Genomic DNA, 71,716 nt, shown 5'->3' with positions numbered 1-71,716 from the left:
TCTGATAATGTCAAGGTCCAGCGATTACTATCTGGTCACAACTTTTCTATAACCTCTAACGTGGCTAGTTTTTTTCAATCTGTATCAGGGAAGCTATCAACTAATTTTAATGTACCTTTTTCACTCTGACATGCCAATAAAGGTTGTGTGTGTTAAAGTTAAAAAAGGATAGTCCAGCGTCTTTTTTAGTTTGAAGCTAAGGCCTCCCAAGGAAGCCGTCTCAGCTGAGACGAGGTGAATGGATGGCTTCTAGATCACACCTCAGGATTTTACCTCTATGCTGCATCAGTTCCCTGTTGCAATCAATGAGATTTACTTTCAGTTCTTTTTTAAAAATGTTGAGAAATGAGAAGGTAGTTTCTCACTGTTCGAAGTGATCCTAAACCAAGGTGATTGGTGAAGACATCTAGTGGCGGGCTGGGACAAAAAATATTGGTTGCCAGGAGACAAAGGGGACCCACCCACAACTATAAGGCTATCATTTAATGTTTATAAGAAATAAATAAAATTTTCAAAAAATACATAAGTGGAAAAAAGGTACATTTAATTTTTTGTGTGAAATAAATGTATATTTGTTAGTGATTACAGTTTACATATATTGTACATATTACTGGCTGTATACAGTAGATACTAAATATAAATACAGATTGTTATAATTGAATTTTTTAATTATTTTTTTAATTTTAAATAAATGGTGGATATTTTTAAATAGTTTGCTTGTGCTGAACATTTTACACATTAACAGGTAGTTCAAAAGCTTATTTCATGCAGCCCACTATATTAAGAGCAATTGTTTGAATTTGCTAGATGACTGTGCAAATCTGTCAATCATTGCTTCTACATCCAATTCATCTAACAATTCCTTTTCAATGGATAGCAACATGTATGATTCCAAGTTCGCCTCAGACAGTGAATTTCTTAGCCTTGTCTTTATGATCTTTAGCTTTGAAAATGTCCTCTCACATTGGACTTGAGTAACTGATCGTGTGCAGATGACTTTATAAAGTTCATAAAGGTTATCATATGCCTTCTCATGAAGTCTGTTGGATGCCAGAATTTTTAGTACACACGATGGGCAAGTGCTCCAAATTTTACACTTGTTGCAACTGGAATCCATATTCTCACCATCATTAAGCAATAGCTTTAATACATCAAAGCAAAAGAAAAGAATTCCAATATTACTTGATCTTTGCTGACTTGTGGAGACAGCTTAATAATACCTTCCAATGCTTCATCTTCAAGGCCCTTCTCTGCAATAGTTTTGAACTTTGCTGGGTCCAAGCAGGATAAATCTTTACACAACTTTTTGTGTTGTACAAAGTGAGAATCTAGTGACTGGACAATGCGGTCCATTATTAGGTTAATCGCATTTACTTGAAAATCAGCTAGAGAATCTGAGGAATTTCCTTCATCATCTATAAGCTCACCTGCCATTCTTTTCTTCTTTCTCTGCCTCTCAACTGGCAATGCTGTTTCCAAAGAGTCAATTTCTAATGTTTGATTTTCATCCATATTCAACTGTGAAATCTTGTCATTAAATTTATTTACAAATTCTAATGCCTTGCTGTGAAATGTTCTTGTCTGGTCCTTCAACTTTGTTGTAGCTGAATCTACTAAACTCCCTGCAGTAAACATATCTAAACTACTTGTCGGTAAATAACTTGATAATGGGGCTGTAGTTTCAAATATATACAAGTAAGTAAATGCTGTCAATATTGTTTCAAACTTTAGAAGACTTTGAAGTAAAACATTTGATTCTTGTTTTGTTTTTACATCCAACTTGTCTGAATCTTGTATCATTGATAAGCATGTCAATAGATTTACAAAAGTACTGACAGCGGCATCATCAAAACGTCCAAATATAGTTGTTGCTGCATTGGATTTTCCTGACCATCTTGCCTCACCAATTAGCTTTAATCATTTCATTTTTTTCTCATAGATGTTTTCCAACAACTTCTATCCATATAGCCATTCTCTTGTACAATGTTTTCACAAAAGTTGCTAAATTCTGGAGCAAATTGAAAAAAGAAACTGCAGGCACACAACATTTTGTCATTTCGGTTATCACCAAATTCAAGACATGGGCATAGCACCATATATGAACATGTTGATCAGCCACATCAGTAATTTTACTTTGTAAACCATTATACTGGCCATGGTAGCTTGCAGCTCCATCTGTACTATCAGATAAATATTTTGGGGGATCAATTTTAAGATTCTGTAATGTTTCAGTCAATAGATCAAAAAGTCCCTGTCCTGTTACTTGGCACAACTGAGTAGCTCACAGATAACACCTTTAAGCACATACAGAAGAATAATGCTAAACTGATTGATGAATTATCTTGTGTCGAATCAACTCGAAAGGAATAATATTTTGCTTGAGAAACTTCATGACTATTCCTTTCTTGTATCATATTCTTCATAATTCTTTTGCTTGCATTCTCCACTCCCTGCTAGCTCTGCAGCCCATCCCCACCCCAGGCTTCTCTTTCATGCACAGACACACACAGACACAGACACACAAACATTCTTTTGCTTGCTTACTCCACTCACCTGCTGGCCTCACAGACTCCCCCCCTCCCCACACACACACACACAGGACAGCACTGGCTAGGGTTGCCAGCTCTAAGTTGGGAAATTCCTGGAAATCGAGGGGGGGGGGTGAAACCTGGAGAAAGTGGGGTTTGGGGAGGGAAAGGACCTTGGCATGGTATAATTCCATAGAGTCCACCCTCCCAAAGTAGCCATTTTCTCCAGGTGAACTGATCTCTGGCCTGGAGACCAGCTGTAATTCTGGGATATCTCCAACTACTACCTGGAGGCTGGTACACAAAGCAGAGGAACCCCCACATCAATACTGAATTCTCAAAAGTAGAAACCTCTACAAGTGAAGGAAAACTCAATCAAAAATTATTGTAAAGCTAAATGAATACTTTTTTTCTACACAGAATCAACAAGAATTGCTTTACTCAATGAACAAGAATAATTAACCAAGTGTATTCAATTAATTAAACAGCAAACCATGCAAGCCCAGACTGCTTTCATGAAATAATATCTGTCCATATAAGTCCATTCAAATGATCAAACCCATCCTTTAGTAAAGTCCAAGGTAAGTATTCCAAAAGGTAAGTCCAAGGTAAATACTCCAGTAAGTTCTTAAGTAACTTCTTTGTTTCTTTCTCCTTCTTTCAGGTGGTGTATGCCAAGTTCAAACAGCCAAAGAGGCGTATGCCATTTGCCCAACACCAGGGCCAGCAACATGCTGCCTGCTGTTTCGTCTGTAGACCTCCTCCGGGGCGGTTGCAAACCCACCACAATTTACTGTTAATAAACATAATAAAGAATAAAACCATTCTCTGAGTATTACCAAGCACTTCAATGTTACAATAACCATAGCAATAAATGCAACATACCTGTAGATTCTCTTAGAGTACACTAATTGTCATCCATAATGTGTATTCTCCTGTAGTCAATAGTTGCAGCTGAGAAGCAATCACCTGAGAAGCAATCACAGAGGCAATCACAGAACCTCTGTTCTGTTATCCTGTGGTGGAGCAGAGCACCAGGAGGACAGCCAGGCAGAAGGCAGCTGCAGCTCCTGGGAGGCAAACCTCTTGCTCGGTGGAGGCAAGGACTGCCTACTCCAGCGCCCCCGGTACAGGGCACACAACCCCAGGCTGAAGGGGGTGGTGGAGCCAACCCACGAGGATCCCTGCAAAGAGCTAATGAGCTCTAAACTGCGGGAGGGGGGGGAAACAGTAGGCAGCCACCAGCACTCCAGCAGCCAGGGCGCTCTAGCCTTCCACTTTATGTTACCATAGAGATCAGGAGGAAGGAAATTCGAGAGCATCACCTGGCGGCTGCCATTTTTCTCCCGCTGTGAGGTTCTTCTAAATCGGGGATTTTTAACATATTGTCTAATGTTTAAGGGGGCCCACTTCATCAGGAGCCCACAGGGCCCACTTGCCATTGGGCAAGCTGACACCCTGACCAGTCCACCACTGAAGACATCTATACAAGTCAATATAATGCAATGCTCACATGTGATCATGACATACTTAGCTGAATTAGACCAATTGGATTGCTTTTGAGAGGCTGTGTGCTGCGTGATAGCATGCTCTTCCCTGTGTTTTGTATTTTGTCCTCTTTCGTAGGCCTTTTGAATCCACCCACCATTTATTCCTTTTTCTATAATAAATCTTCTTTCTATAAAGACATTTTTTGGCTTCCTTAGTACAATACATTTCTCTGGGATATTTCTTGGAATCTTTTCCCAATATGCCAGATAGTTTGCCATGAGGTATTTTCCAGGCTTTCTGCCCTGTGACTTTGTTACTGTGCTAAGACTGAGCTGGAAGGGTGCCTTCTCAGTGGGTCAGTCTAGATGTTCTCAGGAGGTGCTGAATGTTGGCAGCCTAACACCAGGGTGCTGTCCAAGGAAACCTTGGTCTAAGAGAGATCCCAACAAGGAAATTCACCCCACAACCCAACTGTAATGGTGTGATCATGACATGATGGTCTGCACACGGGTTTCACCTTTTTTTCCTGCACAATATAATTTCCAAATTGCGGGGAGGGGGGAATAGTTCAGTTTATACAAACAACAGGGTTGCATGGAATGTCCGTTGCTCCATGGTAGAGCATCTGCTTTGCATTCGGGAAGTTCTAAATTCAATTCGCAGTGGTGGTGGAGAGTGCCCTCAAGTCATTGCTGACTTATGGCGACCCCTAGCAGGGTTTTCATGGCAAGAGACAAACAGAGGTGGCTATTGCCTGCCTCTGCAACCCTGGTCTTCGTTGGAGGTCTCCCATCCAATTACTAACCAAGGCTGACCCTGCTTAGCTTCTGAGATCTGATGAGATTAGGCTTGCTTGGGCTATCCAGGTCAGTAAAAAGGGACAGATAGCAGCTGATGTGAAAGACCTCACCCTGAGGCCCTGGACACCCACTGCCAGTAGACAAGACTGACTTTGAGGGATTAAGGGCCTGACAAGCCAAAATTGTGCATCCATGGCTATTGACTCATTTTGGACTGAAGTGGGGGTTTCAAAATAGAATGCTTTCCTATCTCCGTGTGTGCGTGCGTACGTGTAATCATATAATTCCACACAGAACACTAGAAATCAGAGGATTTTAGCCTAACCTTCTCCCTGAGATAATTTGCTCTGCATGGAATGCTTTCCATGGGGTTTACATTCAGTTTCCCACCTGCAATGTGAAGTGGTGCAGTCCAAGGGCCATTGGAACAAAGCATGTGCTGCTCATCTAGACAAGACCCAACACAGGAAAATAGCCCAGCTGTGCAACGTGTGACCTGAGCCATACAATCATTGGCACCACCAACTTTGACCTTATTTGATTTACTTCAGCAGCTTTTCTGTTTTGATTTAATTTGCCCTGTTGACTTGGACTGAAATGTGGTGGAAACTTCTGCTCTATCTGGCACAGAGTCAGCCCACTGCTTTTATCCAAAGTTGACCAAAGTGCCAAACAACAAACCAAGACCATCCCAAATTCATATATGTGTTTATTCATGTACTTCTTTAAGGTATTTGTATCCTGCCTTTTGGTGATATACATGAGGTGCTTTCCAATATCAAAACATAATTAGATAACATATTGCAGTCATTAAAACAGTATATAATAAAACAAGCAGCGTGAACATTATAAAAGCAGCCCGTTATAAATCGCAGAAGCGTGAGTAGCCACCATTTTGGTTCCCATCCTGTTTGCTGGTTAAAAACAGGGAGCCAAGGGGTTGCTGACTTTTGAACGTGTCCAAATGAATCCAGATGTGTCCTTTTGCAGAATTACACGGCTTGCTCACACAAGTACAGTGCTTTTTGGCAGCGCTCCCCCCACCACTACCATCTCTTGTCTGCTGCTTCTTCTGAGTTTAAAAGTCATATAATTAAAAACAAAAAACAAATTAAGTTCAAGAATTTTGGATTGAGACTTAGTAAAGAGTCCAGTAGCACCTTTAAGACTAACCAACTTTATTGTAGCATAAAGCTTTCAAGAACCACAGCTCTCTTCATCAAATGCAACTTTATTGTAGCATAAGCTTTTGAGAACCATAGCTTGCTTCATCAGATGCATCTGACAAAGAGAGCTGTGGTTCTCGAAAGCTTATGCCTACAAGAAAGTTAGTCTTAAAGGTGTTACTGGACTCTTTACTATTTTGCAAGTACAAACACAGCTAACTCCTTTGGAAATGAGACTTGTTACTTACTACTGTGTCTCTACGTGCCTTCTGTAATTGCTAATGCCTTCATTTTAGAAAAGAAAAAGCATCTAGTAGCTCCTATAAGACTAACAAAATTTGTGGTAGGGTACAAATTTTAGTGAGTCATCTGAAGAAGTGAGATGTTGCTTATGAAAGCTCATACCCTATCACAAATTTTGTTAGATTTATAGGTGCTACTGGACACTTGCTCTTTTCTACTGCTACAGACAGACAAACACAACTACCCATTTTGATCTGTTGTCATGAGTCAGCCTTGCCCTGTGCTCTGTGAAGAGTCATCAGAGGAGGAGCAACCTGCAGTTAACGCCCACGCATACAAAAGGACACATCGGCAGCTGACCTTGAGTGTGATGAACAGCAATTGCCAACTAATCAATCAGCAGAGCCTTCAGCAGTGCTGCTGGCTATGTTAGAGACGGGTAGAGCTGCAAGAACGCAGAAGGAGTGCACGACTCATGAGTAAGAAGCAACTGTCAAACGACCAAGATGAATGAGTGAGGTCAGGATGTCTACCTAGTAAGGGGCTGACAGTTTAGCTCATTAAGACTTTACTATAAAAACAGCTGGAAGGAACAGCAGTTTGTGGAAGTAACTAGTATACTTTGCTATTGTGCAGATGGAAATATGTATTATTTTTCTTTAATTTTTGTTCTTTTCTTTTTCTCTCCTATTTCTTTTTCTTTTCTTTCTCTTCCCTTTTTATTGGGATTTTAAATAATAAAATAAAAAGTATTCACAAAGAGGTATGGGTGGTAGAAGGTGAAAATAAACTGAAAGGATGGAAAACAACAGCAGACTGTGCATGAACCTATTCAGAAATTAATTTTTACCAGTTCTCCTGATTAAACTACTCATCCCTTATAGTTTCCCAAACCTTATTAGAAATGTTCCTGTTTTGTAGCCTTTTGTTGTTGTTGAGATTGTAGCTCTGACTTTTAAATTCTCATAGATTTTTCACAGTGCTGAGCTTTGTCGACTATAGTTAAAACCTTGGATTCAGTGCTACAGGTCCCTGCTTACAACCATAGCAAAAGGTAGGAACTATCCCTGAATAAATTTACCCATTACTGGTTATTCAACTCCCCTTTAATTGCAAACAAACCCAGTGAAACTCTCTTAGCCAACATGGGGCTCATCTACCAGCTCTCTTAGCTCTGTTGGCATCTAATCAAATCAAGTACCAGATTTCAGCTGTGGTTCTTGCTGCTCGTTTCCTTTCAGAGGAAAATCTCTAGCTGTGGAAAGAATGGTAACCATTTGACCATTTCCTTACTTGATATCTTTTAGTAGCTTTCAGATTCTTCAAGCAAAGCCTTAATTAACAGGGATAGATCTACATATGTGCAGGATAGAGGCCAAAGGCCTTCATACAACCTAGGAGTGTAAAAATAGAAATAGTTTGATTTAGCCAAAGGGGTTAATTTCAGGTTTCCACGGGTTGAGGGGGGGGGGGAGACAGGAAGGCACTCTTTGCAATTTAAACTGATATTAGATAAGTTGCAAAACAAAAATTAAGTGCATTTTAAAAGTAATTACAATTTTATAAATCAGAATTACTAAGGCAATAGGATCAATGCAGGTTACTCCACTGTCTTTGTGAGAAAGGATTTGTGCCTCTGTCATGCACAGATGCATCCATGGTTCCAAATTTATTTTGCCATTTACTCATCATCCCCATTTCTGTGGCACAGTTCAACTCCTGTAACTTCGGTATGCCAATTCCATAGCTGCACAAACCATAGTTTGCAAATTGCCTTCAAACCATTGTCTATGAATCTAGTTTGCCAGATGATCTGAAATCATGCAACATCCGAGTTAAATTTACACTGTGTGTGTGTGGGGGGGGGGGGGAGGCGGGATGACAGCAGTTGTGTGAGTTTGTGACATTGATGCTGTGGAAGGAAACCAGTGGCTATTTTGGAAGATGACATCCTCAGACTTATATCAACTTGCTCACAATGTCTGACTGCAGCTTTCTTGTTTGTTCCAAATCATTTCTGTAATCTCATATAGTGGAAATCACAGTATCAGACGTCATATAGATCCAGAGGAGTTCGCCGTGTTAGTCTGTAGTAGCAAAAATAGAAAAGAGTCCAGTAGCACCTTTAAGACTAACCAACTTTACTGTAGCATAAGCTTTCGAGAATCACAGTTCTCTTCAGACGTGTAATTCCTGTGTTCTCTTTATCATGCACCCTAGGCTGTATGAAGGCCTTTGGCCTGTATCCTGCACATATGTAGATTCTCTTTATCAGACGTGTAATTCCCATGGAAGTGTGTTAAGGGACAGTACTAAATGTGGAGTGGTTTATGTTACGAGTGACAACTCCAGCTTGGGAAATTCCTTGAGATCTGGGAATGGTGCTAGGGTTCCCAGTTCTGTGGTGAGAGCAGGGGATCCCCCACTCCCAGCCTCTGCCCCCCACAGCCTCTTACCTGTCGAGTGGAGGGGGAGGTGCAGGGAATGGGACTGGGAGCTCTAGATTCACGCTCCCACATGCTCCAGAGCCTTCACTGTCACACTGGAAATGATATCAGTTCGATTTGATCAGGCTTTATTGGCATATAACAAAGAAAACAGGATGGTACAGAGAAAAAAAGAACAAAATATAAAACCGTTGAGTGATGTCACAGTTCTTTCTGAAATTTATCCTGGCGCAGCTTTATAGCAAGTTGTAAAAACTGCTACCTTCTCAGTTATATCGGAGGAGAAATCATTTAAAAGACTGTAAACCTTGTGGGAATCAGAAGTATCAGTGATATTAGCTAAAATATTTAAAACAAGTATCAGCATAAAAAGGACAATAGAAACAAACATGTGGAATTATCTCAGTACAGCTGTTATTACAAAGACAGTGCCTGGCCACATATGCTATCTTTTGAAGGAAATGATTCAGCACGACAATGAAGGCTCTGGAGCACATGGACTTTGCACACATGCATGGCAAGTACCCCCTGAGCATGCCCCGCAGGGTTGCCTGATCCCCTTACCCTCCTGGTGGGAAGGGGGGACCCAGCACTCACCTTTCCTTTTGCCTGTGCACAAAGAGTGTGCGCAATTTCAGCGTGGTGCAGTGACATCACTAAGTGACATCATCAGGCAGGGCCCAGGAGTGTTCCCGCACTCCACAGCAGGATGGTTTGGGCCCAAACAGACCTGATTTAGCCGAATTCGGCCCGTTTGGGGCCCAAATCATCTGGCTGCAAAATACAGCAGTGTTTCTGAGCAGTGTGCGATGACATCATTCCCGGGAGTGATGCTGTTGTTGTTAGAAATAGCAATGTCTGGTGTACTACAGCAGCAAGAAGGAAGAAGAGCCTACCATGCAGGGGGCAGCAAGGGTCACTTAGTTAGGACAGTGAGAGCAGCACCTCTCTTGTTTCCTGGGGGTCATTTCCTTGTCTTGTCCCCTATTGGGCTAAACAGGGCGATATCCTACTTCTTCTCTCTCCTGCCACACTTCTTCTCTCTCTCTGCAAGATGTAGTCAGATAGCAAGGAATCTCTCTCTCCCTCTTTCCCTCAAGTATGTAACTTCCTCAAATAAAGCTTTTGCCTCTCTAATCAGTTCAGCGTTTATTCCGCAGCGCTATTTACACTCGCTCCAATAGTTGTGCCGCCCTGGAAGCATGACCAGGAGGCCTATTCTCTCACCTTTCCTCCCTGCTGGCCAGGTGAGCGGTGGCAGGGGGTGGAGGGTTGGAGTGGGGGATCCCTAGTTGCTTCCCCAAAATACCCGTCCCCTAGTTTGGACCACGGGGGACCTGGCAACAGGAGGTGCCTAGGGAGGTGGAGTTTGGAGAGGGAGGAAACTGGGATCTGATGGCATACTGTCCACTCTCCAAAGCTGCCATTTCTTCCAGTGGAACCAATGTCTGAAGATTAGTTGAACTTCTGGATAACTCCAGGCCCCACCTGGAGTCTGGCAACTCTAATTAGTGCGCTAGACTAGGATTAGGAGGTCCCCTGAGTTCAACTATATTCAGTCATGAAGCACCCTGGTTGTCCTTTAAGTCTCAATCCACTGATTTCAATGGGTTTAGAGCAGTGACACGTAGTGGCTCAAGAACCACCTGTGGCTCTTCGACACGCCCCCTCTAGTTCTTCTTAGCACCATTTCCCATGACACCCACCACATATTCTGAGAAAGTAGGCAATTTCTTTGGAAATTGGTATGATTTCATTATTACTGTGGGCCTAAGATAAAACAATTCTACTTTAAAAACATAGCACAACCTGGCCATGGTAATTTAATTATCTCAAGGTGTGGAGCTACAGGGGTTCTGTGCATGAGGCATCCGGGCAAGGCGCTGGGATGAAGTATGCCGCAGCCGAACGCAAGCCCATAAAACAGAACTCCTGGAAAGCAGAAAACTTAGCAGGCAGAGAAGTTCTAGTCACTCCTCTGCAAGACTATAGTAAAACCTGAAGGGAGCCTCTAGCACAGAGAAGTATTTGTATTTTAACATGGAGAATTTGAAAGCTTGCATAGTATTTTGCATCATAACTCTGACTTGCAAGCCCCTCTCCTCATTCCAGATATACAAGGAATGGCTGATGTTCAATAGTAGGGGAGCAAGACAACTCTACATGTTCAGAGGGACTCAGGTAAGTAAGAGGGTTAAAAGGGGATGACCCACAAGCACTTACAGGGACATCTCATTTCTCCCTCCCACACTGTTTCCTCCTCCCTTCCCTGAAAGCCCCCATAAACCTCTCCCCTTTCCTCCTCATGTCTCTCTTTCCCACCCACCACTTTTATCCCCCCCCCCCTCAGTTTTCCATCCTTCCCTCTGTCAGCCTCTACCTAAGACCCTGTGGAGAAGTTGTGTAAAATCATAGAGTCGGATGGTACCTCCAGGGTCATCTAGTCCAACCCCCTGAACAATGCAGGAAATTCACAACTACCTCCCCCCCCCCCCGCCCTCACACACACACCCCAGTGACCCCTGCTCCATGCCCAGAAGATGGCAAAACACCGTCAGGATCCCTAGCTGAACTGGCCTGAAGAAAACTGCTACCTGACCCCAAGGTGGTGATCGGCATTACCCTGGGCATGTAAGAAGGGGCCATGAGAACGAAGCACTGATGTAGCCCTTCCTGCCCTCCCTCACATGATCTGCCTAAGCTCAGGGAATCAGCATTGCTGTCAGATTGCTTAAAAACCTCCAAAGGAGAGCCCACCACCTCCCAAGGAAGCCTGTTCCACTGAGAGACTGCTCTGTCAGGAAGTTCTTCCTAATGTTTAGCCGAAAACTCTTAGTGACAGCTGCAATGCCCAATTGCACAATAGAAAACCTGTAAGTGCTTGCATGGGTGGGGGGGGGGCACCTCACTTTCCTCTAGGATCGCCAAGTCTCCTTACCTCCTGGAGAGAGGGGGCGGGGACCAGATCCTCACCATGCTGAAGACTTTTGCACATGTGCAGTCCCAGCACTGATACATTGACGTCATTTCCAGAAGTGACATCATTGCGCTGGCCATGGGAATGCTCCCACAATTTGTGTGGGGCAGATTCTTTAAGAATTGGCCTGTTTGGGGCCCAAATACACTCCATGAAGCACGGGAGCATTCGTGTGGCCAGAGTAACTCTGCATAGGGCTGCACCCTGCATGCATATTTACTCTGGTGCAAACCTCTTCCCAATTCCCTTTTACTGATGTGTTTTAAATATGCAGCCTTGTACCTTCCCGTCTTTGGGGGATCCATGGGGTGTTTAACAACACTCTTAAGGCCGTGGACAGCCACGACCTAAATACACTACCTATTTTAACAATATCATAGATCCAGAGGAGTTAGCCACGTTAGTATGTAGCGGCAAAATAGTAGAGTGCAGTAGCACCTTTAAGATTAACTAACTTTATGCTTCAATAAAATTGGTTAGTCTTAAAAGTGCTACTGGACTCTGACAATACATCTGACGAAGAGACCTGTGGTTCTCAAAAGCTTATGCTACAATAAGGTTGGTTAGACTTAAAGGCGGTACTGGACTCTTTACCATTTTACCAAGGCAACCAAGTCAAGTAGAGGCAACGGAGCGCGCAAACGCACAGAGAGAACGGGATCCATCTTCGCAGAACGCGCAGGGTTCGGTGCGCATGCGCAATACGTGGCGAGCGACCCGGCCTTGCCGAGAGGACAACTGCGCCCTCATGCAAGATGTCGGCCGCAGCTTCCCGACCGGTCTCGCGATGTTTCCGCGGAAAGGGACGGGAGGATGCGCTGAGGCGCGGATGGCGGAGGCCGGCCTTGGTGCGAGAGAGCGGCGCTCGGCGTAGGGCGGCTCCGGGGGAGAGCCATGGAGCACATCACGACGCCCAAGGTGAGGCTGGGCTCAACGCCAGTCAGCGGAGGCCTCTGAGCATGCGCAGAGTACCGCTGGGAGACGCCGGCGCCCGAAGCCTCTCGTGGTGGGTCTCTTGGCCGGGCGCTTCCCTTGGCCTCCCCGCCCTGTGCTTGGGTCCCTCAGGCCCAGAGCCTGGCCTCGGTGCTGGTTGGGGAGGGGTCGGCTCAGTCAGGCGTATGGGGGACTGATCTGAGAGGCCTCATGAGCATGTGCAGAGTTCAGGCCGCTCTGTGTCGGGGAGGGGGTGGGGCTGCGGAGGTGAAGCTCCTGAGCACATGGCCAGAGTGTTGCGTGCGCGTGTAGCTTGTATCCTGCACGTCTTGTTGGTCTCTGAGGTGTAGGTCTCTCTACACAAGACATCTCAAGTGAAAGATAGTAAAGAGTCCAGTAGAACCTTTAAGACTAACCGACTATAATGTCGCATAAGCTTCTGAGAACCACAGCTCTCTCCGTCAGATACAACTTTATTGTAGCATAAGCTTTCGAGAACCACAACTCTCTTTGTCAGATGCATTGTCTGGTTCTCGAAAGCGTATGCATCTGACGAAGAGAGCTGTGGTTCTCGAAAGCTTATACAACGATAAAGTCAGTTAGTCTTAAAGGTGCTATCGGACTCTTTACTATTTTGCTACTACAGACGGCTAACTCCTCTGGATCTATGACCAAGTGAAAGATCTTACCCTTGTTCTCCCATTATGGATACACATGCAGTGCTAGATCAAGATGAGTAGCTATATTAGTTTTGTCTGTTGCAGTGGAAAAGAGCCAGAGTCCAGTAACACCTATAAGACCAACAAAATTAGTGGTAGGGTATGAGCTTTCGTGAGCCACAGCTCACTTCTTCAGATACTTACATGCTCTGCTAGAGAGACAGAGTGCACTTGAATATAAGATGGTGTAGAAAATGTCACTTGAGTGTCCCTGTGTAAGATGTCTTGTGTAGAGAGTCTCTGTGTCACATGGCCTTTTCCTGTCTGCTGTTATTCTGTGCCTGCCTGTGTATCTGCTAGCTGAGGGTAACTCTCCATGCCAGCGTCTGAAGAAGGGAGCTCTGACTACAGCTTCTATCCTGCACATCTTGTTGGTCTCTAAGGTGTCGCCAGACTCAAATCCTGCACTTCATGCATCTGGCAAAGTGGACTCAGCAGTCCCATAATATAATGAAGGCCTTAGAGGCAACGCCTGTTGATTAGTTGGTGCTCAGTGAGCACCAAATCCATGAAAGCTCTGCCCCTGTATCTCCAAAAGGACATTGCAGAGCTGGAAAAAATACAGAGGAGGGCAACTGAGAAGATTAGGGGATTGCAGCCCATTTCCTATGGGGAAAGGCTGAAGAGTCTGGGACTTGCTACTTTAGGACAGAGATGACTGTCCTACATGATAGTGGTTTATAAAATTACGCACAGAATAGACAGAGTGGACATAAGAGAACTTGCCCCTCCCCTGATACTAGAACTGAAGGGCATCCAGTGAAGTGGATGGGACGTATATTTGGGATGGACAAAAGGGAATACTTCTTTACACTAAAAATGATTTTAAAATGAACATTTCACTGCCAGAGGATGTTGTGATGCCCCAAGCTTAGACAGCTTTAAAAGAGGGTTAAACGATTTATGCCTCTATTTGGCTTCTAGACTGGTAACTAAACGAACCTCCACTTTCATAGGCACCTCAAAGTATCAGTGCCAGGAGGCAACATCAGGGGGAGGCCCTGTTGTTAGCCCTTCAGAGTAACTGGTTGGCTGTTGTGTGAGATCTGATGACAGGATAGGTGGGCCGCTGGTCTGATCCGGCAGGATTGCTCTTATGTTATCTTTAGGTTGCCACAGTACTCTTGAGGGTGGTTTCTTTTAAATATGCAAGTAGTATATCGTCGCAGTAACCTTATATTTTGAATAATCTTTGCTACCTGTTTGAACAGGTGGCAAAAGGGAAAAATGTGTTAAGTCATTTTTTTTCCAAAAAATATATAACAAAAGTTATATATTTAATTTACATTTGTAGTTACTCCTTTAACAGAGAATTGCCATGGCTTCTACCCACCACAAGTACTCAGAGCAGGACTTCTGGGCAAGAGAGAGAGCTCCTCTAGGTCTGTTCGGTTGTAACCCCATGAATTAATCCTGCATGCATGGAGATTCAGTTTCTTGTTGCTGCAAAGGTCATGCTTCCCCCCCCCCCCCCCGAACCAGGATTGCAGTCCATGGTTTGAAACTGGCTCGCTATCCTAGTTAGACTGAAAATATAAATTCTAGTTTGCCCTTTGTAACAATGGCTTCTATTAAAAAGGAAGCAACAAATTGAATCTGAGCTTGCCATGGGCCTGGAAGGACAGTGGGAATCATGGACCATAGAAGTGCAAGAATGGATTGTTGTGTATAAACCGTGATTTGGCATTGGATCCTTTATTAATGTGATTTTGCAGTTTTTCCTACACATTAGCTGTATTCATAAAGTTTCCATTAACTGAAAACAGTGTTCAATTGCAATTCTGTAATAATAATAACAATAACAATAACAACAACAGATTTATTAATGGTGGTTTGAATTTTCCCAGATGTTCCTTCTTCTCTTCAACAGTGAGGCTTTTTATGACGTGGAATAATTTGCATTGGACACAGATATCAAAACTAAGACGAAGCAGTTTTTTTCAGATAACTGAACAGCTATTGTAGTTCAGCAAAACTTGTGTTTAGGGTAACCCTTTCTTGTTGTCAATGTTAGTACCGCTTGCAGCCTTACAGACAATAGGGTCTGTGTTCATGGTGCATACACAGCTCTTGGTATTGATAAATATTTCAAGTTTAGATGAACTGTTAGGTGTGTAATTAACTTTGGTACTTGTAGTACGCTTCAGATATATTATCTTTACAGCAGTGTTTCAGTAGAATTAACTCAATAGAATTAATCCAGATGCTAAGGCTTATGTATGGTCAGGTTTTGAACTAGGATTTTTCTTATTCTTAGCCCAACCACTGCTCTATATCAGTGATCTCTTTTACCGCTGCTTGAAGGCTTGGAATAAATTCTATGATAGGAATTTGTTCAGAGCTTTTGTGTGTGTCTTCAGCCATCTTTCCACGTGGGAAATACTTCTGTCTGTCACAGCCCAGGGCCACCAGTCAATAGTATCCATGCAAGCAAATGAAAGCATTTCCCCCCATATATGGTGACTGAGTAAAGATAAGTTCCCTTGGTATGCTGCCTTATTTTAGAACTTCAGAGGTGTAAAAGTGTCTTTTAACCAAAGCTAGACTCTTATCTAACAGTGAAGAAACCTGAAGGTTTTCTTTCTTCCTCATTGCTTTTTATCTGTGTGATTTAGATAAGAAAACACAGCACTATGTGAATGATTAATAACCAGGCATTCAGCTGTCAGGAAACTCTGGGGTTTCGCTATCTTACTACAAACATAATGTACTGTGGTTTCCTGTTTTGCTGTCTGTTGGTCAGCAGAAGTCTCAAAAATTTAACAAAACTTTTCCTTAATAACACACTGTGATAATATGAGAAACAAAGCTTTAGTACTCTGTCATTTCGCCTTGAGAGTGTTGTTAACCTCTAGCTTATAGCATGCAATTGTAGTGCTTGGTTTGGCTTTCTTCATTTTCAGCCTGCCCTATTCTCCAAACGTGGTGAAAATATTAAAATCCTCCATCTCTTCAGCAAAGCAGAATAAAATTTTACCAAAGCATCACTGACTTTTCTTTACTCTTTGACTTAAAAATGACCCCTAAAAGTTTGCCTGAGCTAATATGTATCTGGAGAGAGGGGTCAAGACATTATCCCATTGGAAAAATGGTATATGCATTCAACAGCCCTCGCATATTCTTTTAAATATAGTGTATGCTGCAGAGAAAATATTTTCACTGATCCGCCTGTCAACACATAGCAAAGTTAGTCATTAGCGACACGTTGCTGGTTCTTTTATCTTCTGAAGGTGACTCTTACTTGCCACAGGTGACAAGATTGAGGAGCTATGATCTAACAGGCCTCCAACCCCAACAAGGGCATTAAAGGATGAGAAAAATATTGTTTCCCCAGGTCTGGTAAACAGATCTTCTATTTGCAGGCTGGTGCAAAGCAGTAAGTTAAAAGTGTCTCCTCCACTCTGCCTTAGCATTCTTCTATCTGCTGCAACACTGCTGGTGTGTGGCACAACTAGTCAGTGTGTTCTAATAGGGGTTTTCTTACCCTACAGGTGGAAAATGTCAAGTTACTAGATCGTTATACACACAGGAAGCCAGCAAATGGGACGCTGTACCTGACTGCAACACATCTGATATATGTGGATGCTTCGGCTGAAGTTCGAAAGGAGACATGGGTAATGTTGGAGGGGGAGCGGCTAAGTTGCTGAGTCAGTAGCACACCTGCCTATGAATCATGTTGCTTCTGTAATACCATAATAACCATAATAGTAATGTCTCATTTTCATTTTTTGCTACTCTACTTTTACAAAAAGGGCAACTGGGATTAGAAGCATCCTGGAAAGAAAGTTCCCTGAATTAACCTAGTTCCCCCCTTTGCTCCTTTTTTGTCTGCCTTCTCATCCCTGTCTCTCTTATTTGTGGCTTCAAATAAAGAATCAGAGTCTCACCTGGAAACCATTATTTACCACTTGTAAGTGGTTATTTACAGAGCTGATAGAAAACATCAACATCAGCCAATGGTATGTAGCATCCTGACTAGACAGTGGAAATTAAACTTTTTGAGTGGTTACAAAATTTTCTAGGCCAAGTGATGGCTCTTGATCATAAGTAATGCCTTTTGAGGATTCATTAAAATATGGACAGTCACTGCTTGTATTTAGAATTGCTGCTTGTTTCACTTCTCATTCCTCCAGTTTGGCATCAGTACCATGAAATGTGGTCCACAGGAAGTGGTTTAAGAATTGCTCCCTTAACTTTCCTGTTCTTTTCTGCAGATTCTTCATCACCATATTGCAGCTGTGGAGAAACTGCCTCTGACTCCGTCTGGATGTCCCCTGCTAATTCGCTGCAAGAACTTCCGTGTGGCGCACTTTGTTATTGGGCGCGAGCGGGATTGTCACGAAGTCTACACCTCCTTGCTAAAACTTTCGCAACCAGGTACTGGCGGATTGCAGTCTCCTCCCAGTACTGGTAGCATGGTTGCAGAGTGCAGTTTGCGGCATAAATTCTGATTACTGGCTGTTTTGGTTTCTCTTGAACTGGACAGGAAGAAAGGAAATCTTTGTCCTATCTGTTAGCAGAGCAGAAATAGTTTATATCTTGTTCTGCAGAATTTTGGCACTGGTCAGGCAAAGCAGTTTTGGATATTGAAATGCTCCTAAGTTATTTTTATTGATGTTGTTTAAAATCCTCTGAAGTATTTCTGATCAGCTCAGGTGGTTTCTGCAGTGATAATTTAGTAGTGCTGGAGAAACGTTTCAGCACAAGCTGAAGCAATGCAGGAAGGCCTTTAATAACTGTAATCCTGGAATATAATGTTGCCATTAACCAGACAGCAGAGATGTCCCTTTCCTTTGGCCATGGTCCAGATCCCAGAGGGAATGTCCATAATTTTTCACTGCAAAATGTTAGTTCTTATTTGCCCTTGGCGCAGAACTCCGTTCTGTTTCAATCTGATGCTTAGCAAATTATCTGTTAAAACCTTTTACAGCATGAATGCAATATCAAAAGGTTCAGGAGGTAAGATACAAAAGGCAAGCTGAAGATGAGCATTTTCTGGGAATTACCTGATGATTGCCAGTTTTTTTTTCATTAGTGTGCCACCCCCATCCCTGAGACTGTTGGGGAATGTTGGTATATGTGCTTAACAACTTCTGAGTTTCCAGATGCACACTTGCAAGTGAACTCTGAAGGCACCTTCTTGTGGTCTCACTGTTTTAGTGTATTGTGGCCTCTTTTTTGTTCCTGCCGAGTTCCTGTAGTTTCGTTCTGGTTCAGTTCTTCCATAAAATTCCACACTTTCTTTTCTTGGAAGAGCACACAATTACTCATTATTTACCTGAGAGTGACTGACAGTTAAAGATTGGTAAATTGGCTACTTTATCAGATGTTGGCAGGGCCCATTTGGCCTCGGAGAGCCTGCTGCTATGAGAGTCTGCAGGATGAGTTATTGATTGGATCTGTGCTTTTGAGGAAGAAGGGAAGCCAGGAAGGCAGAAAGCAAAGAAGGATGGAGGGGTACAAAGCTATTGCTAGGTTGACCAAACTGCTTGAAAGAACTCCCCCCCCCCTTTCCCAACACATTTGAGATCTATTGAAATTGGAAGTTGTATTTAATGAGAGCCTCAGACAAAAAAAATGCAGTAAGCACAACATATTGTTATTTAATTTTTCCTTTTTTCATGGCCCTTCTGCTTGAAGAAAATATGGACATTGCAGTGTTAATTGCAAGCCCTGTAGGCACTTCTCAGAGCCGAGGTGTGAGGGAGGGATGTCTCTCTTTGGGCCCTGTGCAGCATAAAGCAGCTCTGTGTGCCTGCCTTCTGCGTGGACGACATTGGGGTTCAGACATCTTTTGCATCAGTGGTGGTTTCCATGAAAGGCTAGTGAGTTATTTTTAACACCTCAAGAAATTTACACATTTAAGTAATTCTGTCCAGTAGTCAAATGTATTTAAATCATTTTGGTGGGGATGGAGGCAATAAAACATAACTTGTTAGTTTTTTAAAAAGCTATAAGAATCTCCTAGGCTTTAGAAAGCCAGAGGGTGTTTCTCTTAATACCAGTATCTTGAACTTAGAATTTTGCTGGAAAAGTTGAAAGCACAGCTCTTCCACGTCTGATTGATTTCCTCCTTCAACAAGCCACATATAACCACAGCTGGCATCTAAAAGTTCAGTAATATTTATTTTTAAAATAAAAATAACTTCAAGAACATCACTGTAATTTGTTAAATTCTGAGGTAGAATCATTATTTAGCAGAGGCAGCTGAGAGGGGGTCAGGCCAAGATGGTGCTTTTTTGTACGAACACTATCCTTTGCAATTCTTTTAGGCATTTTTTCAACCTGAGCTAACAACATTTGTTGCATCTATTAATTCCTTCACAAAGCCAGGGGCTCCTGTGAACAGGAGTGAAAACCTTGACAGGTAGTAGCCTTGATTCACATATCGTCTTAGATATGGGCAATGGGCTCCTAGAATATTGTTGAACTGTAATTTGAGCTGAGAATTGAGCCAGGGGCCATGTGGGGGCTGCATTTAGCTCCGGACACGGTTTAGAAGTCCAAATTTGAACTGCTAAGTTTCTAAACAATTTTCTCATATTTCCCAAGAAAACAATTCCAGGATTGAGAGGCCAAATTATTTTCTGATTTATTCAAAATACATATAATCTTCTTCATAATGGATTAATTCCAATCAGCCTGCTCAAAACATGTTATACAATAACGCTGCTAAAATCAGCACAATATTTTAAATAAGAACTAGCAGCATTAAAATTTCAGCAGTAAATATAACTTTCATGGCTTTCAGTTGACAGTAATAGAAATAGCAGCAGAAATAACAGCAACAGCAGAAAAAGTAATGAAGGACCACATCTTCCTCTACTGCCCACCTGCCACTTAAGATCCACCTCCCAAGCCCTGCTTTTTGTGCTCCCACCTGCAAGGGTAAAGCTAGTGGCAACTAGAGATGGCATTTTCACGAGCTAGCAGCTCCATGTATTCACTTTTTCCAGTCAGCCGTCTCATCTTTCTCTGCTCCCTGCCCACTTGACAGACTGGTAGCAATTTTTTCATTCTTACTTCTTAACCATTTGTTGTTATGCTAATACTGAGGTGAGATAACCTTTGCAAAAGAGCTTTGACCTTTGCTGTTCTGCCACAGTTGACTGACAAATAGATATCAATGTTATGGGGGTAAAGACTAGTACCTTAATAAAACCTAATTGTAAGGTAGGGGAAATGGTTAAAAGCAACACAGTATGAAAATTTAAGGCTGCTGTGAACTTCTTTTTAGCATGTGCCATTTTCTAAAGAACTCTGACTTGAATGTGGGCCAGGAACATTGATTTTTTTGCCTCTGTGAATTTAATTTTTGCACTTCAGTGAAACCAGAAGAACTTTATGCATTCTCTTACAATCCTAAAATGCCCAAAGATAACCGGGAAGTGGGCTGGAAGCTGATAGATGTCACCGTGGACTACCAGCGAATGGGGATTCCCAATGACTTCTGGGAAATAACTGATGCTAACAAAGACTATGAGGTAATTCTTGCCCAGAATAGCCACTTGGTGCAACGTGTCTAATATACTGATATTCTTTAGTGAAAATCTCACGTGTGTCTTGTTTAAGGCCAGTCTATATAAAGAAGCAGATCACGTGATAAAACTTCCTGGGTTGTACCATTTCAAACGCTAGGTTCATGGTTGCCTGTTTGAATGCTCCCCTTGGAGAAGAGAGGTGGTATCACACAGAAAGGTAGCATGCAAAGGAGAAGACAGGCCTTAAATCTTTCGCCATGACACCTAGCTTTTTGCATGCATGGAAGTTCTATGCAGGAGAAAGGGATTTGGTCATGTGATCCCCCCCCCCCCATCCAAAGTGTGAAAGTCTAGCAACAGATTGATAAGGATATTGGGCTTTTTGCCTCAGCTAATACTTTTTGTAGAACTTCTCGCAATCCCATTATCTCAGTTTAACCTAACTCACAAGGTTGCTGTGGGGGGAAATAAGGAAAGGAGAACTATGTATCTGCCCTGGGCTCTTGGGAAGACGAGCAGGATAATAATGCAGTAGCCAGACTCTTTATATAGGAACACGCTGGATCAAACTCGTGACCCATCTAGTCCAGTGTCCTGTTTCTCAGAGTTGCCAACCAGATGCCCTGGAAGGCCCACAGACAGAGTTGGAGACCAAAAACTCTCCTGTTGCTGCACCTATAACATAGAAATTGCCTGTAATGGCCCTTACTTACATCCTGTGGCAGTGAGTTCTGTATGAGATTGTGCAAAGAATTGCTTCCTTTTGTCTGTCTTGAATCTATCGCTTGTGAACTTCATTAGGTCTCCCTGCAGGCACGTGCGTGCCTTCCCTCTCCCTCCATTTTATCCCTGTTCTAAGGAAATATTACTTTGTCCTTTCTTCCCTGTCTTGCTGGATCTTTACACTGGGCATTCAGCCTCCAAGAGTCACCTTATAGAATAAATTCCTAAGTAGTGTTTTGTTGTTTGGACCAATGATACCTTGCTACTGCTGATTCTGAACAGATTTGTGTTAATGTTCCTAAGCTCTTCCACCAGTTTTTGCTGTAGTATCAGCTAAGGGTTGTTATGATCAGCAAGAACCAAGTTGCAACTCTGTAATTAATTCTTTAGTGAGTTAATATTGCGCCAATGAATAATTTAAGATGCCATTCTTCTTTCCTGTTCATTACTTTCCCTAGATCTGCAGCACATACCCTCGGGAATTGGTGGTGCCTAAAGCAGCTACAAGGACAATGGTGCTGAGCAGCTCAAAGTTCAGAAGCCGAGGTCGGATACCAGTGCTTTCCTACTTCTACAAAGAGAATAATGTTAGTCGTGCATGTTTTGCTCTTTCTGGGGTTTGTCTGTCCATCTCTGCCAGCTGGCTTTCTAAAGAAGATACATGATCAAATGCTTTGGAGTGGGAAACTGGATTCACTTCGCCTTTGCTAATTTCAGCTTTTTGAACCAGAAGAAAGAGCTTGGGATAAATCACCTTACCAAAAGAGTCAAATGATGATTAAATATGAAAATAGCAACAAAGATTAGGGTGGTATGGGGGAAGTAATATCTCCAAAAAGAAGATGATCCTCTAGACAGAGGTGGTGTGTTAATGTGTTTGACATCAGCATTCACCCCAAGGAGAATAACATGTGTGCAAACCCCACCCCCATGACTTCTGTTCCTTCGTGCTTCATGTACTTTCCTGTGTACAGCTGACAGTTTGTACAGCAGGTAGATGCGAGTTCTTCTTAATCTATGAAGCTTTTGGTCCAAAGCAAAATCTTAAAGAATGTTGGACCAAAGGTCCACTTGGACTGCCAACCTGTTTTTCACAAATATTTCCAGGAAGTCCACAGGCATGAAGGCAATAGCTGTCTCTTGTCGCTTGTTTCTAGTTTCTAGACAGGTTACTTGTAGTTATTATGCCTAGTGCTTGCTGATTGACTTCTAAAAATTTGCCTAATCATTTGTTAAAGCTATTTCAAGTAGTGACCATCAGCACATTCAGACCCTACCTGTCCCCAAAGGGGATGGAAGTGAATTCCATAAATATGCTCCATGGGAAGAAATACTTTCTTTTGATTTAGCTTTGCTGCATGTCTTGTCTGTCTTGCATTCTGGCACTTGAGGTGGTTTACAGAGGGTGGATCCAGACTTGCTTAGGTTCAGAAAAGCTACTCCATTGTACATCTTTGACCTTACCCTACACCGCTGTTTGCTTGTCTTTGTGACAGTGTTAAATCTGTGTTTGTATGGGTTATAAAGGCAATATGTCTGTGTGTCAGTATAGCATTTTGCTTTGGGAAACCTTGGCTACACTGTTGACCCTTGTGTGTTTCAGGCTGCCATATGCCGGTGCAGCCAGCCCTTGTCTGGGTTTAGTGCTCGTTGCCTAGAGGATGAACAGCTGTTGCAAGCCATTCGGGAAGCCAACCCAGGGAGTCCATTCATGTATGTTGTAGACACAAGGCCAAAGGTATTGTTTCATGGGATCTCACTAGGTTCATGTCTTTCCAAGAAATGCTGACTTTAGTGCTACCAGAGTAAGGTCTGCCCTTCGTATGCTGGATTTTAAGAATGTGGTAGGGTGGGGAGATCCAACCGGCTCCTCTTAATTAAAATAACAGACATCTCCTTATCAGAAATTAGACCCAATCAGCTGTTCGTTATAGTCAGTATTTGCTATTCAGTTAGTGTGCCTTTTAGATGACTTTTCTTTTCCAGACTTAAACAAGTACTTGGCACAGATAAAATATTGAAGCTGGTTATACTCAGCACTTAAAATTTTGTTCCAGTAAAAACTTGCACTTTGAATATTGTGCTCCACCTGCATCATTTTTCTTATTCCAAACCATTTGCATTTGCATGGTTGCACTTCCGCTAGCTGTGGAGAACAGTATTGACCTGTGCAGGGCACTGAAGACCCGCCTGTGGCCATCTGGGACTTTATTCCACTGCCGCTCTGTCCCCTAAGATTAAAACCCTAGTGGCTAGGCTTATTCAAAAACTGAAAGCTGAGATTGTCAGGAAGCCTGTATCTGCTGGTGCTTTCTGTGCTCGTATGAAATCACATGAGATGCTATTTAATGGGCTTTGAAATGATTTCCAGCGGGTAGAGGCTTAGTGGCAAAGCATCTGCAGGAGCCCCCAGATTCCGTTCTCGGCTCTTCCGCTGAAGGATTGTCTGTAGCAGTGCTGAGAATGGCGCAGCCAGTTGATGTTCGAAGTTAAAAGGACCAGCGATCTGGCTGTTCAACAGAGAATAGTATGAAGCTTTGTATTTTAGTTAGCGGGCACAAGGGTTGAGTATTGTATTCATCTCACTTGTATCCAACCTTTCCTGCAAGGATCTTGGGGTGGTATATATGGGACTTGTCCTCTCCATCCTTCCCTCTGCCATGCAAGATAGGTTTAGGTTGAAGAAGAGTCACTGGCCAAAGATCACCCAGCAAGATTCATATTTATGTGAACGTTGAGCTGAGGTTTTGCAGAATGCCTGCACTGTTTTTGAAAAATCTGAATTACTGTTAGGCCCAAGTTGTCGCTGAAAGCAGCAGCCCCACTTTGTCTCCTTTTGTTTCTTTTCGTTGGGTTGCATCTCACAGACCAGTTCTGCTGGCGATGGTGCTTTCCTTTTGATGAAAGGTACTTGGAAGAGCGTCTTGCATCAGGCTCCTTTCTCCAGGGCAAATCACCTCTGCTAGCAGAACAGATCCATCCTATTGACTGCCACGTCTTGCATTATTGTAAATATGGTCATTATTGGGGAGGAGGAAGAGACTCCTTTTGGTGGCAACTGTGTGGCTCATGTGATGTCTAGCTTTATCCCTAGAAGCTGCTACTCATATGTTGGGGATGGCATAAAAGACACCATTTTTAGCGGCACTTCTCATATAATGCTGAGAAGCTTGACAGCATTGTTAGGAATGTGGTGTTACATTTGCCTCTTAATTCTTCCAGTTGAATGCCATGGCCAATCGAGCAGCCGGGAAAGGTTATGAGAATGTTGATCATTATGACAACATCCGGTTTAAATTCATTGGCATTGAAAACATCCATGTGATGAGGAGTAGTCTGCAGAAACTCTTGGAAGGTATGTTGGCTATGTTTTATGGCTGGCTGCTTGCTTGTGGTCACCACCTACCAGTCTCACTTGCTATAGAATGAGCCAATCCTGTAGACACAAGTGTGTGTACTCTGGGGGTGTGGAATAGGGAAGAGATTAGGAGAGTCAATACCTGCCATGTTCTTTGCTTGTTGAATTGGCATGAATTTTTAGCTGGTATTAAGTACCAGTAAGAGAGAATCAGATAAGGAAGGCACTTTGGATCTTAAGGTGGGGAAAGTGTGCCTGGTAATCTATACAAACCCCCCAAGAAGGAGGTTTTGATTTAGTAGAGCTGCAGAATTTAGGATAGTCTTTCTAAGTCAGAGGTGGTCACGTTCTTTAGCGTGGGGAAGAGAAGTCCTTCCTGGCTAAGCTGCTTGGATCCCTCCCCATCTGCGATACCACCTCCTCCAAAGAGAATGTGAAGAAATTGCCTTCCTTTCATTCGCTATAAGGCCCCTGCTGAGTTGGATCTGTGCTGTTCTGTAGGGGAGGGTGCCTCAGAGGGTGCCCTATGTGAAGAGTTGTAATCCTCTTTGGGCCTCGTTCAAAGGAAAGGTGTTATAAAAATCTAATATATATATTTAAGTGACAGGATTCTTCTAAAAGCCTCTGGAAGTTATCTTCAAAGTGTAGTAATTACATTGAATTGGTCAGCAAAAGTGTGGAGCCCAGATGCCTTCATGTGGTCAGAAATTGTCCCGTGATCATGAGGCTCAGGGATTAGAAATGTTTTTCAGGAGCTGCCATGATCCTCAAGGAAACCCTAGGCCTTAGTGCAAATTTCCAGTAGGCCTAGCTGCCAATTCCCCTGCAGGCCTGCATTTCCCAAGATCCTTCCCAGCTTTTACAACTGGACTAAGGAAAAATGGAGGGAAAAGAAAGGCCAGTCACCTGGCAGTGCACTCACCAGTAGAGGGGTGCTGTTAGGAAGGGTGAAGGGAAAGAGGGTGCTCTGAGCCCTGTCTAGTTGAACTCCCAGACCAGAGTGGTGGCAGCCAGTAAGGCCCTTGCCTGCTCCAGGGCTGAAAGGAGCAGGAGGGAGAGAGTTGCCTGGGGGTGGGTTAAATGATCCCATGGTAGACAGGCCCTCCATGACCCCGAGCTGAGGAATCTCTTCTGCCTTTTCAAACCTTCCTTCTTCCGCTTGTGTCCCATCAGTATGTGAAACAAAATCTCCTTCCATGAGTGACTTCCTTACTGGCCTGGAGAACTCTGGCTGGTTGCGACACATTAAAGCGATAATGGATGCTGGCGTCTTCCTTGCCAAGGTAAAGTCTGTCTTTGTGGGGCATTTAAAAATATGCATTGCCAGGGAGGCGGTGGAAGTGTTTCCAGGAGCCTTGTTGCTTGGGATGGGCTTTTAATGTTTACCAGGGGTGTGCAGCAAAAAAAAATTTAGGTTTTCCTGCTTTGTAATTTATAAAGCAGGGAAAACGAGTCGGAAATAAGCAATTTCCGAAGCGGCAAACCGCTTTGGAAATTGCTTATCGGCCTTCTTCGATATGCTCCATAAAGATTCGGAGCTCATGGAAGCTTCCCTGCAGGTTCCTCTTCACCTGATGCCGGGAAGAGGGGGGAATTCCCCCATCTCCCTGGCAACGGGCCAGTGAGCGGCGGTGTGGCAAGTTTAAACTCCCCCCCCCCCCCGCGCGCAGATACTGCCTCCTCTTCACCCGATGCTGGGGAAGTCCCCGCCAAGCAGCTGAAGCTGGAGTTTAAATGCCCTTTTCCTGCCGTTGCACAACAGCATGGAGTCATTTAAACTCCTTGACCCGAAGCGTCAGGAAGCTTTGATTCAGGGTTTCCGAAACTGGCCTGGCATGCTGGAGCCGATTCAGAAATTGTGAATCTTTGCGAATCGAGTCCGATTTGGGTATTTTTCCTGAATTGGAAACCCGAATCGCACACCTCTAATGTTTACTAGGATCAGGGTGACCTGTGGTTGTCCAAGCTGTCCCCAGTAACTGATTTCTGTTTTCAGTTGAGTATGGTCGAGGAGAAGCCACTGTCCTGTGACTAGAGATGGGTGGCAGAATGGAGCACAAACCATTAACATTAATGAGGCAAATCTCATGGAATCATAAGGGGTCTTGTTGTTATACAAAGAGGTCATCGAGAAAATGGGCTTGTGGGTTCTTTAGGCTTCCTGTATCTGTTTTACTCATTGTGGTTTACCCAGAGAGGTCATGCCTCTAAACTCCTGATCTCTTCAGCCAGTGTTCTTTGTATCTTGTTCAAGCATTTTGATGTGGCATGATGTGTGTATGTGATTCTCCGCTTTATAGGCTGTGAAAGATGAGCGTGCCAGTGTCTTGGTCCACTGCTCAGATGGCTGGGATCGTACTGCGCAGGTCTGCTCACTGGCTAGTCTAATCCTAGATCCATTTTATCGGACATTAAAAGGATTCATGGTAAGAACAGGAACGCTTTGGGATTTTAAACAAAAGGGTACACTCCTACCAATGACTTGGACTCTTGGCTTGGGAACTAGTTTGAAATGTAGGCAAGCATCAAATGGTTTCCAAAGGAAATTAACTTGGAGTCCAAAATTAGAAAACTAATGCAGAAGGTATGAGAAAAGATATATCAGTGCAGAAAATGGAATTATACAAGTAGAGCGCAATGCAGTGAGAGCAGGGAAAAACATATAATAAACATTCAAACATATTACAATTCTGTTCCTTTTATAAAGAAGTGTTCTCTTGAAGCATTCCATTATCCTACAGCCATATACATGCCCTCCTGAACAACGCTGTGTTACACAATCTGCAGAATGACAGAAGTGTGGGACTACAAGTTGGGCACCTCCAGGGAGAGTGCATTTGACGGGCAGTTGCCAGTCTTACTGGTTTGCAGGGCAGCCCCTTCAGAAGGCTTTGCTCAGTTGAGTGAAGCTGTCATAGCTGAACATAGCAGCAGGGGCAGTCCTGCAGGTACTGAGAGTCCAAGGTCATTGAGAGCTTTGTAGGTAATAACCAGTACCTTAAATTGAACCCGTTAACTGATAGGCTGCCAATTGAGTGACTGCAAAACTAATGTAATATGCCTAGCAGTTCGGAGGGAGAACTGAGCACCATAGAAGACAAGCAGACCTTTTCGTACTGGATCATTATGATCTGTATCTCTCCGTTACTGCTTTTCTCCCAGACCGTGCTTGCCTAGATGTTCTAAATCCTCCAGTCCATGTGGAAGGGAGAGCCTCTAGGAACCTGAACTGAAAGCACAATGCAGAGGAGTTAGCCGTGTTAGTCTGTGGTAGCAAAATCAAAAAGAGTCCAGTAGCACCTTTAAGACTAACCAATTGTATTGTAGCATAAGCTTTCGAGAATCAAGTTCTCTTCGTCAGATGCATGGTACAGAGACTGGTCAAATATAGAAGAGGAGGGGGGAGGAGGGGAGGAGAGAGAAGATGTAATTGGGGGGGGGAGCACAATGGAACTGAAGTAGATGAGCTGGGAAAGGAAGTGAAGACTAGGAGAGTTAATTGGATATCGGAGTCTAGACTATAACGTAATCTAGTCTGTCCTGCATTAGCAAAGGGTTGTCCTCATATATTGGTGGCCTTGCCTTGAATGGATTCATATAATTGAGTGTCAGCACTACATAATATGAATTCCAAGTCACCTAAATGTGTGTTCAGGTGCTCTGAAAACATTCATAGGGGGTAGCTGGATATAGTGTTAACTCCAAGCATCATGCAGATTGGTGTTCAGAGTTTCTGGCTGCTGTTGTCAGGGCCGGCGCCAGCATTTCTGGCGCCTGAGGCATCTTCAGGGGTGTTGGTGCACGCGCACCAGGGCTACATGGATGCCGTCATCACATGGAGCTGGGACAGCGCACGGGTAGCCTCCCAGCCCTACCGTTCAGTTGCCCCACGCCACCCTGGCCGCCTGCTGCGCCTGGCCTGCAGCTGTGTGCTGGTGGTGGTGGTGGTGGTGGTGGTGGCAGCGGCGGCGGCAGCAGCACAGAGCAACTGAGCGGGAGGGCTGGGAGGCTGCCCGCTCAGCTGCCCAGCGCTGCCGCCACCAGCACACACTCCAGGCCGGGTGCAGCAGCACGGGGCAATTGAGCTCCGTGGCACACACCCCCACCCCCAGTGCCCCCTGCAGCGCCTTAGCGCTCAAGGTGGCTGCTGGCCCGGCCTCAATAAGCGCTCTGGCCCTGGCTGTTGGAGCCATTAAAAGTGGTTCTAGTGCTTTCTTTTTGGAATGGTGTTCCAGCTGGAAGTCTTAATGCATTTTTAAAGCAGAGATGTGTGAGTAGGATGAACAGTTGCCTGTTCAGATACCTGGGGTGGGGGGTGGGGTGCGTGAGATTACCCAAGGAAGGAAGGGAAGGTTTTCTTTTAACATAAGTTCACTGATTTATAATGGGATAAGAGAGACAAAAAGAAAGGAACTGTAAGCCCACAGGGAGGCATTATGCTTAATACAGTGCTTGCACTGTTGAGGTGCTCTATAAATAATATATATATATATATATATATATATATATATATATATATATATATATATATATATATATATATAATTAATTATTATTATAATTATTATTATTATTATTAAAGTCTGTCATCCTCCTTGCATTGGGGGAAGCTCCACTTGTTCTGAAGTAGATGACTCCCTTCTTGTCCCTAGACCCCTGTCTGTCTGCTCCAAAAAACTCCTTGTCCCTGCCTGAATATTGTACCCCAGAAGCCCCATCCTCTATTTCCACCCATTGTGTGGATTATCTGTGGTTGGGCAGAACATCTTCTGATTTCTGACATCGAAATAGATTCCCAAGGTTCCCCTCAGTTTAAGCACTGAGGCTAGTCCCCCGCTACGCAAGGTAGTAAACTAGGCTTTGAGCTTCTTGAAACTGTACTCTTACAGATTCACCACATTGGACTAAATAGGGGTTAGCACTTTCTTTCTCTTTTAAATCATTGCTTGGCTTAACTTAGTGGCTTCCCTTGGTTTCCTGAAGAGAGCAGGATATCCCAATCATGTGCATGCTTCCTTCCCTGCCCCCAGGGGGTCTGGTGTGGAGGTCAGTTTTTGGAGGTATTTGTGCAGATACTAGATTCCTTTTGTAAAGCCAGTTTGTAATTTTGCTTCTTTCTCTGACTTTAAAGGTCTTAGTAGAAAAGGAATGGATTGCCATGGGTTACAAATTCTCACACAGGTAAAAACATCATGGATTAAAATGGGCTTGCGTGTGTGTGTGCAGCTTGTATTTGTAGTGTCTTTACTTGAAGTGGTATTTCCCAGGGTTGTTATGAGGATAAAGGGGAGAACGGGAGTTGTAAGCTGCCTTATTTCAAAATGCTTACCGAGAAATGGTGACAAAAGAGGAACTGAATGGTGTTATGGTAATTACTGATGGCACTAGATTTTAAAAAGTTTATTTCTCTATCTCACCTGTGCTCCAAGGAGCTCCAGGTGGGTATATGTTTGTTTCCAGCTGGCCTCTCACTTGGGCATCAACCACACTCAATCCTGCTTTACTTCTAGAAGGCTCCTGCATCATGTAAATCCAGAACAACAGCAAGGGCAGATAGGCTGAGAATAACTTTCTTGAATCAGTTTTTCCCCACGACAGTTCTTCCATTCAGGTTCCTTCCCCCGTTTCCTATACATACTCCCCTCTAGTCATGGAAAAGTTTACAGGATTCGAAGGGAGAATAAAACAGGGTTGCACTTACCTGTAACTGTTATTCATCGACTGGTGTTTTGTGCAGGTGCACATTGGGATTGCACGTGTGCAGGCCTGCCATGGAAAAGACTTCCAGAGCTTTCTAGAAGACAAGGAGTGCCTCTTCTCCCCTTGACACTGTCCCACCAGAACTATCAAATGACTAAAGGAGGGTCTCTATCCCCTCAGTTCTCTCCATGCTGCTGCCAGTGGTTTAGAAGGGCATTCCCCCATGCTGCAGATGGCCCCTGCATTGGCACTAACATACCTGTCACATACAGGTATGCAGGGCTCATTTCGAGGGGGAACGCACAGGACCAGTGTTCCAGCAGTTCCCCCAAGTCAGGTGGCTCTGCCCACCTGACTTTAGGGCCGTTTGATTGGGGCCTGAATCTGGGCCCAAACAGCCTGGATCAGATCAGTGCACTGAACCGATTCCGGCCATTTTGTCCCCGATCCGGGCCGAAACGGGCCCAAAATGACCATTTTCAGTCATTTTGGGCCCGTTTCGGCCTGGATAAGGGCTGAAATGACCCGGATTGGGGCCAAAACGGTTCCAGATTGGGTTGGTGCCTGGTGGGGAAAGCATCCCCCGCCAGACACTGACCCAGTCCTGGCCATTTCGGCCCCGATCCATGGCCATTTTGGGTCAGTTTTGGGGCTGATGGGCCCCGGATCGGTCCGAAACGGCCAGGATCGGGTCGGTGCTGGGTGGGAGAAGCCTCCCCCACCCGGCAGCAACCTGGCCCCGGTCATTTCGGCCCCGATCGTGGCCCAAAAGGGCCCTTTTGGGCCCGGATCAGGGCCAAAACAGCCTGGACCGGGTCAGTGCCAGGCAGGGGAGGGTTCCTCCACCCAGCTCCGACCTGATCCGGGTCGTTTTGGCCCTGATCTGGGCCTGAAAGGCCCAAAATGGCCACTTTTTGCCATTTTGGGCCATTTTCTGCTGGGATTGGGGCCGAAATGGCCAGGATTGGGTCAGTGCTGGGTGGGGGAAGCATCTCCCTCCCGGCACCGACCCAGTCCCAGCCATTTCAGCCCTGGTCTGGGCCGAAACGGGTCCAAAATGGCCATTTTGGCCCCATTCCCGCTGGGATTGGGGCCGGAACAGCCAGGATTGGGTTGGTGCCAGGTGGGGGAACCCTCTTCCGCTTGGCACTGACCTGGTCCTGGCTGTTTCGGCCCTGATCTGGACCCAAAGGGGGCCCAAATGGCTGTTTTTGGCCATTTGGAGCCCATTTCGGCCGGGATCAGGACCGAAACCGCCAGGATTGGATCAGTGCCTGGAGGGGGACTCCTCCCCTGCCCAGCACTGACCCGATCTGGGCCCCAATCCAGGCCGAAACGTGCCCAAAATAGCTATTTTGGGCCTGTTTCGGCCTGGATTGGGGCCAAAAGGGCCCTGATCGGGCCCCTGCCATGGGGGGGGGGAACACTGCCCTGTCTGGCAGCAGCCAAATCCCGGCCATTTAGTCCTGATCAAATGGTGTGTCATATGCTAATGAGTTATGCTAATGAGTTCTTGCAGCTCTTTTTCTACGAAATGACCCCTGCAGGTATGTAAGAACTCAAGAATTGCAACTGTGAATGTGAAAAAGTTCAACAACCTTAGTAAAATGCAGATTGACTAAGACTGAAAAGGCAAAGGAAAATTCTTTTTCAACTAGTAGAACAAAAAGGGGGGGGTCCCTCTGGAAAGGGTCAATAACCAACCATCCAAAGAGCAGGGAAATGCTATATTGCATCTTCATGTAGGATACCCCAATTTTTGCATTTTTATAAGGTGTTGGAATTCTGCACGTTGCACCCAATCAGCAGAGGGACTGTCTGCAGAAAAGGTAGAAAGATGTATGAACAGGCAGCCAAGCAAAAGTATAAAGACTACAATACACAAAATTAGATGGCCTGAAATGTTTTTTCATCTGTCTTCCTTAATAAGTAAGGAACTCTCAAAATAACACCAGTATTCTATCTCCAGGGAGTATTGAACTGACTAGTTCAATTAATGGGAGGACAGGTGACCTCCTCTGAGAAAGAGAGGTGGGGAAGATCTTTGGTCTGAGCCCATGAAGCAGCACAGATGTGAAAATGAACTGTAGGAAACCAGAGAATGGTGGACATGGCAATGTTGACTGGTGGTCCCCGGCCCTAAGGAAGCCTGCCTTGCTTCAACCAGGGCCAGGGCCTTTTCAGTCCTGGCCCCAGCCTGGTACGCTCTGTCAATGGAGACCCGGGCCCAGCGGGACATAGTATCATTCCGCCGGGCCTGTAAGACAGCTGTTCCGCCAGGCGTTCAGTGGTTGAAGGGGGTGGTGCCATGTCGGCCTCCCACCTTTGGGGTGGGGGGTTCTCCCCACCACTGCACTTTAATGTACTTGGTTAATGTATTTTATTGTTGCTTATTGTATGTTGATTTTAGAATTATTGTTTTCTTGTTTTTATTGATTTTAACTGTTGTTCACCACCCAGAGCCCCTGAGGATATGCGGTTTATAAATCGAAATAATAAATAAACAATAAATAAAATGGCAGCAGACCACTGAATGTTTACTTTTTCTTGGAGAGTAAATCAGCAATGAGGGTAGACAAATGAATTTAAAGGATTTTCCCAAGTCTGCTGCCAGAGACTCTTTCAGTAGAAGATTCCAGAGATAGAACCTGGCCTTTGACACCAAGTTATTTGAATGAACGGAAAAAGTAGCTTTTAAAGCTTCAAAGGCAAGCCTGTTCCTCCCCATAAAGTGTTTTCCATCTAGACTGAAAAATTCAGAGCCTCTGTGAAGAATAGCCACTACTTTAAAAAACCACAAGTCCTAGAATAGAACACTGGCCCAGATTAAATATACAGACTTCTCTCTCTCTCCCTCCCTCCCTCCCTCCCTCCCTCCCTCCATCTGAAAGAGAGCTGAACTCACAAAAGCTTGTATCAAATGTTAGAGTGTCACTGAGCTTTATGCTCAAAATCAATCTCATTGGAGATGTTCAATGGCTTCAATTTATAACACTGACCAGTGCCCTTCAGTGAGGGTACAAGGATAATAGTTACCCGTTGATTAGCAGTTTAAAGGGAGTTGCAGCAGAATTCTGTTTCCCACCCAGGCTAACAGTTTACAGCTTTTGCACTCTACAGTGACTGAATTAGAGATGCAGGCCATCGACAATGACAATAATAACCACTGGAATCAAGTGTAAATTTTCTAAAGGATGGCAGTAGGGGCTCAAAGTAGCCAATTTAATGAAAGTTTGTATGTCTAGGACTTCTTGGCCTGAGGCACCCTTTCTGAGTAGAAACATAAGATGTCCTTTAAAAAGATGGGTGTGGAGTTTATCTAAACCTCACCTGTCAGCCCCAATGGAGACTCTTAAGTGGCTACAATATTTTACACCTTTCCATTCCATCCACACAACAACCCTGCAAAGCAGGCAGAATGGCAATTGAACCTGGATTTCCTAGATCTTAGCCCAGTGCCCTAACCACTGTACCAAGCTGACTCTTGTTAGAAATGGTGTCCCACAAGAATGACCCCAGAAACAGAATGCAATTGAAGTAAGAACTCTGTCCAAGCAGTAGCAATTGTAATATAGAAGAATCTGTTCCATGTTTTATGTTAGTTCCAGGATACTAAAAGCTGGAGTTGCTCCAGCCCAGGTTCCCTTATGTCTGAATGAGCTGGCTGAAGGGCTGCTAGGGAAGGCTTCAGGCCTTGTGTTCTGTTCTTGGTTTCTGCTGAGTAAAGTTACTCTGTGCTGACTGAAAGAGACCCTCTACACATTCCTAAATGACTGCTGAATCTTACAGCGGTGAGATTGAGAACCTGGGGAGAGTCGGCATCATTCCTGGCAGGAAAAGGGAAGTGTGGCCATATATGGAACTGACAGGGAAAACTGCCTTCAAAAAGGGTTGGGCTGAGGCGCGGGTTTATCGTCTCTGTTAAAACAGAAGCAGCTGAGGAGCCCCAGTCATTACACTGACGGTTCCAAGGCTGCCATATCACCGCATTAGTGGTATTAACTCCTGCCTCCAGGGACTGCCTGGGGTAGAGGGCAGGCAGGCAGGCATCCAAAGCCTTTAGGAAAAAACCTTGCAGCCTTGGATCCCAGACCTCTGCTAAGTGACACGTTCAGGTTTCTGCCCTTGGAGCCAGCACAGCCAAGGAGGAGAAGGCCTTTATTCATGCTGGCACAAAGGCAAAGCCTTTGGAAGAGAGGCTCTCAGCTGTGGACCCAAGGGCTCTGACAGGCTGCACTTCTAGGCTTCTCTCTCCAGAGCTGAGGGGGCAGGCGCCTCTAATCAGGCTTGCCCAAAGCCACAGCCTTTGAGCAGAAGCTGTTCTGAGGAGGCTCTCCGATTATACCTTCGAGGTAAATTGGTGGCAGGAAGATCAGGCAGCTCTATTGTGTGATCCTCAGGGAGATAAGAAGTGATGTTTTTCAATGTCATTGCACAGCTGGCACAATCTTGAAGATGCCTCTGTTGAGCCATAATGACAAAGGGAAAACCAGAAACTTTTCTTCTTTAAATGTAGTTTTATTGTTCACTCGAATGACTACCAATGATTTTAAAAAAAGAGAAATAAGTCTCAGTCTCAAGGATGAGGTGAGGAAAAAACAGAATAGCAATGGAGATCCTCTCTATGTGGTGGCAAAAGGAACCGATGAAATATCACCTCCTGGTCAAGTGATAGTTTGGGTGAGAAAGCACCAAGGGGAGGGGGGGCCTTCCTGGAAAGCTCTGTTTCCGTGGCTGGCCTGCGCAGTCCCAATGTGGGGCTGCATGGAAGCCACGATGAATGGGTTTCCTTCATTTAGGAGCAGGTTATTTGGTCAAGGCTGCAGAAGCAACTGAATGTGATGCGCAGTCACAGTAACATGCCTTCCACCTCTCCAGGTGTGGCTATCTGGAAGGTGACCTGAGGGAGGTGTCCCCCGTCTTCACCCAGTTTATTGACTGCACCTGGCAGCTCATGCAGCAGTTCCCCTGCGCGTTTGAGTTTAATGAGCGCCTTCTCCTGGAGGTCCATGATCACATTTATTCCTGCCAGTTTGGTAATTTTCTGGGGACCTGTCAAAAGGACCGGGAAGATCTGAGGTAAGGTGGTACTCTGAGGGACAGGAGGAGTTTTAGTTGTTTTGTCTTTGTGGTTTCTTTGTTTTGAAATATCAAGGGTTGAATGATCTCACACGACCTCTTGAGGGTAATACTGAAGTCATGAAGTCTACAGAATTTCTGGGTCAATACTAATGGGTGGGGGGGAGGGTTGCTGAGCCTCTTTGGTTTGGTATATGTATTCCTTAGGTATATATCCACGACACGGCTGTGCTGAATCCATGTAACATTGCTTCCAAGTAAGTAGCTTCAAAATTAGTTTCAAAGTATAAAAGTGGTATGTACATAGAAAATTTGGGGATTGTAGGAGATTCAAATGGGGCCGGGGGTGGGATGGCACTGTGCTCTCGCCTTCCATGCCTTGAATTTGCCACATGAAATGTAGTTGCTCTTCTTTGCCTCTAGTGGATATACATACAGCTGTGGGGGGATACATACCAATTTAAAAAGAATACAGGACTGCCACTGAGAAGAACACAGCCCTGTGTCAAGGTCTTCCCATCTATAATAGGTGCCTTGCTGTCCTACCACACCACACATTTCCCCTCCCGTGCACTCTCACGCCTGCTTTATTCCATGGGCTGCTGTGCGCACCTAATCAGGGCATGGGAGTAACTTGGACTGGACACTGTTGAGGGGAGGGGTCTTGACTCGGGGCTGGCATTTTGGTGGCAGCTTTTTTTTAGCTGGGTTACAGCTGTTCTGCGTTGGTCAGTAGTGAGTTTCAGGTGTTGTCATTGAGATCCCTTGGTTGAGACACTGGAATGAACGGCTCCCCGTATCGGTTTTTTGTGGTGTTTGCCGTGACCGCTTGTTTTTTGCAGAATCTTCGAGAAGACCCATTCCCTGTGGCCTTTCCTACAGCACAAGAAGCAAGAGTTCAGAAATCCATTGTATAAGGGATTCTCAGTTCACGGGGAACTCCGACCCAGCACTCTGCCTTTCAGTTTCCAGTAAGTCACTGGCGGGGGAAAATAAGCTAGGAAAACTTGAACGATTAGAGCACTCCGTTGCTGTTGTGGTTTCATTTCGTAATAGTATCAGCAGAAAAGTTACTGGATGCCTGATCTTACAGGGGGAAAACACTAAATAGAGACCATAGCTTGTTGCATTGATCTCAAAGGGGAAGAAGAAGAGGCATGCAAATTTTTAACTGTTCGTGGCGGTTCTTCAGTGCCAAATACCCAAGTATTTTTAGATGTAAAGCCCATTTTGTTCCTCAGTTCAAGAAATTCAAATTCTGAACCAAAGAAAGCTAGGTTCACCAGTTTGCATAAAGGATACAAGCAGCAGTGAGAGATGTGAGGCCCTGAAACTCCACCCTGGGCTGCCAGAAATCTTGTCCAGGAGCTCTTCTCAGATTTCAGCAGGCCTGGTGCTCGTGGTTTCACGCATCAACGATAAGAACAGGTTTTGAAAGGTGGGGGGTGGGGGGGTGAAAATTGAGGTTCGTAAGATGCTGAATGTCACATTCAGTTTCACATTTTCCTGTGTTCCTGCAGACTTCCCATAATTTTACCTTTAATCCCCCAGCACAGGATGCTTGTGACAACTTGATGGTACTGTGTGCTGGTTTCAGAACAAGGCAGCTTGTGAACATTTGTGCAGATCGAGTGACTACAAATGTCTAGTTTCTGGGTTCCCACATTTCCATCAAGGAACTGGTTTTTACTAATTTTAGTTAAGGTTTTGTCAGGCTAATATCTTGGCACCAGTAGGTCAGCTTTGTATTGCATTATGAGTGGTTGGCGTTCAGCAGAGATTTGCATTTTGCAGAAGGCAACATTGTTGCCCTTGTTGAGGAGGTGGCTTGACTGCTCTTTTTCTTCATCCTGTTTACTGCTTTGTTAGATTTACATCTCTTTTTTCCCAACCATCTTCTCCCAGATTGTAGCTTGCTTCCCTCTATAGAGCACTTTGAGGCTTCTGGGAATCAAGGTTTCCATATCTGCATAGGAACTGGCTCTTACATCTAAAAAGATCATCACGGCTTTTCCATTTTGAATAAGACGTTGTGCTTGAGTGCAGATTCCCAAGTTCAGGATAGCTGTCTAACGCATGCGCGAGATGACTGCATGTTTTGGAAGCTTCCTCTTTAGGGAAGGCTTCACGGTTCTATGCTAGAGCACCTGCTTTGCATGTATAAAATCAAAGGTTCAATTCCTTGAATCAGATAATAATAGGTCTTGAGTAGCTAGAAAAACCCTGTTTTGAGACCTTTAGTATGATGCCGGTCTTTTGCTCCTTGCTGTTTCCAGGCCCTTTGAAAGGAAATGATGCCATGGAAATGCCCCTGTGCCTATTGTACCTCACCAGTCTTTGACTTTGGTCTGTACCTGAGCCAAAAGTATCTCTTCAGAAGTGACCCCCACATTGAGTTTTCGTTCTTGTTTGCACTCCCCGGGGGGTTGCCCCAGTGCCCGTCAATCCACTAGCAATCAGCTGGAGGTAGCAAGTCACCTGGAGGTCACGCACTACCAGCAGGTACCCTGGGAACACATGCAGTGTGTGTGCTCCCAATGGGTGTGAAAACGTGGCTTCCTGAAGTGATGCCATCGCACTGGCATGGCACAAGGTAAGTGGCAGATCCCCCACCTGCCACCAGGAGGGTAAGGGGACTGGACAGCCCTATTTGCACTACATGTTGTGTTGGTGTGTGTAGAGGGGGGGCCCTCTTCAGAATTCCACTCGGCATCTTCATCTATTCCTGTTACATCTTAATTTTTTAATAATTTGTTTTTAAATTCAGTATATTTGCATTGGCCAAAGCAAATACAGGAAAAGTAATTAAGTTTTCAGAACTATTTGTTCGTGCCATGGTTTTTAAATTCATTTTTAATTGTTTTATGTCATTAAAGTCTCCCCCCCTCCCCCCACCTTTCTACAAATGTTTCAGAAGTCTTTGAATCTTCTCTTTCCTTGAGGTTCTGGTGTGGCATGTATAACCGGTTCGATAAAGGAATGCACCCAAAGCAGTGTGTGTTGGATCATCTTCTTGGTTGCATCAGCCAGAAATTGGAGTTGGAAGACATTGCAGATGAGCTAGAAAATGTAAGTAATACAAAGTGGTTAAATGATGGTTCTTTAGGAAAAGCAGTTCATTGCCAGAGGTTTTGATAGTGTAGCTGGAGATGAGATGATGGAGTCTCCTGCTTCTGGAAGGTTGTAATGATCCTGGGCCTGAGACTTTCCAGTAAATTTCCAGTAGTCCCTTGTTGGCCTACATTTCCCAAGATCCTTCCCACATTTAGAATTAAAGTAAGGAAAAATGGAGGGAAAAGGAAGGCTGATCATCACTGAGGAGGTTGAGCCATGAGAAAAGTAGTATAAGGCTCCCCGGAAGGAGGAAGGCCTTTTTCCCCCATGTGCAGCAAGGCAGAGAAGCAGCTACCGGGAGGAGAGGATCTCTCACCCAGGGTCCTTTATGTGTTAATTTTGCTCTGGTTGTTGTAAATGTATCCCGTGTTAAATGGCTTTTCCTAAGCATTCCCCCCCCCTCCTCACGCATTTAGTGATTGCCCTGTTTAATAAAACCTGTCAGGTTCTGGCAGTTAGATCCCCATAGTACTCCACTGCACGCACTCCAATATATGAATTAAAGTTACTTTATTAGAGATCCATCAGTATCAGCATATACAGACAAGGGTATTGGCAAAAGTGACGTATATAAGGTTGGAGGGATTAGTTACAGGGAAAGTTCCCACCTTTAGGATAGGGATGGTTGGGCTTCTGGTGTGAAGGAGCCAGAAGGGGGGGAAGGGTTTTTGAGACAGGAGGCAAGAAGAACTGTAGGAGAGATGAAGTTATTTTTGGTTTCCAGGGAGAAGCCGGCACTCATGGACATTCTCAGGCAGCTGTGAAAATGAAAGTAGACATTGCAGTTGGCACCTATGAGATAAGCAACCCTTAGCTAGACAGGCCCCAAAATGCCACTTCCCATACTCTCAGAGGTTTAGCACATGATACAGAGCACAGAGAATACTCATGGCAGAAATGTAGACAGACATATATGACAAAACCTTTTCCTTCTCTGGGTCCTCACGCCTCAAGCTTGACCAGTCACCTGTCAACACCCTCATCCGTAGTGGGGAGATGTTAGAAGGGTGAAGAGATGGGGGGTGGGGGGCGCTAGTTGATCTCCCAGACCAGAGTGGGGAATCCAGGGGGACACACGCATAGTAGACAAGTAGAGTTGCCAGGTCCCCTCACCCTCTTGGTGGGAGGGGGGATCTAGCACTCACCTTTTTCGACGTCTTTGCACATGTGCTCCTGGGGAGGTTTGATGATGTCACTTCCAGGAAGTGACGCCATCGCACAGGATTAATCCTCTCTTTCCCTGTAGCAGCAAATTCAGTTGAATTTATTGTTGCTGTTTTGCCTGGCAAGTCCAAATACTATGATCGGGTTTTACCTTATGGCACTAGAGCTCCTGTAAATATTGCCTTGCTGGATCAGTCCCTCTAGTCCAGTATTTTGGTTCCAGCAATGATTGCCTAAGTGCTCCTGGGCTGATAGCAAGCAGCACAGAAGGTTCCAACAGCTTATTTTTCAAAGATACATTATAATAACATAATTATAACGTTCGATTTATATATACCATCTTTCAGGACAACTTAACACCCACTCAGTGCGGTTTACAAAGTGTGTTGTTATTATCCTCACGACACTCACCCTGTGAGGTGGATGGGGCTGAGAGAGCTCTGGAGAGCTGTGACTGACCCAGGGTCACCTTCAAGCGGAGGAGTAAGGAATCAAACCCAGCTCTCCAGATTAGAGTCCCACCACTCTTAACCACTACACCAAACATTGCTGTTTAGCTCTTCCTGCTGACATCTCTATAAAGTGAGGAATTTAGCAAGCTTCTTAGGCACCATCATCACCTCTGTTGGGACTGAATTCTCAAAACTAATTACGCTTTGTGTAAAATACACATGATACTGTGTTATGCTAAATCAGACTATTGGTCCTCCAAAATCAGTATTGTCTACTCAGTCTGGTAGCAGCTGTCAGGAATCTCAGCTGGAGGTCTTTCTCATTAGTGAATACCTGATCCTTTTAACTGAAGATGCTGGGAGTTGAACCTGGAACCTTCTGCATGCCAAGCAGATGCTGTTTCAGTAAGCCTTGGCTCCACCTCACCCTTCTTGAGAGCTTGGGATTTACTACCAATCAACTTAATTGGGTGATCTCAAGATCTGCTCATGGGGAGGCAATGAAAGAGAGAGACATTTCTATAACCCTCTTTCTGAGGTTCATGATTATATAAACTTGTCACATTCTCTTAGTCATCTCTTTTTCTGTGCTTAAAATACTCCCCAAGACTTTGTGCTTTCTTTTCCATTCACTTGATTATTTCCTCTACTCACCTGTTTAGCTTGTAGAGTTCTGGGTTCCCCTGGTTATTCTGTCCTCCAATAGAGCAGCATGCAGCATACTCTCCCAAAGAGGAGGGAGGTTTGAGTAGATCCAGAAGAAGTCACAGGTACAAAGAGATGTGTACCCATGTGTTACCACTTGGTAGATTTATAAACTTTAGCCGCCAAGAAAATTCATACAAAACTTGTGTCTGAAAACCAAACTTTTTAGCAACAGAATTTGTTTTTAGTGTGTGGAATATTTTAACGATTATTTGTTCAGGTAGGATGAAGTTTGATGGTGGCAACCTATATTGCTGATTGTTTTGATCTGTCATCTTTTATGATTTGTTTTTTACATAGACTAATTTGTAATGGCCTTTGGCCATGTGCCATGAAATCTACCTATCTATCCAGTTCAAAAAGGGTTGGCACACATACACGCAGACGCATTGAGGGCTGAGCATGCTGCTCTCATGTTGCTGTGGAAGCTGGCAACAGGAAGGGAGGCCACAGCTTCCAGCTCTTTGTCTGCATGTTAATACTTTTGCTGCTTGTTCCCATTCAGCCGACTGGCCAAGAGCAGCAGAAGAACGTCCTTATATATCTGGAGCTAGGGGGCAGGTGAGGCGCAAGCCTCATTGCTGCTTTCCATCCTAAGTACCATGGTGCAGTTTCCTCTTCATGATCCTTTTCAAACCTTTGGAGTTGAGAAAGAGAAAGACATGCAGACATGCACACCCGTTTTGTTCTTTGCTGGTTTCAGAAGCAGCAGTGTGGCTCTCTAAAACACGAAGCCTGGACGTTTATTCCTGTATGGAAGCTGCCCTGTGGGGGGTTGATGAGGGACAAGCTGAAAAAATCCACCATCTTTGTTTGCAGAATCCCAGCTGTGAATTTATGCAAGGGAATTATGATACTAGCTGTTACATACTCTTAACTGCTGTCCCTGTGTGCTTTTTTCCCCACTGTTGCCATACCTTCTGCCATGACTGCAAAACCTGTTTTCATGGCTGTCATGTCCATTTCAACTTCCCTTCTTTCAAAAGAGATTTCCATGTGGGGGTGGTGTTAAGAAACACAAGCCCAAAAGCTGCCTCTGGTGTGTGGACCTAATTGTGGGGTTGTCTGAATTCTGGCTGCCTTTTAGAAAGTCAAATAATAAAAACTGTGGATGGATGCAGTTGCATTTCTCCTCTCTCGACTAACACAAGCAGAGAAGAATATATGGACCTTAGGGAGTCATATCTTGCAATCCCATATGTAGTATATAATCCTACTATATAAAAGGCTAAGTGTATTCAAGAGAACTCGCTTGCTACCCTGGTGCGCCTCCAGAGGGCGCTGCTGTGGAGGGAAGTACAGATGAGGCAGCCAGACCTCCAGAGAGCACGCCACGGCAGGAAGCCCAGGCTGGGATCAGGAACAGAGCAGGCGGCAATGCCTGGCCTCTACCTTCATCCATCTGGGATCAGGAGCAGAGCAGGTGGAAATGCCCACCCTCCGTCTTCACCCAGCTGGGCTCAGGAGTGAAGCAGGTGGCAATGCGCGTCCTCCGTCTTCACCCAGCTGGGATCAGGAGCAGAACAGGTGGCAATGTCCATCCTCCACCTTCTCCCAGCAGGGATCAGGAATGAAGTGGGTGGTAATGGCTGCCCTCCACCTTCGCCCATCTGGGATCAGGAATGGAGCAGGTGGCAATGCCCACCTTCCATTTTAATCCACCTGGAATCAGGAGCGAAGCAGATGGCAATGCCTGCTGCCCGTCTTCACCCAGCTGGGATCAGCAGCAGAGAGGGGGCAATGCCCACCTCTGCCTTCACTCAGCTGGGATCAGGAGCGGAGCAGGAGGTAATGCCTGCCTGCCCTTCACTCAGCTGGGATTAGGAGGGGAGCAGGAGGCAATGTCCACCCCCGCCCCCCACATTCACCCAGCTAGGAGCAGAGCAGGTGGCAGTGCCTGCCCGCCACCTTCACTTAGCTGGGATCAGGAGGCAGTGCCCGCCATCCGCCTTCACCCAGCTGGGATCTAGAGTGGATTAGGTGGCAATACCCATCCCTTTTTTGCCCAGCTCAGATCAGGAGCAAAGGACGTAGCAATTCCCGCTCCACCCTTCACCTGGACTAGATCAGGAGTGGAGCAGGTGGCAATGCCGGCCCACATCTTCACCCAGCTGGTATCAGGAGCGGAGGAGTTGGCAATGCCCATCCCTCCTTCAACCAGCTGGGATCCGGAGTGGAGCAGGTGGAAATGTCTGCCCCCCCCCTTCACCCAGCTGGGATCAGGCAAGGAGCAGGTGACAATGCCCACCCCTTCACCTGGCTGGGATCAGGAGGGGAGTGTCAGGGCTTGCTACGGCCACCGCTGGGCGGGACACCGGCATGCGTGGCCCTGATAATAATAATAATAATAACATTCGATTTATATACCGCCCTTCAGGACAACTTAATGCCCACTCAGAGCGGTTTACAAAGTGTTATTATTACCCCACAACAATCACCCTGTGAGGTGGGTGGGGCTAAGAGAGCTCAAGAGAACTGTGACTCGCCCAAGGTCACCCAGCTGGCTTTGTGGAGGAGTGGGGAATCAAACCCGGCTCTCCAGATTAGAGTCCCGTGCTCTTAACCACTACACCAAACTGGCTCTCAGTTTTTGATGTCAAAGGGGTGACAGGGATACGGCAGGACCCTGCTCTGTGGAAGGAGGGGCGGTATACATCACTCAGACTCCCTCTCAGTCCACTCACTGGCCTGCTCAACCTGATCCAGTCCTCCCCCTTGATCTCCTCCATCTCCTTCATCCACCTTCCGCCTCGCCTCTTCTCACTCTCACACTCTGCTTTGCTCCCGCTCCCGCTCCACTCCACTCCACTCCACTCTACTCCACTCCACTCCACTCCACTCCACTCCACTCCACTCCACTCCACTCCTACTCATCCCACCCCGCCCTGTGGGTGGACTTTCCTTATATCCTACCCTTCATCCCAGGCTCCACCTGCCAGGCCACACTCCTCTTTTGCCTTCCACCATTGTCCTGGGCTCCTCAAGCAGTTGCAGCTGGGGTAGCTAATTGGGCTGTGTTGGCCAGCTACAGCTGTGTCTCGTTGGCTGGCTGTCAAGCCTCTCTGGCTAAGCTGATTGCTGAAGGCAGGCCCAGCTGTGTCTCCTTGGCTGGCTGCCCAGATTCTCCAACAGAGTGCCTCAGGCAGCTCCACCTGGAGTTGCTTTGTTCCTGGCATCCCCTGGGCCACATTATTGCCTTCTAGCTGGGGTGTGGCTCTGAGCTGCTGTGGCTGCTTCTCCTCCCCGGCTGGTAAGGTTTCTTTTTGGTCAGCTGCTGTCTGTCCCCACTGCCTTTTCCCTCTCCCTCTGTGCTTCAGCTTCCTCTGGGTGTGTGGGTGTCAGGGTATGAATGACAGGCTATGGCAAATAGATCCCTGTACCATTGCAGCAAGAAATCCAGGCTCTTGGTTAAATGGCTTTATTCAGAAATCGGATCATTTCCACAGATATGTCTATAGAATTACTCAGAAGCAAGGTAAGCATCTAAGCAGTAAGAACAGGTCGACAGGAATGGTAACCTGTGGGAAAATCCTTCCTCTTTAACACACACGTTTGCTCCTTCCCCCTCCCAACAGTAAAACAGGACTTTTGGCGCGAACTCGTCCTGAGAACATCTCACATATTTGTACCATCAAGTCAAGACACTGAGAAAGCAAGAGATCAAAGTTGAGACATAGCAGTGCATGGGAATGAGCAGGGTACAAGGTCAGAAGCACTGAAAGTTTCTACAGTCTGTTAGATAAGGCACCTGCAGCTTCAAAAAGGAAACAGTGAAAGGAAACAGTTATGGCATTGGTAATATGACATCAAGTTATAGCATGAAACATTGGTTCAGGAACAACAGGTCAGCATTAAGTAGTGGCATGGATGGGGTGCAGACATGACAGTGGGGGGGCTCTGCCTGTTTTGGCAGCCATTTTATGGTTGCACCCACCATCCTGTGTCAAACTTCTGAAGAAGCCTACAGGCTCAGTAATGTTGGGGTCCCCTTATCTAGTCTGATCTGCAGTTCAGTCCTTTCTCAACTTGACAAAATTGTGCAGTTCTTTTCCAATAATTCTCACTTTGATAATGATTTCCACCAGTGGGCTTGAAACAGGGTAGGTTGAAGCTGAGTCTGATAGGTATCCCATTAAATTGACAGTATGGTTCATTTTGCTGTAGTTTAGTCTTCAGTCTGTCCAAGGAGATATGACGAGTTGCCCCAGACTCTTAGACCTGATGCTTGTGGAGTCATTGCTGCTCAGTTTGAGGCTCTTGCTTGTATCAAACTCTGGGTACTGATAGTTCATTCCTTTCTGTCTCTACAGAAACTGCCCCCCTTAGATGGACCCCTGCCAGATGAGCTTTCAATCTTAGCCAAAACGGTAACTGTTTCAACTGGCTGTTTGAAATCACCAATGCTCAATACTCCCCAGGACTATGAAAATGAGCCTTCAGTCCTGTTGGCCAATGGCACCATAGCTGTGGAAGGCAACAAACCCAACCAGCTAAACAGTAAAGAGGGTCTTCTTAATCCTCTTGACATTCCTGATGGAAATAGCAGCAGCACCAACGGAAGTGTCTAGTCTGATGGCGATGCAGGAGATCTCCAATCCTGTTGAACTGACCTGCACATATGGAGAGTGGCAGTAAAGCAGGTGGGACCTATGGCCCAGTGCTGGGGTAGCCGCCTCACCCACATGGCAAAGTGTTATGTTTTTCTGTATTTTGAAGGTGTGGGAAAGGGGGCTGCTGTTTGGGGGCTTGCAGGAACAGCCAAGAGGTAGCACTTGGAGCTGGATTTTTGCTGCCCCAAATCTGACACTGGATGTGCCTGCTGAAAGTGCATCAGGGGCTCTCCTTCGTCGTGTCTGACCTTTTTCCAGCAAAAGTGCAGGTGCCCCTGCTGTGACCAATGAAATTGCTTCCATTACTGGTTTCTAAGGAAGGCTGCTCTTTGAATCCAGGGAGAGTTAAAAAGCCACACAGTATTTAATATGTGGAATTAAAAGCAATGTGAACTGGTAGTGAAGGGCTGGAAATGTCAGTTCGCTTCAGAAGCTTTTGTTGGCTGGCTTTTAACACCCTGCATAGGAATTCCACTGGTGTATTTTTGTTGTTCCTGTTCCTGTTTTGTAAGAAGGTATGACTTTTTTATTTCTTTTTGTAAAGCAGAGATTGTCATGCTCAACCATTAGAAATGTGATTATATTTTTATCATTGTGATATGTACTTGGCTGTAACGTATGAACACGTTGTCTTTTGTGATATATACATATATATTTAAAACCTGTGTTTTGAACCTTGTAACTTGCTGTTTCACTTTCTCTATCATAATGTTAATAGTCTTGAATGGTCTCCTGGCGTGTAAATGAAATGGTAGTGAAGTCTGTGCACCTGGGTCTGAGCTTGTCAGTAGCCCTCCTGTCATTAAGCTTTCCATTGGTTGATGTCCAGTTCAGAAATTTACTGGGTTGCCAAGCATCTTCACTTAGTTGAAGAACTCTTGTACATCATGCTGAAACTCAGGTGTCACAATTTTCCCACCACCCCCTCTTTTGAGGGGGAAGAATCTCAAGTGTCAGGTATCTTTATCGTATCTTTGTATGTTTGTGTGCAGGTGGGAATGGTGGCCACCCACCCAATTCTCCACTGCTAGAAAATGTGTGCTGGCTTAGTAACCAGCACTTCGACACTTCTTGAAACAAAAGGAGCTCAACTTTCCCGTTGTACATTCCATCCTGAAAAGTGCTTAGTGCTTGCCACAAGCACCGTACTACCCAGCTGTGAAGCATCTCCCTACCCCACCCCCTGGCAAGGTCTTCATGGAGTTTGCCATTGACTCTTTCTGTTCTTCCCAGGAGAAATGAGATTATGTAGCAGAGACTCATTTTGTGTGATGGTGACATGATTGAACATCTGTTCAGAGCAGTTAGCCACAGTCCCTTAGTGGCCCGTGTTTTCATAGAGCTTTTTAAATAAAAATCTAAAACACTGCATCACATTGACTTGTAAGAAATCTATTCTTGAGGAACAAAAACTTGGCATTTTCTTACCATCTACCATTTTGTTAGCTGTTTTTTGTCCCCAGATTAACAAAAAACATTCTGTTCTTCTCCTTTTTAGTTCTGCTCATCACAATTGCTGAGTCAGAAAATATAGAATATACCAGGTATATTTTTCACTGGTTTATTTTTCATTGCAAGTCAAACAATATGTGCCCAGAACCCTTGGAGCTTTCTTAGAATTGATTTTTCTTACTTGCCTGCTAATTAACAAAAATACCCATTTTGAAAATATAAATGGGGGGATCCTAGAAACTTAATACTCTGTTAAGTTTAAGAGGTTGTGGAGAGGCATCTGGCTGCACTGGACGAATACAGATCCCCTGGGCTGGATGGTGTGCTCCCAAGAGTGCTCAAAGAACTTTCTAGAGAACTTGCAGAGCCTCTGTCTATTCTCCGGTGGTCCTAGGAGTGGGGCAGTCCTTATTTTTGGGATATAGCTCCTCCTCTCCGAAGGCAGGGTCAGTCAGCTGATTTTGATCCCGGAGGGGAGGGGCTTGTCCCTGGAATCACCAGTCTTTCTGGCCCTGCCATCCGAGCAGGACATCTTCAGCAACACTCTGCAGAGCGCAGCGATCCCGATGAAGAAACTGCCAGAGATGAGCTGGGCGTAGCGACATGCACCTGTAATCCCAGTACTCAGGGAGGCCGAGGCCACAGGCAGTGTGGAGCTCACACTCCACCGACGGCCAGAGGGTGAGGTTTTTGAGTCCGCAGTAGCCTGTTGTAGAGACCGATATTATCGGGAATTCCCTCAGGCTTGGAAGGAGCAGCCTCCAGCAGCAGCAGAGGACCTGCTGCAACCCTGGCAGCCCCAACTGATCCTGCGGGTAACAGGGGTGGTGAAAGGAAGGAGGGAGGAGAAAAGAGTAGCAGAAGCCTCAGAGCCAGCTCGCCCTAAATAAAAGGGAGCCCTCCTTTATTTCTCTTTCCTGTCAGCCAGGGCTTGTGAGCTGCGCTTTCACTTTCATTTCTCCTTTTGGGGGGAAACATTTCTGTTGGCAGAATGTCAGCAAAGGCAGGCCTAGCCACCTCACGGGCCTCAAAGAGCGTAAGCCTGCAGCCTAGACATTCCAAATCCCAGGCCTCAGCCCCTCCTGGGCCTCTCAAAAGGCCAGTGAAAGAGAAATGCCCAGGGGCCTGGATGGCAGAATGTCAGGAAAGGCAGGCCTAGCCATCTCCCAGGCCTCTAAAAGTGCAGGCCTGCAGCTTAGACTTTCCAAACTCCCAGGCCTCAGCCTCTTCTAGGCCTCTCAATAGGCCAGTGAAAGAGAAAAAGCCCAAGGGCCTGTACCCGTCAGGCAAGAATGCCTGGAAAATTTTCTGCTGGTGGTAGGTCAGCAAAAGCAGGCCTAGCCTCCTTCCAGGCCTCAGAGAGTGCAAGCCTGCGGCCTAAACTTGCCCAACTCCCAGGCCTCGGCCTACTCCCGGGCGTCTCAAGAAACTAGTGAAAAGGAGAAGGTCTGGGGTTTGTATCCACCAGGCAAGGAAGCCTGAAATGAGTTGCTGTAATGTTGTGGTTAAGTGCTGGGCCATGAATCATTACCCTGCTGGTTCGAGTCCCATAATTACTTGAACTCGGTGGCTGACCTTGGGTAAAAGTCTCAATTACCTAGTGGTTCTGGGGGAATAATGATGATTCTGACCTTATCAAAGCCCCTGACTGTGATACCACAGTCCAGGCAAGCCGGATCTCATCAGATCTCAGTACCGCAGCAAGGTTGGCCTTGGTTAGCAATTGGATGGGAGACCTCCAAAAAATACCAGTGTTGCAGAGGCAACTATGACTGGATGACATTTTCCACCACTAAGGGGAAAGAAATTACATGCCCCCTATTTCCATAGTCGCAACCATAGTTACTATTGAACAAACAAACTGGCATGGCCCAGGATGGAAATAGGAATTCAAAGAGGTCCTGAAGGCACACCGATAAATAGCCTAGTGGCTAGACTCTCAGATGGGCAAGAGAGGCATTCCAGTAGGGGGGCTCACTCCAGATAGGTAAAGGGGTGCCCCCTCCCCAGATTAAAGAGGAGGCAAGGGCCATTAAGAGCACATATCTTGGTTAAGCCTTCAACCTGAGGACCCTGAGCTATCAGTTTTCTCCCTCAGCCAGGAAGAAAGGGGAGCTGTTAAAAGAAGGGAAAATTCCCTAGCAGGTCTTCCTCCGGTGCCATATTCTAGAAAGCGCCCTAAGGTGATGAGGATCCTGGAGTCTTCCCCCTTAAGGACTAAGGGGTTGGAGAGAATCCTCCCTAGAATCAGGAATAATACCATCACGGATTCCCTTCCAGTAGTCTGTCATACTTGTAGAAGTCTAAGAGGGAAACTTTGGCAAAACTAACTACTCTTATTTCCTTCCCCCCCCAAGTCTTATACATTAGTTCCAGGGGTTACTGAGAAGATCAAACTGCCATTGGTGGATGATCTGGTAACCAGCTTGCCATCTAATCCTGTGCTGCCCATTGATAAGGATGGACTACCCAGGATTCCAGCATCAAGTGGTTTGAACTGGCTATGCACAGAAAATTGGAAGTTTCCGCTACATCTTTCAGAGCATTGGTGACAGCTCCACTCCCTCCTAGAGTCACATTCCCTCAAGTCTCAGACATGGCTGCAGTGAGCAGTAAACTCCTGCCAAAGAGCAAAACTAATAAAATAGCCCCGGCAATATGCTATGTGTGGTCAACAAGGATCATGGTTTTCAGGCAACCAGGCACAACACTTAGCTTAGAAATTGGAACGTGGTCCATTTGCCCCAAAGCCAAAGTAACCACAGTTCCTTTCAAAGATATCAACCTGTTTGGAGAAACTCTAAATAAAGAAAAGCAGACGAAACATCAAGAGGAGGGTAGTACCTTCTCCCTCAACAAATCCAATCAGAATACTAAAGGGCCAAAGAAGGGAACTCAATGTGTCTGCACCAAGGCAGCAGGCGCGATGGTGTTTGGGGGATGCTTACAATGTTTGGCAAACCCTTGGCAGCCAGTAATAAGAAACAGGCGGTGTTGGATACTGTGATCAGTGGAATTCAATTCTGTGCCACCTGGTCCCTTTTCCCCTAGATCCAAAGGAATTTGGTCAAATAAAATAGACACCTACAAACAAGAAGGTCAGAATGGAAAGGCTAAAATTTGTCATGACTGCCATTCAGAAGGGAGATTGTCTGGCTTCTGTCAGGCTTTGGATGACAGGATATGGCAGACAGATCCCTGGATCATCGCAGCAAGACACAGGTTCTTGGTTAAGTGACTTTTATTCAGAAATCAGATCTTTTCCATATGCACAGGTCCATAAGCTTACTTAGAGGTAAGGTACAACTAAGCAGTACAGTTTAGATACAATTAAAATTCAACAAGACCTGAATACTCTGGAGAAGTGGGCTGTTGTGAACAAGAAACAATTCAACATAGATAAGTACACAGTATTATATCCGGGCCTCAAAAATGTGAAGCACAAATACAGGATGGGGGATACACTTCGGGGTAGTAGTGTATGCGAAAGAGATCTTGGGGTAAGAGTGGACTGTAAATTAAATATGAGCAGTCAGTGTGATGCGTTGGCAAAAAAGGCAAACTCAGTCTTGGGTTGTATCAAAAGGGCCATTGCATCAAAATTGCAGGAGGTCATAGTCCTATACTGCCTTGGTCAGGCCGCACCTGGAGTACTGTCTGCAGTACTGGAGGCCTCACTTCAAAAAGGATGTGGACAAAATTAAAAGGGTGTTGAATGATCAGGGGTCGAGACTGAGCCCTACAAGGAAAGGCTAAGGGAGATTGAGAGGGGACATGATTGCTGTGTTTAAATATTTGAAAGGCTGTCATTTGGAGGAGGACATGGAGCTGTTCCAGTTGGCAGCAGAGGATAGGACTCGAAGCAATGGGTTTAAATTACATGCAGAAAGGTACTGGCTGAATATTAGGAAAAACTTTTTTACGGTCAAAGTAGTTCAAAGGTGGAAATAGCTGCCTAGGAAGGTGGTGAGTTTCCCTTCACTGGCAGTTTTAAAGAAGAGGCTGGATGAATCTTTGTCAGGGATGATGGTTGTTGTGGGTTTTCCGGGCTGTATTGCCGTGGTCTTGGCATTGTAGTTCCTGACGTTTCGCCAGCAGCTGTGGCTGGCATCTGCAGAGGTGTAGCACCAAAAGACAGAGATCTCTCAGTGTCACAGTGTGGAAAAGATGTTGGCAGGTCATTTGTATCTACTCAGGAGGGGTGGGGTTGAGTTGAGTCATCCTGTAAGAGTTTCCCAGGGTGTGGAATGCTAATGGCGGGAGGCTTCACTGTATCCTGAGGAGGTTCTTTTGCATATGGATTGGGGCTTGATGTGCTAATCTTCTCTGCAGGGCTATTGTCAAGTAACTTACACAAAAACTCCAATCACCACCCCCGACAGAAAAGAGGCATAATGAAAACATTAGTGGATCGTGCAAGACGGATATGTGAGCCGCACTTTCTCAATGAGGAAATTAATCATCTAAACCACGCACTTCAGGCAAATGGCTACTCCAGAAATGAAATCTGAAGAGCAATCAAACCCAGGATGAATCAAACAACCAAGGAAAAACAGTCTCCTACAGGAAAAGTGTTTTTGCCATACATCAAAGGAATTACTGATCAGATGGGAAAGCTTATGAAAAAGCATAACCTTCAAGCAGTATTCGGACCCACCCGAAAAATACAACAGATGCTACGATCAGCAAAAGACAGTAGAGACCCCCTCACCTCTGCAGGAGTATACCGTATACCCTGCAGCTGTGGACAAGTTTACATCGGGACCACAAAGCATAGCATCCAGACAAGAATAAAAGAACATGAAAGACACTGCAGACTTGGACAACCTGAAAAATCAGCAGTGGCTGAACATAGCCTAACTCAAACAGGGCACAGTATCTTATTCCAGGACACCAAAATACTGGACAACACTTCCAACTACTTTGTCAGACTGCACAGGGAAGCCATTGAAATTCACAAGCATAAGCAAAACTTCAACAGGAAAGAAGAAACCTTAAGAATGAACCGAGCATGGTTGCCAGTTCTGAAAAACACCAGGCTAACAAAACACTCTATACTCGACAATAGCCCTGTAGAGATTAGCACATCAAGCCCCAATCCATATGCAAAAGAACCTCCTCAGGATACAGTGAAGCCTCCCGCAATTAGCATTCCACACCCTGGGAAACTCTTACAGGATGACTCAGCTCAACCCCACCCCTCCGGAGTAGATACAAATGACCTGCCAACATCTTTTCCACACTGTGACACTGAGAGATCTCTGTCTTTTGGTGCTACACCTCTGAAGATGCCAGCCACTGCTGCTGGCGAAACGTCAGGAACTACAATGCCAAGACCACGGCAAGACAGCCCGGAAAACCCACAACAACCATCGTTCTCCGGCCATGAAAGCCTTTGTCAGGGATGCTTTAGGCTCATCCTGCATTGGACTAGGGTGTTGGACTAGAAGGTCTGTATGGCCCCTTCCAACTCTGTGATTCTGAGAGCGACGAGAATGATCAGGGGTCTGGAGGCTGAGCCCTACGAGGAAAGGCTGAGGGCCTTGGGAATGTTTAGTTTAGAGAAGAGGAGATTGAGGTGGGACATGATTGCTCTCTTTAAATATTTGAAAGGCTGTCATTTGGAGGAGGGCAGGGAGGTGTTCCAGTTGGCAGCAGAGGATAGGACTCGAAGCAATGGGCTTAAATTACATGCACAAAGGTACTGGCTGAATATTAGGAAAAACTTTTACGGTCAGAGTAGTTCAAAGGTGGAAATAGCTGCCTAGGGAAGTGGTGAGCTCCCCTTCACTGGCAGTTTTCAAGAAGAGGCTGGATGAATCTCTGTCAGGGATGCTTTAGACTCATCCTGCATTGGGCAGGAGGTAGGACTAGAAGGTCTGTATGATCCCTCTGTAATGTTGTGATTCTGAATAACCAGTCTTAAAAGAGAGTAGAAGTAAAACGCATGCACACACCCCTCACTTTTATTTGCAAGTAATTGTACGACCAAAAGTATTGATGCTAGGTCCTATGCACTGAAAAGTTGTTAGCTCCATGACATGCCATTTTTTACATCCTTATGCCAGTTTTAAAGATGCCTCTTCTTAAAATATACAGTGTTAACAATAAGACATTCATTGTCCGTCTTCTATGCAGTCCCACATAGGACTGCACATACACAGGCCCACCAATCGATAAGTTTTAAAGCTAAAATCTGCTACGGGCCATACATCCACCCAGTATGTCTGCATGGCATTTCCCGCCTAACAGTACTGGGTGGCAATGCCTCCAACCCTCCAGTTCCTTCTTCGCCGCCCACCGGAAAGGTCTTGCATTGATCTACTCGTGCCTAGAAGAGAGAGAGAGACATGTGAGGGAAGTTCTTTTGTTAATTAGGGCTGGAAAAGCCCTTTTAAAGAGGTGTGTGACTTGCTCCACGAAAATGATCAGAACAGACAGACACTCCGTCTGCCTGGAATGTTTGAGGGAAGGGCATAATTTGCAAGCTTGCTAGCATTGCTGGAATTTTACCCCCAAAGCCAGAGCAGAAAGGGCCAAGAAGCTTAAGGCTCTGTTGTGGGAGCAGGCTATGAAGGCATCTGATGTGCCCATACTTTGTTTCCATCCAGTGTCATCAGATCCGATGCAGAACTGGCCTCAGCTTCAGACACTGGAGACACAAAGTCTCATCAAGACAAATCATGCCAAATCATGCCCCAGATCCAATAGCAAAATCTCCAACTAGATCGGACCCCACGCCAACGTCAACCGAGAGAACCAAGAAGACATGCTCGGACCCATCACACTCGGAGTCAAAGGGGCGTGAGCTGAAAAGATCGGTTCTGAAAGAGACTGAGACTAAAGACTCAGATCCAGGAGCTTTGGATCCAAGCGATTTGGACTCGAGAGCATCGGAGTTGAAGGCTGCGACGCCTAGGCAAGGCTCTGGTGCTGTAGTGGAGTCCAAGTTTGTACAGCAACTTTGTAAGAAGGCTAAACGTAAAAACCAAACACCTGCAGTCTTGTGAGAATTTCATAAAATCACTAAATTCTCACCCTTATCTTTACAAGTAACCAATATTAGAATTTTAGAACAGTGCTTTCAGAGAAGAAAAGCGCCATCAATGTGACAGCAGAGAGGTTGAGCAGGTTAAATGCTGACAATCACAAGTGGTCATTGATAGATGTATACCTGGAGCCAGTATTAGACTTGTGGGTATACCCTGGAGTAGACCTCTTTGCAAGAGAGGGAAATCAGAAGGCATTGAGATTTTGCAGCCGGGGTGGGGGTGGCTAGGATGCAACTCCAGATAACCTGGGAGGGACACCTCTTTTATGCCCTTCTCCCCATTCCTCTGATCTCACAAACTGTCAGCAAGATCCAACAGGACAGGCCCCACATTATTCTCATAACGCCTTATTGGCCCAGGCAACCCTGGTTTCATTATGTAATGCAATTGTCCTAGGGTTCAATGTATCAGTTTAGGTTGGAACTGGACCTTCTGACTCACAGCGGACTCTGGTATCACAATCTACCCAGACTGAAGATGACAGCATGGCAGTACAAGACTAGAGTCAATTGTAAATTTTAAGAAATCATCCGTCTCCCTCGAGAAGGAAATAATTTATTGAGACTGTTCTAGATAGTAATGAAAATAGAGAATACTTACCACAAGAAAGAACCTGGAGGATTAAGATGATGGTCCAACAGTTTGTCCACTGTAGGTTCCAATCTGCTCTGAACATTCAAACCTTACTAGGTTTAATGGCATCTACAATGTCGGTCATCCTCTTAGCTAGATTGCATGTGTGCAGTCTACAATTATGGTTTTTATTGGTACATAATTTTGAATTGCAGAGTCTGAATAAGAAGTATTCCATTCCTAGAACAGTAATCGGTTTGCTGAAATGGTGGGAGGATTACGTTAACTTGCTAGAGGGTGTGAAGTTTGGTTCACCTCAGGTGGATGTTACTATCTCCACAGATGCTTCTATGATGGGTTGGGGAGCTCATTGTGGCACGCTCAGCACCTATGGGAAATGGCTGAAACATGAGAAACAGTTGCATATTAATGTTTTAGAATTAAGAGTGATTCGTTATGCCCTTATTGCATTTTCAGATAATATTTGTCAAAAGAGGGTCCAAGTACTGACAGTCAATTGCACCATCATGTTTTATTTAAACAAACAAGGCACCGTGTCCAAGATTCTGTGTGAAGAGGCTGGGATCATTTGACATTGGGCTGTAGAGAGAGGTGTCTCACATGGATTGTTCCCAGATTTAGGAGTTCCAAATTAATAATAATATTCGATTTATATACTGCCCTTCAGGACAACTTAACGCCCACTCAGAGTGGTTTACAAAGTATGTTATTATCATCTCCACAGCAAACACCCTGTGAGGTGGGTGGAGCTGAGAGAGCTCCTAGAAGCTGTGACTGACCCAAGGTCACCCAGCTGGCTTCAAGCAAGGAATGGGGAAGCAAACCCGGCTCTCCATATTAGAGTCCTGCCACTGTTAACCCCTATAAACTGGTTTTACCCCAAACTTGAAAATAGTGATCTACCTAGTGATCTACCAGGTCGCTGATGCACACCAAGCAATATGTGCATTGATTGCATTGACTTACTCTCTGAAATCTGCCTTATGTCACAGTGAAAAAGGTGGACTATAAATAACTTAAATAAAAAAATAAAGTAAAAGTCATGGTTCTATAGTCAGTATGCACATGCAGTTGTATCTGCTGTTTTTCTCCACAGAGTTAATCAATGCATTTGACAATTGGTGTGCATCTTCCCCGGTTAGCCTGTAACGGGTGGGGGGAATGAACTGTGCCCCAGTGCATATGCCAGAGCTCATAGGCAGAGCACAATGTAGGATAGAGTTGAACCTACAGAACTGGAGGAAGATTCCATTCATTCTTAATGGGCTGACATTTAGCCTTTCACAAAATGAAAAGGGCCAGCAGGGATTTTGTCTGACTCTTACCATAACAGATTTCTTTACTAATGCTTGTCTTCAAGTAGTTTTTGTTTCGAAGGAATCTTTTTTGGAATCTTCATAAAGGGATATCGTGCAAGAATCACAAAGCCACTTTGGTGCTTTTGAAAGGCATTGTACTGCCTCTTAGATACATTCAGTTTAAATTATTTCACTTTACATTATCTTGGATGGGACCAGTGGCTAGAACTTAACTACCCTATCCTGCCTCTGCTTAGAAGTGATTGGATTATTAATGCGCTGTTTTGATGCCAATATGTTCTCTTTTTTTACATTTTACTTCAGCATAGGAAAATACTTATTTTTAAAAATTCAGTATGTTCTAAAGCTGGTTTTGGTTGGTGCAACTTAATCTTTTGGAACAAGTATTCATATGAGAGAATGCTTTTCTTGAGCTCCACCAATCTGCCTTGGGGAAAAAAACCCCTTAAACTTCCTAGGATGGATTTTTGAACAAGGATACATAGGGTCAGGCTGCATCCCCCCCCCCCCCCAAGCTGTATCATGTCTGTCTTGGAACACTGTGTTGAGCATATCTGTAGCTTTCTGTCTTACAGTCATCCTTTGGTTGTTGTCAAAGAGGATTGTGTTCATTGAGAAATATCTGTGCAACTCAGCAACTTATTCTGAAAAGGTAGGCTGTATTCCTCCATATACATTTCTGAACCAGTTGCAAACTTGGATCGGTAACAAATAGGCAAATGTTGAGACGGATTAAAGCCAAGGGAAAAGACAGAATTAATCGCTTAAACATATTGGTAAGTGGCGTTTGCATGCTAAAGATGTCTCGCTACAACCACCCCTGCTATTGAATATACCAAGTCATTTGTCTAAATGTACAGCATGTTAGCAAGCAATGGGAACTATGTCTTGGGACAGCGTAAAGCAGTTTTCCTCCCTGGTACCCAGACTTTGGTGGATTCTCTGATTATATCTGCAGCATTTGCTGAGAACAAAAACCACAAAGCCATTGAAAGCACTACAGAATGTCCCTGGGCCTTCTGTGTCAGCTATAATTGGCATCCAGCTGTGGCGCTGTGTAGAATTTAGTTTTGTTAAAGCTTTTACCTGCTGGTACAAGTAGTGCCTTTAGTCAAACACTCATTTGGGGAAAGGAATCTGGAGATGGATGGCCAAGGCTATCTTTACAGATGTTCCATGGGGCCTTGTTGCTCAAATAGCGGCTGCGTCATACCCAGCAGCTCCCTAAACGGTTGCATCTTTCCTCCCCCTCTTTTCATGGGCTGCTCCTGGGAACCTCTCATGCCACAGTCTGGCTCTCCGTGTTGTGCTGGGCACGCCATTCTGTGGAAGGAAAACTGGTGACCTCCTCCCCCCACACCTGGAGTAGAATGGTGCTGTCTGTTGAATCCATACATGATAGCATTTCCCAACATTCAGAAACATGGAAGCCGCCCTCCTTTTCTCCTGGGGTGCAACTGGAAGCATACTTTGCTCATGCACTCTAAAAGTTTTTACTTCTAGAGTAAGAAATGTTCCTTTTCAGTAGAGTCCACATCCACATTACTGCATGAGTTCTCAGCATGCATTCTCAGAGGACATGTGAAAGTCCTAGAGGGTTTAAGCAAACAGAAGTCAGCCCTGCAAGGTAGGCACTTTACAGGCTAAGTCCAGAAATTGCCTGGGTAGCTTATGGCAAAATGGCCAAGGTGCTCTTAAAAATGTCAATTTTGTTTTCTCTAAAGGGGCAAAACTCGAAGGAGGTGGACCTAATGTGGTTCTGTACAAAAGTTGGGAGAGCGTTTTATATTGATATAGTTTGAGGGCTGCCTGATATACGTTGGCCACTTTTGGAAAAGAAGAATCTTAAAATGCCCTGAGCAGATTTTCGACCAATCTGCTAGAATGGGAGGATGGGTATCTGCCCTGCCTAGGCTGCCAATCATGTCATTTATATAAAAGGTGAAGAGGGAGAGGGCCAAAACATAGCAAACAAATAAACACTAAGAGAAATAAGATGTCAGACTAGAAGGATCATTGGTTTGATTCAGCAAGGGCCTTGTTATATTGTTAAAGTGCTCCTGAGTACGTGGAATGTGTATTTCCCATCCCACTGAGTCAATACAGGGAGTCCACATACATCAGATACTGGGGGAAAGGCTGCTGTTTCCAGAAGCACAGGGTCTTCTCAGAATTAAACATGACCTTCATACTCATTCTTGCCTTTTAAAAAAATCCTCAAGTTCTTTGTTTTGTGCACCTATTTTGCCTTTGGTATGGTGCAGAAGCTGCATGTAAGCCAAAGGAAAAAGTCCAGTATATAGTATTAGGAACTTGTATAGCCTGTCTTCATTAAGTACATATCCTCTCCTAATTTTCTATCCACTTCCAGGTTTTAGTGGTAATATATCAAACTTTCTGTCCTTTATCCAGAGGCACCATTTAGGAAGGATGCGTGCATGTGTCCTCCCACCCCACAGTGGGTTTTATTCCTACTCTAAGTTTACCTACATCTTCAGCTAGCATAAGGCCTCTACACACTAAGGCTGCATGCAATCCTAAGAACACTTTCTTGAGAGTAAATCCCATTGAATTATATGGGGCTTACTCCTTGTTTAGGATTATCCCCTTCAAAGGCTATTTTGAGTTTATTCCCTGAGTATTGTGAATGACTTTTTCCTATGGCTTTACCCACCTAGAAAACGCAGAGAACAAATCTAACCTGACTCTCAGAACTAACCTCAGATGCTCTAGTGAACAAAACCATTCTAGGATAACAAGTGAAAGTTGGCTCATCCTGGTGGAAACAAGGCAAAAAGAGGAAAAGAGAGCTCATTTTCTTTTCTCCTAGATTGGCTTCTCTTACCTTGCCTCACCTCTGAGATTCGAACTCACTATTATGTCCTGTTAGGGTATCTGAAGTTTATGGAGATGGAAATCAGAGAGCTTCTGCATGCAATTAATTTGCCCCAGTTTGGCTTTATTGGCTTCTATTAGGCAGGAGCTTGCTCAAACTTTTCCTCTTTCTCCGTGCCTTCTTTTTCTAAGTCAAGGATAAAGAGGATGTGTTTGCCATTTGCTTTTCCAACATTGGGGCTGCCCAGGTCGGGTTGCTTATGGAATAGCTCACAGCCAGGATGCTCACAGGGATGGCGGAGAGCTGGAGAGGTTCAAAAGCCTTTCAAAGGCAGCTTGGTTGCTTCTGCCAGGAGCTCATTAGTTGTAAGAAATCCTCCCCGCTCCAGACACACAGACCTGGTTTTTATATCTTAAATTAGAATCTCAGGGAAACCTTATCCAGGAGTCAAAAGGACTTAACAATGAGGGCCACTGTCTAATTGCCAGAGCTTTTTTCTGGGCACCTCTTTCCACAGTACAGGCATCTCTTTCGGCTGGTGGGCTTGGGCCCCAAGGCAGCAAATGAGTATTGGCACTTCCTTTTTATAAAAAGAAAAAAGGCACTATTAATTATTCTATTAAAAGGTGAGTGCCTAATGATGGGCATTGATGCTTCGGAGGGGCTGGTGTGACTTATTTCTGGTGGAGGACAACCTTTCATTATGTGGACCTTTATGAGAATGGACATATTGATAACTGCTCCTCAGCATCCTCATTAGAACTTGGCTTCCTATAAGGCACTATAATCTCTTTTATTGCTATAAAATGCACATTCTGCAAAACATACAATCGTAATTACTCTATTGTGGAGCAAAGGACTTTGTCATATATGCCTCCTGCATATCTGCCATGAATGTATATGGGCTCTGCCTCTGGTCTCTGAGAGTATGGAAAGTTCTTTATTGCTGCAATGCCAGCAGGTTATCTCGCAAACGTTTACTTTCTCTTTCTCGCTCCACTGAGCCAGTGTCCTTGACTGCCAACTGCCAACTGCCAACTGAAACTGACATTAGAAATGGAAACGTCCAAAAACCAGTGGGAGAACACTTCAATCTACCAGGACATTCCACCAAAGACTTAAAAGTCGCTGTGGTTCAACAGAAACCCTTCAAAAACAAAATCACTGCGGCAAACTGACTCCACACCAAAAGGAGATGTTTACATTTACAAGCAAAGGAATGTTTTGATTGCCTTCACACTAATTGCATTCTGTCTTCTTGTGATATATGTCCTGTTCTTTCCCCTCCCCTCCTCTTCTGTATTTGACCAGTTTGGATCAGGCATCTGATGAAGAGAACTTGATTCTCGAAAGCTTATGCTACAATAAAATAAAATTGGTTAGTCTTAAAGGTGCTACTGGACTCTTTTTGATTTTGCTACTACAGACTAACACGGCTAATTCCTCTGGATCTATGACCATGGAAAGCACTGCATTCAGCCGAATGGAGAGGAAATCCATCAACCTCATGAAGAAACTGGCACAAATACAAACAGACATCATCTTTCTTTCTAAATGCAAAAGACTGGACATTCTACCCAAGGGACTTCGTGTGAGGAATCCATTGAAATCCACTTACCACACATACTACAGTGAGAAACTATGCAACACCTTATCCAGGAAACTCTTAATTCACCTCATTGGACTGATGTACAGCAAGCAACAATGGATCAAGCAAGAGATCTCTGAACTAGACTCTTCCATGAAGTACACCCCTTCTGCACAGACCGGGAACTGGCAGATGTTTACCACAACCAGAGAAACTATTTATTGCAATCTATTCACTGAATTACAGAACAAGAAGGAGAAGAAATTCTCAAAACTCCTGCCTGCAACAGAGAGCAAAAACACTTTGGATCCACCAAGCAACATCATCAATCTTTCCAGTTACAAGCTGAGCCCAGCAGAGGAATCAGTCCTCTCACGTGGACTATCTTTTTGCCCAGCCAGACCCACACAAACCATACAACTTTGTGGAGACCTGGAGGCCTATTTTAGACGCCTAAGACTGAAAGAATTCTTCAACTACTCTTCTGAACAAAACGATGAACAAAGCACTGAACAGACACCATCACAGCAGCCTCAGCAGCCCCCACCCCCCAACCCAGCAATACACAACCACCGTTACAAAACTCCAGGAAAAAGAATTCCACATGGACACCCCCCGAGGGCCGTAACTCCTCATTGGACTTTTACATTGAATGCTTCCGTAGACGTGCTCAGGCTGAGATAATTGACAAACAACAACACCTAAAGCAGAATCTCAGCCGTGGAGAAAGAGAGGCCATAAACAGCCTCCAAAATAATTCTGGCATCGTAATCAAGGAAGCTGACAAAGGCGGAGCAGTTGTCATCATGGACAAACAAAATTATATACAAGAAGCAGAAAGACAACTCTCCAACACAACATTCTATAAAATACTACCTTCTGACCCCACGGAGCAATACAAAAGGGAACTCAATAAAATATTAAAAACACTCCCCACGGACATACAAGAATGCATCCATATGGACACACCCCAGGAACCACGACCAGGAAGATTCTACCTACTACCCAAAATCCACAAACCAGGTAACCCAGGACGCCCAATTGTTTCAGGAAAATGCACCATCACAGTAGGAGTCTCGGGATACATGGACTCTATCCTCAGGCCCTATGCCACAAGCACACGCAGCTACTTACGGGACACCACTGACTTCCTCAGGAAAATACAGTCCATTGACAACCTACCAGATGACACCATCCTAGCAACCATGGATGTGGAGGCCCTGTACACCAATATCCCACATGCAGATGGACTGCAAGCCATACGGAATATTATCACAGACAAAACCACAGCACACCTCGCCACTGAACTTTGTCACTTCGTACTCACCCACAATTACTTCGAATTTGGTGACAACTTATATCTACAGGTGAATGGCACAGCTATGGGCACACGCATGGCACCACAATATGCTAACATATTCATGGCGGACTTGGAGCAACGCTTCCTCAGCTCCCATCCACTGGAACCACTACTATACTTAAGATTCCTGGATGACATCTTCATCATTTGGACCCATGGGAAGGAAGCCCTTGAGAGATTTCATCAGGACTTCAATAACTTTCACCCTACTATCAACCTAAGCCTGGACCACTCTACACAACAGGTACACTTCCTGGACACCACTGTACAACTACATAATGGACGAATAAATACCACCTTATACCGGAAACCAACAGATCGATACTCATATCTACATGCCTCCAGCTTCCACCCTAAACATACCACTCGGTCTATTGTCTACAGCCAAGCCTTACGTTACAACCGTATCTGCTCCGATGCTCTCGACCGAGACTCACACTTAAGAGATTTACAACAAGCATTTTTGAGACTACAGTACCCACCAAATGAAGTGAAGAAACAAATCAACAGGGCCAGACTAGTACCCAGAAACAGTCTGCTCCAGGACATACCTAAAGGAACTAACAACAGAACACCACTGGTTGTCACCTATAGCTCCCAGCTCAAACCCATCCAACGTATCATCAGGGAGCTACAACCCATCCTGGAAAATGATACCTCTCTCTCAGAAGTCCTGGGTGGAAGACCTTTCCTTGCCTACAGACAGCCCCCCAATCTTAAACGACTTCTCACTTACAATCATAAATCGGCCAGCAGGGCCACCAGCACAGGTACCAGGCCCTGCAACAGACCCAGATGCCAGCTCTGCCCCTATATCTACCCAGGGAATACAATTACAGGACCCAATGGCATCAACTACACTGTCTCTGGCTCTTACAGCTGCTCATCCTCCAATCTGATATATGCCCTCATGTGCCAACAATGTCCTTCTGCTCTGTACATTGGACAAACCAGCCAACCTCTACACAAAAGAATAAATGGACACAAATCTGACATTAGAAATGGAAACGTCCAAAAACCAGTGGGAGAACACTTCAATCTACCAGGACATTCCACCAAAGACTTAAAAGTCGCTGTGGTTCAACAGAAACCCTTCAAAAACAAAATCCAACGGGAGGCTGCTGAATTGGAATTCATATGCAAATTTGACTCTGTCAAGCTGGGACTGAATAGAGACTATGAATGGTTATCACATTATCACAGGTAACAGATTTCCTTTATAGAGGCGTGGTCTGGGGGAGCCCAGAGACGCCTGGTGTGGGCTTTGTCAATTATCTCAGCCTGAGTGCCTGTGGGCTTTCGGGGACCACAGTTCTCTTTGTCAGATGCAGCTGGCAGGGAGAGCTGTGGTTATCGAGGGCTTATACTACATAGGAATTGTATACCTTCACTGCGGCAAACTGACTCCACACCAAAAGGAGATGTTTACATTTACAAGCAAAGGAATGTTTTGATTGCCTTCACACTAATTGCATTCTGTCTTCTTGTGATATATGTCCTGTTCTTTCCCCTCCCCTCCTCTTCTGTATTTGACCAGTTCGGATCAGGCATCTGATGAAGAGAACTTGATTCTCGAAAGCTTATGCTACAATAAAATAAAATTGGTTAGTCTTAAAGGTGCTACTGGACTCTTTTTGATTTGGCTCGAAATGTATCCTTGAGAACCAAAGATAAGTTCATCTTTTTCACTGTCTGCTCTAAAACAATGTCTCACTCCAACCACCCCCACCCCCGGTTAATGCTCCTCTGTCCCAAAGGCAGGAATATCCCCTATAACTAACACTGCTGGCCCCACATACGTCACTTCTGCCAATTCCACTGTCTGAGCACCTTGAACTGAATGGATCTCTAATAAAGTTACTTCAACTGGAACACCCTGAGTGTTAAGTGTGGAGAACTTGGGGACCCAACTGCCAGGGGCTGACAGACTTCAGCCATGCAGGATCTTGCAGTTGCAGAGGTGGAAAAGAGATTCTCTTCTGACGGAGGGGTGGTGTGTTGGAGGGTCTCCCGACAAAGACTGGGGAGAACCATGGCCAAATTCCATAGGAAAGGAGGAGGTTATTTATGTAGCACCGACAGAGCGCAGGAAGATGGTCCCCAGCTCTGGGGAGCCTGCCATTTAAACTGTGAGCTGTATATAAAATGTAAAGGAGAGAAGGTTGAGGATGAACTTGGGAACCAGTGCTTAGGCTAGAGGGGAAGTAAAAAGTTGTGCTCACGGCTTCAGAGAAAAGGCAGGTCTGGAAGATGATCTGAAGGAAGCAGGGTTGCCAGCTCTGGCTTGGTAATTCCTGGAGATTTGGGGGCAGAGTCTGGGGAGGGCAGAGTCTGAGGGGGAGGGGGCAGCAGGGATGTGATGATGTACAGTCCACCCTCCAAAGCTGCCACTTCCTCCAAGGGAACTGAACTCTGCAGTTTGGAGATTAGTTGCGATTCCAGAGAATCTGGGAGTGAGAGGTGGCCTCATGCAGGAGTTCTGGGAGGCCATCTGAGGCCTAAGGGCAGCATGAGAGGGCCAAGACTGTGGGAGGGAGCAGGAGACCTTCAGACAGCTGAGGGAGGGGTGGCACTGAATTAATAAATGGGGGGAGAACTTGCACAGGAGAGGAAATCTGTCCACTGGCCACCACTCCCCCCCCTTGCCACAGCAACATTGTTTAACTTGCTCTTCTAGTAAAAATGACTATTCAGGATGTGTTGCTGTTCCAGAAAATGCACCAGATGCATGAGAATCCCACAAGACATCAGTGCACAAATGGTCTCACCAGCCAACAGGGCTCTGATCTAAGTTTTACCATTGTGGTCCGAGGGACTTCCTTGGAAGTCTGTCTGGGGATCCAGAGGGCCAAGCTACAAGTGGCGAATTACACTTGAACGGCAAGTGAACAGTTGTGTTCCTCCCTGTTCACTTGCACTCCACTTGATCACACGTGAGTCTGTTCACTTGCCGTTCAAGTGTCATTCGTCACTTGTAGCTTGGCCCTCAGTGAGGAAGTGGCCAATGCTCACTTGAAAGACTGGCTTTCCGCTCTAATGCAGAGCCTGGGGCTGCCAGGTCTGCATCTGGCGATCCCAAGAGCTTTCAGGGGCAGGGCATGGGGAGGGGGAGCATTGCAGTCCTTTCCCCCCCACCACACACATTTCTGCACAATTAAGTTTCCATCCCCTTTATGGAGCAAAGACAAAGCAGCTGCTCTTAGGAAAAAAACTATTCTCTCCCTGCCAAAGACTCTGCTGTCCAAAAGGTCTCAGATGAGGATATGTTTCCTTGCCCTTTGTGGTTTTTCCAACTGCAACCCATGGTCAGAGAAAATGAACTAGACATTTGAGGATAAAATGCAACCATCTTCACCCATTCCATAAAATCTGGGGGCCCAAATTCATCTTTGCCCAAGCGGTTGGTCCTGGCAAAATCCAAGTGCTTTTAACATTCAGGCCTAAAACACCGTATCTGTATTTCCCTTAACACTTTCTGGGGAAATGACATGAAATGAAAAGCGCTGCATTATAAAAAGCTGTCAGATAAACCAGCAACCTCGCAGCTAGGGATGCGGGCCGGGGGAGGGGAGCTTTCCAAATCCTCCATCAGAAGGTGATTCACAGAGGACTGGGAGCGAAGAAGAACAAACGGAGGCCACTGCGTCCTGGCTTAGAACAGGCAGTTGCTTTGAATTTTCCATGTGTTGCACCAGAATCCCTTTTTCTCAGCCCTTCAGCATCAAGATCCCCAGTTCTGCTTCCCCTCCCAGGCCAGCCTCCTTTGAGAGCCATTTCATTCCTGCATGGCCACTTACAAGTGCTGATAAAGCTGCTTCAGCCTGCCAGACAAATTATCTTCCCAGTTTAAAAAAAGGTCCAAAATCAGCTGGGGGAGTTCCAAAAATGCCCTTCTCAGGAGACCGGATCAGTCAACACTGGCTAAACCACCCTGACCCCTTTGAGCTGTTGGGCCATCTCCACTTTAGGTCTGAATGTCTGAAAAGAGATACCAGGATGCTTGCTGATCCCTGGCCTGCGTTGCAAACTCTGTCCTGGAATACATTTAGTAGTCTTAAAAATGCCACAAACTCAGCCAAGGAACCATTTCTTCCGAGTATGTAAATATATTCAACAGACCCTGTTAAACTCTGCACATGCTGACAGTCATATTATATTAATGCTCCATGTTATTGAACACTCAGTGAAAGCAAGCCAAAGGCAGAGCACCCTGCCTCCATAGCAACACAGGTTTTACGGAGGGCAGCATCTGCTGCGTTGATGCAGCGCAATGAAGCCCTCGAGTACCTGCATGTAGTTTGCTCTGCAATCCTCTGATGTTTCACAAAGCAAAAGAGTGAGAAATGAAGGGTGGAACTTCTGGGTCAGGACAGATTGCACTATTGGAGGTGGGCATGCAGTCATATGAGGCTTATAGCTTACTATTACAGTTTTTCACCAAAAGCACACAGAACTCTGCTCTCCTGTTGGCATGCCCATTTCACAGATCATTTGAGCATCTTGGGTGCTATTTGTGCACAGGTATGATTTTTTAAAAAAATTAAAATATTTATACCATTCTTTGCTTCCTGCTAAGGATCCAAAGCAGTTTACAACATTGTTCTTCTCTCTTTTATCCTCAGAACAACCCTGTAAGGTAGGCGAGGTTGGAAAAGAGTGATTGGCCCAAGGTTGCTCAGCAACTTTCCATGGATTTGAACCCAAGTATTCCAGGCCTAGCCTGACACTAACCACTATACTGCACTTTCTTGAAGTGGATGCAAACCCATTTATAAATCAAAAGCACATTCTAATCAGTGCAAATTTCACATTCTTATGATAAATATTCATTTCTACTTTTATTTTTTAGGATAGCACCGGGAAAGCAGCATGAGAAAGCAGCCTAAATGATTGAGAGGTTTGGAGCACCTTCCTAGGTGGAAGAATGAAAGCATCTGGGCCTTTTTAGTATGGGGAAATCAGATGAGTGGAAAGAGAATATGAAATAAGTTTACAAAATTCTGAATAACAAAATTACAAAAGTTGTTACAAAAGTTTATTACAAAAAAGTGTATTACAAAAGTTTACAAAATTCTGAATAACATAAGAGAGTAGGTAAACCTTTTCCTTCCTCTCTCATAATACCTAACCTGCCCCAGCAGACCGAACCACAGCAGGGTCAGGAGGGTCCGGCTGGTCACATTCTCACTACATACAATTAACTGGAAGCGTTTGCTGTCGCAGGGTATATGACATGTGCCACTAGCTTAGAGGTTTTTAAAGGGGGGGGGGCAGGGGAAGCCACCCGTCAGCCTGACGCCCACCTTCACTTCTTCCATCATGTTTCCTTAACAGCACCATCCTCGGGGCTGTTTAGGTCAGGACAATGGCCGTGTCCAGAGGGCAGTGTGCCACTGACCGTCAGATGCTGAGGACAAATGGCAAGTGCCTTCTTGCCCGCTCTGGGTTTCCCAGAAGCATCTGGATGGCCCCTTGGGGAAACCGAATGCTGGGCTCCATGGACCCACGCTCTCATCCTGTAGGACTCCTATTTTCAAATGCAATAAATGTGTTTTTTAAAATCCGTCAAGTGATCCATCTATTTGTGCTGTGGAGACACACACACACACACACACACACACCCAAAGTGGCAGATCCCAGATTTCTGTGGTTCAATCTGTGGGTATGGATGTGATACATGAGTTTGGGGTGAGTGCATGTAAAATTCCTGAGGATCCATGAATATCCATGTATTGGACCCATGTTTTTCCTCTGTGGCAGCACCACAAAGTAGTGGTTGTCTGATATTTGTGATTCGATCTATGGCTATGGATATGATTATGGGATTGCATTGTGAGTTTTGGGTGACCCGATGTAAAAATCCAAAGGATCTATGAGGATCTGTGATTTCTAACCACATTTTTGCATCATGGAAGCGCCGTGGAGAGGTGGGTGTATGATTTTTGTGGTCCACTCTGTGGCATTGTATGGTGAGTTTGGGGTGACCTGATGTAAAAATTCAGAGGATCCATGCTTTTGAACCACGTTTTTGTGCCACGGCAGTGTCATAGAGTGGTGGATGTGTGTGATTTTTATGGTTCAGTCTGTGGCAATGGACATGATATGGGATTGTGTGGTGTGTTTTGGGTGACCCTGTGCACAAATCCAGAGGATCCAGGAGGAGCTGCGTCTTAGAACCACATCTTTGCACCTTGGCAGCCCCACAAAATGGTCGGTGCACGATTTATGTGGTTCAGTCTGTGGCAATGGACAAGATACGGGATTGTAGGGTGAATTCTGGGAGGCCCCCTCTCAAAATCCTGAGCCCACGAGGTTCTGTGCTTCGGATCCACTTTTTCAGGTTGTGGCAGAACCATGACGGGTGTGTGTGTGTGATTGGTTTGGTGCTGCCTATAGGCTAAGACATGATCTACAGTATGGTATTTTAAAATTTTTGTTTCAAAGTCAGTATCATGAGTGCACGGGGATCCGTGCCTCGAGTTCATGTTTGTGTGCCATGGCAGCGTCGCCTGTTTCTGGACTCATGAGTTGACGGTTCTGGCTGTGGACCTGGCTGTGACATCTGATCTGATGTTACGTTTGCGGGTGTCCCATTTAAAAAGCTCTAGGAGCCATGAGGGTCCGTGTTTGTCTCTGCTCCAGGCCAGACGGAGCTGTGCTGAGAGAAACGCACTCTGTGCATGGGCAGAGATGCTCTCCTCTTCCTTCCCCGACTTCACCTGCTTCCCCGCCTGGACTGCCGAGCGGGCCTAGGCTTCAGCCTTCCTGCAGGGCCCGGAGCCGAGGCAAGGCGAGGCAGGCTCTGGGCCGGCCCCAGCCCTCTTCCAAGAATGGAAGCGGCCAGATAAGGCGCCTGGCCGGGGCTAAAATTAGCCCCGAGGAGCCCCGGCCCGCCGCCGCGCAGCTGTCCGTCGCCGCTCAGCCCCTGCCCTGCCCTGGCCCGGCCCGGCCAGGCCACCTCACAGAGGGCAGGCGGCGACGTAGCTTGGCTGCCCGCGGGCGGCCCGACGGCGCTCCCCGGCCACTCGACGACCCGCCCGGCCAGCTCTCCGCTGGTGAGTCCCGCGCTCGCCCGAGCAGGCGCCTTCAAATTCCCCGCGAGGAGGGACGGGCTGGGTGGGCCCCTCTTCACACGTGTCGAAGCTACACGTGCAGCCGGGCAGAGGGGAGGCGAGGGGCCGCGTTGTTTAGGTCGCCCCCTCGTTGCAAGGCGGCGGCTGCGGAAAAATGGAGCCCCTCGGGGAAGGGCGGCTTTTCTCCCAAGGGTTGCAGGGAAGAACTGCCCCCCCCCAAAAAAACGCCCCATACACACACTGCAGCTCGTCGGGGTACAGCCGCCTCTGGTGACCGGCCGTGATGACTGAGGGTTGCCAGCTCCAGGTTGGGAATTCCTGGAGATTTGGGGGTGCTGGAGCCAGGAGAGGGCATGTTTTGGAGAGGGAGGGACCTCAGCGGGGTATAATGCCAGAGTCCACCGTCCAAAGCAGCCCATTTTCTCTAGGGGAACTGATCTCTATAGCGTGGAGGCCAGCTGTAATTCTGGGAGATCTCCAGCTACCACCTGGAGGCTGGCAACTGTAAGAGGGATTGGGTCCATTGAGAAGCAAGTGGTTGGAAAGTGATATTGCGCAGTGCTTGTTTCGGGGTGGCTGTTCAAGCCTGCGAGTTGCTGCAGGGCTGGTGTGGTACATGATCTCTTGGCCCTTCTTCAGAATGCATGCTTAGTGAATGGCTGCTGAATGTGCAATCTCGTCGGGAAGCGGTTGGGTCTATAGGGGTGCAAAGAGACAGGAGCTTTCCCTGTGGTGTCCGTGACTTACGCACATGGATGACATCACATGTGGCTGCAGCTCCTAGCGTTTGGGGATCTAACGGGATCTGGCCATTCACACCAAAGAGTGATATCTCACTGCTGGGGCTGATTCCCCTTGAACAGCCCTTCACAATAGCTATCCACAACATGGATTTTAAACCATTGATTGTTTGCAAAAGTAAGCAAACAACACCATTCCTTCTCAGTCGAAACACTGTTTCATCTTTTCTGGTACATAAGAGAGCAAGGCTTGCATATTGATGAGACTTGACTTCAGAAGCTCAAAGAAGTCTTGCCCCATAAACTTGCATGGACATGTTTGTCAGATGCACAAAGTGTTACATTCATTTGGCAGATATACTCTTATTTATACCCCGCTTTCCTCTCCAGTGGGGTCCCAAAGCAGCCTACAATAATATCATTGATCCAGAGGAGTTAGCCATGTTAGTCTGTAGTTGCACAATTGTAAAGTGTCCAGTAGCACCTTTAAGACTAACCAACTTTATTGTAGCATAAGCTTTCGAGAACCACAGCTCTCTTCATCAGATGCATTGTCAGACGAAGAGAGCTGTGGTTCTCAAAAGCTTATGCTACAATAAAGTTGGTTAGTCTTAAAGGTGCTACTGGACACTTTACTATTTTAAAATATCATTATCTCCTCCTCTCTTTTATCCTCACAATAACCCTGTGAGGTAGCTTAGGCTGAGAGGCAGTGAGAGGCTCAAGGTCACTTCGGGAGCATCTATGGCGGAGGGGATTTGAACACAGGTCTCCCAGTTCTAGTCCAACACGCAAACCACTACACTATTCTGCCTCATACACACACACACACACAAAAGCAGAGGCCCTGTAAGAATTCATGGAGGGAAGAAATCATTCTTTCTCACATCCCCAACCCTCTTCTTCCAGGATTTTATAAGATCTTCAGCTATTTCCCCCCTCTGCCCTCCCGCACTGACTCCTCTCAGTTTTCATCCAGCTGCTCTTAAAACTTTCTTTCTTGTTCCTTTGGTTAATTTATAAAATGATCGGGGGGGGGGGGGGTGGCATGTCGAAACAATCCACCATACACCTTGGTTATGAGCGGTCCAGTTTTCTGCTTCTATGTCTGGCACAAGCCACCCTATTAGCTGCAGCGATGGGCACAAAGGGGTCAGGACAGGAGGCCATGAAACGAAACCGTTGGTGCCATTTTCATGTGACACTCACAATTATGCTAGACAAGGTGATAGCAGGGGTCATGGCAGTCTTGCAAAGGAAACGGAACTTCAGGAATCTCTTGTTCAGAGAGGGGCTTAATGAGATTTGTGTTAGGCTTCCTCATGAATGCAGCACCGGCCGTCTCCCTGTGAAGCTCTTTTGCTGAGAAAAGTGAAGGCCTCCGTTCTTCTTTTTGCCCACCTCATTTGGCATCTGCTTGACCTCTTGCGATCAATTTCCTACTTTGCATCCCCTTCGCCTCCCTTTTCCTGTCTGGAAGTCTCTACTTCGAAACCACTTGTGTGAAATGTTACAATATTTGCAATTCTAGGCTCAAGGAAGTTTTTTTTCTTGCAAAAAACCTCATCACTCATTATTAGCAAAATGTCCGCTTCAAATGCAGCAGTTTAACAGCAGCCCATCATGTCACATAGGGCCATTCCTCCCAGAGAGCATGGGTTCACTGCCCTATTCTGCTGATCGTACACTGGGTAGCAAATGCGTGAAATGGCCACCCTGTGAAGCATGTTCTTGTATTCAGGGCAGCGTACTTTTCTTGGTCTAACGTGCGCCAATTTATTCATGGTTTTGTAGTCAATAAATCCTCTGCCTTTAAATGGATAGCATTTTAATTACAACACGAGGGGAAAGCACAGTTTATTGAATTCTTTATCTCATTTAGTGTTTTGCTCTAGTGTCAAGGCTCTCAATGCACATATGTGAGGCTGTCTAATGTGAAGACCTGAAGTAGGCTAGGCTGAAAGACTGGGACTGGCCCAAGTCTCTGCAGACTGTCCACATTGCCCACTCCC

General features: G+C 45.4%; 2 protein-coding genes across 2 annotated transcripts in view; both read left to right on the top strand.

Annotated features, from left to right (window-relative positions):
• Positions 1 to 12,474: 12,474 nt before the first annotated feature.
• MTMR8 (myotubularin related protein 8) lies at positions 12,475 to 47,066 on the top strand. The gene is made up of 14 exons (XM_054996663.1): positions 12,475 to 12,570; positions 16,796 to 16,918; positions 17,519 to 17,681; positions 20,631 to 20,788; positions 21,967 to 22,095; positions 23,112 to 23,246; positions 24,731 to 24,863; positions 26,040 to 26,149; positions 27,167 to 27,292; positions 29,998 to 30,047; positions 35,445 to 35,645; positions 36,488 to 36,616; positions 38,588 to 38,714; positions 45,391 to 47,066. Exons 1-14 carry the CDS (start codon positions 12,547 to 12,549, stop codon positions 45,646 to 45,648), a joined length of 1,866 nt encoding a protein of 621 aa, XP_054852638.1. The 5' UTR covers positions 12,475 to 12,546; the 3' UTR covers positions 45,649 to 47,066.
• Positions 47,067 to 68,835: 21,769 nt separating this feature from the next.
• ASB12 (ankyrin repeat and SOCS box containing 12) overlaps positions 68,836 to 71,716 on the top strand; it is an 8,797-nt gene continuing 5,916 nt past the window's right edge. Inside the window, exon 1 of the mRNA XM_054996537.1 lies at positions 68,836 to 68,946. The gene's annotated coding sequence lies outside the window, so the exon portion shown is untranslated. The remainder of the gene's footprint in view (positions 68,947 to 71,716) is intronic.

The sequence above is a fragment of the Eublepharis macularius genome, chromosome 13 (assembly GCF_028583425.1).
Source record: "Eublepharis macularius isolate TG4126 chromosome 13, MPM_Emac_v1.0, whole genome shotgun sequence".
In the NCBI taxonomy this organism is placed as follows: domain Eukaryota; kingdom Metazoa; phylum Chordata; class Lepidosauria; order Squamata; family Eublepharidae; genus Eublepharis; species Eublepharis macularius.
The sequence above is the reverse complement of the archived record's forward strand: the minus strand, read 5'-3'. Positions and strand labels throughout refer to the sequence as shown.

What these genes read in the sequence shown, in the direction of transcription:
- MTMR8 (XM_054996663.1), top strand. Translation starts at nt 12,547, where the DNA reads ATGGAGCACATCACGACGCCCAAG. An exon ending in ACTTCTACAAAGAGAATAAT is followed by an intron (nt 22,096 to 23,111) that starts GTTAGTCGTGCA and finishes TGTGTGTTTCAG; the next exon opens with GCTGCCATATGCCGGTGCAG. An exon ending in TCTGCAGAAACTCTTGGAAG is followed by an intron (nt 24,864 to 26,039) that starts GTATGTTGGCTA and finishes GTGTCCCATCAG; the next exon opens with TATGTGAAACAAAATCTCCT.